At 42.4% G+C, this 72,089-nt stretch overlaps 2 protein-coding genes across 5 annotated transcripts; one reads left to right on the top strand and one right to left on the bottom strand.

The window, feature by feature from the left end:
- Positions 1-12,499: 12,499 nt before the first annotated feature.
- LOC145350954 (uncharacterized) lies at positions 12,500-51,873 on the bottom strand. Of its 4 annotated transcripts, none has more exons than XM_080200479.1 (7): positions 51,774-51,873; positions 35,352-35,439; positions 24,398-24,523; positions 22,485-22,540; positions 22,237-22,311; positions 15,221-15,313; positions 12,500-13,169 (listed from the first exon to the last, which is right to left on the bottom strand). In XM_080200479.1, exons 1-7 carry the CDS (start codon positions 51,834-51,836, stop codon positions 13,119-13,121), a joined length of 552 nt encoding a protein of 183 aa, XP_080056605.1. In that variant the 5' UTR covers positions 51,837-51,873; the 3' UTR covers positions 12,500-13,118. The 4 variants fall into 4 exon arrangements, with proteins under 4 accessions (XP_080056605.1, XP_080056607.1, XP_080056606.1 ...); XM_080200481.1 differs by lacking the exon at positions 51,774-51,873 and adding an exon at positions 36,196-36,506; XM_080200480.1 differs by lacking the exon at positions 51,774-51,873 and adding an exon at positions 36,072-36,505.
- Positions 50,997-62,802, top strand: LOC145350953 (uncharacterized). The gene is made up of 2 exons (XM_080200478.1): positions 50,997-51,629; positions 60,941-62,802. The coding sequence occupies exons 1-2, from the start codon at positions 51,084-51,086 to the stop codon at positions 61,058-61,060; spliced, it is 666 nt and encodes a 221-aa protein (XP_080056604.1). The 5' UTR covers positions 50,997-51,083; the 3' UTR covers positions 61,061-62,802.
- The last annotated feature ends 9,287 nt before the right edge of the window (positions 62,803-72,089 follow it).

Below are 72,089 nucleotides of genomic sequence, written 5' to 3'. Positions count from 1 at the left end.
CTTGCCTTCCAACAGCCTATCCCAGTCTGTATCCCTAAGCTCCTGCCTAATCCGGCTGTATCTAGCTGGTTTAAGTGATGGACTGGGCTTCATTCATCACCATTTGTAGTTTCTTGTGGTCTTGGATAGTGCAGGAGCCATACTAAGCTGTGATACAATCAGAAAGAATGCTTTCTGTGGTGCATCTGTAAAAGTTAGTGTAAGGCGTAGTGGACATGTCAAATTTCCTTAGCCTTCTGAGAAAGTAGAGGCAGTGTATTGACAGTGTGGGTAGTGATTGAGATACAAGGATAGAGCCTGGAATGGTTTAGACTGTTGTCACGGACAAGAAATGATAGAAAAAGTATATATTTTTTCATCAACCGGAATATTTTATAAAGTCAGTTTTTCTTCTGTGCTGTTAAAAATGGAGAACTGCTGAAGCGTGGTTCATTCAGCCAGTCATCTGATGCCTTGCAGCAATTTTAATGTAACAATGGCCATGGATATGAGGAGTCTGAATTAGCTACCTCCTCACAAAGGAAAAGCTTTGCAAGATGTAATCTCCCATAATGCTGCTAATGGCTCAAGTGTTATCAGACCCAATACCATGAGTTCAACAAAGTTTTAAAATGTAAAGTTTATTTATTAGTGTCACAGGTAGGCTTACATTAACATTGCAATAAAGTTACTGTGAAAATCCACCAGTCGCCACACTCCAGGAGCTGTTTGGGTACACTGAGGGAGAATTTAGAAAGGCTGATGCACCTAACCAGCACATCTTTCAGACTGTGGGAGGAAACCCGAGCACCCAGAGGAAACCCACACAGACACAAGGAGAACATGCAAACTCCGCACAGACAGGGACCCAAGCCGGGAATCAAACCCAGGTCCCTTGCGTTGTGAGGCAGCAGTGCTAACCACTGTACCACCATGCCATCCCATGAAGTATTAGCTAGTTGAGCTGACACCAGTGTCTCCATAAAGACAATAGAAATCCCTACTCCAATTAAACACCTAGATTCCATTCTGGGTGCAATATTGAAGAAGTATCACATAACCTCCCTCCACCACCTAGCTGCACTGTTACAGTGTCTATTAGAACTTAACTCTGGCACTTCCTGTTTGACCACAGCAAAGTGAATGGGATTCCAGGCAGGAACCTGCACTGTTGACTATCCAGAACTCGAACACTCATCAAACCTTCCAACTGCTGCAACTTTGGAACTTGTGCCTCCAAACTAACTCATTCTACGTGTTTTCTCCTGTTGCACCAGTCTCACTTGGAAAGACTTATGATTAAAACTGAAACTTGTATTATTATTGTGGTCATGCCCTGAACCTTCTTCCTTATTCCCCACTGTGCGAGTGTAGAAGGGGGTAGGCATTGTGAACCCCTCTCGTGTGTACATGTGTGTGTGTAAAAATAAGCCAACCCTTGTATTTTAATCTTATCTCAAGCTTGCTGTGCAACTTATTAACAGAGGATTGGGATGTTTCCAAATTTAAGGGTTGGGTGAATATGCCACCATTTATAAAGAGGGAAGTCAGAATAAAACAACACCTTTCAATTTACAGACAGTTGAAAGCTGTTTATCTGAGCTGCTTAAATTGACCTTCCTCCTGTCTGTGACACTGTCATTGTGAACTAGGGTGATTGTGTTGAACGTGTAAAGTGTGCCATAAATAAAATTTATTTAGTGTTATCGTACCACTATTTAATTATATTATGTTTTCCCCTCTTAACTTAAAGCACACAGAAGATCTTATATTTGTACACCATAGCAACGCTGTTCTGTTTCAGTATCTTTTGCACAAGAACACAATAGGAGCAGGAGTAGATCCTATGGCCAGCCTTGCAAACTCCACCATTCAGAACAATCACGACTGATCTTGGGCTTCAACTCAATTTCCCCATTGGCTTCCAGGTTGCTTAATTCCCTAAGCAACCAAAATTCTATCCCAGCCTTAAATGTATTTAATGATGTAGCTTTCACAACCCTCTGGGGTACAGAATTCCAAAGATTCACACACTTTAAGTGAAGTAACTTCTCAGCTCAGTCCTAAAAATTTGGCCCCTTATCTTGAGAGTGCACACAATTTTTTGCCTTTCCAACTAGCAGAAACAATGCCAGAATTTACTCGATCGAGCTGTCTCAGCTGGTTAAAATAAGCTGTTTTCGATTTGATTTATTATTGTCACATGTATTAACCTACAGTGAAAAGTATTGCTTCTTGCGCACTATACAGACAAAACATACCGTTCATAGAGAAGGAAATGACAGAGTGCAGAATGTAGTGTTACAGTCACAGCTAGGGTGTAGAGAAAAATCAATTTAATCAAGGTAAGTCCATTCAAAAGTCTGACAGCAGCAGGGAAGAAACTATTCCTGAGTCAGTTGGTATGTGACCTCAGACTTTTGTATCTTTTTCCCAAAGAAGGTGGAAGATTCAAATATTGCCTCTTTCATAATTTTTTGGAAAATTTAAATAAAGCCACATAATTAATATACATTAAGTTTGCTAGGCATGTCACACAGTCATTATTTGGATATCCACACTATGACGTAGTCATTCACACAACTGCACACTTCTACCACTAGATAGGGCTCCAGGAGCATAGATCCCATACTTAAAACGTCACGATTGAGGATGACTTGCTTGAACTCTGGTTCGCTGTGTTGAGCTGGCAGGCTGCCACACAAAGGACAGGTAGCATTCAGAGGTTTGGATAGATGAGTTGTTTGAAGGTTTTCATTCTCTCCAATGCCTCAAATTCACCTGTATGTGTTCCTGACAACGTCTCTTGATGTGTTATGTGCCTTCTTGAAGGAACCTTCTCCATTTTGATTTGTCACATTCTCGGGATTCCCATGCATCAGAGGCAATCTTTGAGCTCTTAGGGATTCTTTGATGACACCCCTAAAGAGCTTGCACTGTTCTCCTAAGAGTGTCATGCCACAATCAAGTTCCACAGAGTAGTTGCTTTGGAAATTTGGTATCAAACGTACGAATGGCATGATCTGCCTAGTGTTAATGAGTGATTACTGGGCATAATGGCTGGGGAGGACATTGCTACTGGACCACCTTCCTTGCCACTGGATTTGGAAAACCTTGCAAAGGCACTGCTGATGGTCCATCTCCATTATTTTTGTGTTATCTACCATTATTCGACCCTTCCCCATCCATTGGGAACATTCTTTCTGAATCTATCCTGTCTAATCCTGCTAGAATTTTACAAGTTTCTATGAGATCCCCTATCACTCTTCTAAACTCTACTGAATATAATCCTAACCAATTTAGTCTCTCCTCATATGATAGACCTGCCATCCCAGAAATCAGTCTGATAAACCTTGGCTGCACTCCCTGTATAGCAAGGACATCCTTCCTCAGATAAGGACACCAAAACTGCACACAATACTCCAGATGTAGCCTCACCAATGCCCTATGCAATTGCAGCCAAACACCCCTATCTCTATACTCAAATCCTCTTGCTATGAAGGCCAACATACCATTTGCCTGCTTTACTGCCTGCTGTCCTTTGTGTGCTTACTTTCAGCGACTGATGCAGGAGGACTCCAAGATCTCGTTGAGTATCCGTCTCTCTCAAATTACACCCATTCATGTAATAATCTGTCTTCCTATTATTGCTACCAAAGTGGATAACCTTACATTTATCCACATTATACTGCATCTGCCATGCAGATGCCCACACACACGGCCTGTCCAAATCATGCTGAAGCATTTTTTGATCCTCCTCACAGTTCACCTTCCCATCCAACTTTGTATCACCTGCAAATTTGGTAATAATATTCAGTTCCCTCTTCCAAATCATTAATATGTAATGTGAACAGTTATGGTTGTAGCGCAGATCCCTGCAAAACCCTATTACAGTCACTAGAGTATGATAGACTTGCAGCAGATCTATTGAGGATAAGGTAGCTTCATATAGTAGAACTCCTACAGTACAGAACAAAGCCATTTGGCCCATCAAGGCTGCACCAACAGCAATTCCACCCAGGCCCTATCCCCTTAACTCCATAATATTTGCCCCGCTAGTCCTTCTGGCCTATGCATCTCAGGATACTAAGGGGCATCTTAGCATGGCCAATCAACCAAACCCTCACATCTTTGAAGTATGGGAGGAAACCAGAGCAAATCCACACTGACACAGGGAGAATGCGCAAGCTTCACACAGTGAGCCAACCCAGGAATTGAACCTGGGCCCCGGTGCTGTGATATATTTCATGTCAGATTACGAATTTAATTTATTTAAACACCATGAAGCATGAGCCCTTGGCCATAGGCTTTTTTTTCTGGATTCATTTTCAGTTGCGCGGTTGAATTCTTAGCTTTTTTGGAAGTTTGCTTTGTTACCAAGTTTTGTAGGATGAGTATGGGGTTGTGACACTCAAGATGTCCTTTCATCACCCTTTCAGAACATAAAACACGCAAAGTGAAATAACCAAGCTTGATTCCTTTAATGGACGAAGAAAGTAAATACAGATTCAAAGTATAAATCAAGCACAATTCTGATGAGCATGTACATAAAAACACAGGGCATGACAGCTGCACATGCCTAAAAGGATGAATTAATTGCATTGCTCACAGTGGTTTGTAGATGTTATTTTCAAATACGTGATCTGCCACATTGGTTAGTACATACAATTTGCCTCATTCCATTCTTCCTTCAGCACACAGTATTCAAATTATCAAGAAACAAATGCATCAATTTAAGTCAGGCTCCAGCTCCATCTTTTTCCAAAAGATTTTAATATAGGTTGAATAGGTTTATGTACTGTTGGAAAGTAGTTTTGTTTGCGAACAGGAAGAGGTTAATGCATTTACCATCATAATCTTTACAACTTTTGTGCTGGCAATTCTTAAATCATGGAGGAATTCTCAGGGACATTTCTACGTAGCAGTTTGTACATAACTGCCATGTAGCATATTTGCAAAAGAAGCAATATCCTGTGCCTCTGTTACAGTGAAATCTCGAAGAGTCAAACTCAAATGAAAATAAATTCTGCTTGTGTTCAACCTGCTGTGGAGACGCCGGCGTTGGACTGGGGTAAACACAGTAAGAACAAAGAACAAAGAACAACCCAGCACGGGAAACAGGCCCTTCGACCCAACAAGCCCGCGCCGCCGCATCACCCTACACCTATTCTACCCTGCGTATCTACAAATAGAACCCCTGACTTAGCCAGATTCAGGGGAGAATAGTGTCAATTTGGTAAAACCAATCAGCCTAAGAGCACATCTTTGGGGTGTGGGAGGAAACCGGAGCGCCCGGAGGAAACCCACGCAACCACAGGGAGAATGCACAAACTCCCACAGACACAGGCCCAAATCCATGTATCTGCACAGCTAGCAGTGCTAGTCACCGAGCTGTTGCGGCGCCCGTCTACCGGTCCAGGATCAAGCACACACACCAACACGAAGTACTAGGCCACTCCCAGAACCTCCAGGAGCAGCCCACGCACGACCCACCGTGTGCATGCCCCTCGTTTGACAACGAGGTGGACCTCCACCTGCGGAGTGAAAAGACAAAAACGTTAATCACAAGCCTGCCTTTCCGGTGTCTCCCGAGGTGCTAACCCTTATTCAATAACCCCTACCATAACCCTCCATCCTCGTTTCACTCATGTGCCTATCTAACTGAACCTTAAACGAGTCCAACGTTCCCGCCTCCACCACCCCACTCAGTAGCGCGTTCCATACCCCCACTACTCTCTGCGTAAAGAACCTTCCTCTCATATCCAAATTATACCTCTCCCCCCTCACCCTTAAATCATGTCCTCTTGTATTCATAACCAATCTAGGGAGCAGTCTCTCACTATTGACCCTGTCTATTCCCTTCAGTATCTTATATACCTCTATCATGTCACCCCTCAATCTCCGTCTTTCCAAAGAGAACAGTCCCAGTTTCTCCAACCTTTCCTCGTAACCCAACCCCTCCATGCCAGGCAACATCCTGGTAAACCTCTTCTGCACCCTTTCCAGAGCCTCCACGTCCTTCCGGTAGTAAGGTGACCAGAACTGGACGCAGTACTCCAAATGCGGTCTAACCAACGTTCTATACAACTGAAGCATTAGACGGCAGCTTTTAAACTCTATACCTCTTCCTATAAAGGCTAGCATTCCATAAGCCTTCCTGACAACATTCTCCACTTGTGTCGCAACCTTCATGGATTTGTGAACCTGCACTCCCAGGTCCCTCTGTGTTTCTATACTCCTAATTTGTCTACCTTTAATCACATAGCTCCTCTCTACATTATTCCTTCCAAAATGCATCACCTCGCATTTGTCAGGATTAAATTCCATCTGCCACCTATCTGCCCAATGCACCAACCTATCTATATCCTGTTGTATCACCTGACAATCCACTTCAGTACCCGCCAACCCTGCCATCTTGGTGTCATCAGCAAACTTGCTGATCACACCACCTACGCTCTCTTCCAAGTCATTTATGTAGACTACAAAGAGAAGAGGTCCCAGTACCGAGCCCTGCAGCACACCACTGGTCACTGGCCTCCAGCTGGACAAAGTCCCCTCCACAACTACCCTCTGTCTCCTATTGCCCAGCCAGTTCTCAATCCACCTAGCTACCTGACCCCATATCCCATGCGCCTTAACCTTTTCTACCAGCCTACCATGAGGGACTTTGTCAAACGCCTTACTGAAATCCATATAGATGACATCAACGGCTTGCCCATCGTCAACCGTTTTTGTCACCTCCTCAAAGAATTCCACCAGGTTCGTAAGGCAAGACCTCCCACTAACAAAGCCATGTTGCGTATCCCCAATCAGACCGCAACGCTCCAAATGCTCATACATCCTACCCCTAAGTACTTTTTCCATTAATTTCCCTACCACCGATGTCAAACTCACCGGCCTATAATTCCCAGGGTTATCCCTACTACCTTTTTTGAACAGCGGTACCACATTTGCCACCCTCCAGTCTTCTGGGACCTCACCTGTGTCCAAAGAAGAGACAAAGATTTGCGCCAGAGGCCCAGCAATTTCATCTTTCACCTCCCTAAGCAGCATGGGATAAATACCATCAGGCCCCGGAGCTTTATCCGTCCTTACGCTACCTAAAAGCCCTAGCACTTCCTCCCTCGTAATAGATATTTCCTGCAGCTGATCCTCAGCTCCCTCTAACAGACCGCACGATTCCGAACCCCTCTCCTTCGTGAATACCGACGCAAAGTATTCATTGAGGAGCTCCCCCATTCCCTCCGACTTAATACATAACTCCCCGCTTTTGTCCCTAAGAGGACCAATTTTCCCTCTAACTACTCTCTTGCTCCTAATATAGGAATAAAATGCCTTTGGATTCTCCTTAATCCTTCCAGCCAAAGCCATTTCATGCCCTCTCTTCTCCCTTCTAATTCCCCTTTTTAGCTCCCTCCTACTCTCTCTATATTCCTCCAGCGCACTCTCCGTACCCAGTCGTTTCGACCTAACATACGCCTCCCTCTTCTTCCTGACCAAGTCTTCGATACCCCCTGTAATCCACGGCTCTCTAATCCTACCTTTCCCATCCTTCCTCTTAACCGGAACATACCTCCCCTGCAACCATTTCATTTTGCCTTTAAAAGCCTCCCACTTGCCAACCGTGGACTTGCCAGCTAACAGTCCTTCCCAATCAGTGTCCTGCAGCTCTCTCCTAATCCTGCTATAGCTCGCCTTTCCCCAGTTCAGCACACTCCCGTTCGGCCGGCACTCGTCCCTTTCCATTTTTATCCTAAAGTAGACGGACTTGTGGTCACTATTAGCCACATGTTCGCCTACCTCTACCTCTCCCACCTGCCCCGGCTCATTACCCAACACTAAATCCAATATAGCCTCTCCCCTAGTCGGACTAGTGACATACTGCTCTAGAGACCCTTCCAAAACACATTTCACAAACTCCTCTCCCTCCGTACCCCCAGCTCTAGGCCCCCTCCAATTCACTCCAGGAAGATTAAAGTCACCCACTACAACCACCCTATTCTTCCTGCACCTATCCAAAATGCCCCTGCAAATACCTTCCTCCACTGACCTCGGGCTGTTGGGTGGCCTATAGTACACCCCTAGCAATGTAATCTCTCCCTTTTTATTCCTCAACTCCACCCACAGCGACTCAATCCCTATCTCTTCCATATTGTCCTCCCTCTGCACTACTGTGATGTTTTCCTTTACCAACTGTGCCACCCCTCCACCTCTCTTCAACCCTCTTCTGTCACACCTAAAACACTTGTACCCAGGAACATTCAGCTGCCCGTCCTGCCCTTCCCTTAACCACGTCTCTGTTACAGCCACCACATCTAACTGCCTCACACACATCAAGGCCCTAAGCTCATCCGTTTTCCCTGTCACACTCCTAGCATTGAAACAGACACAGTTCAACCCACAAGTGTCCCTCGGAACCTCCTTCTCCCTGATACTTTTCCTTTCACCCGACTCTCTCCCAGCCACCTCCCCACCCCTCCTCCATATTAGTTTAAACCCTTCGTAAACACCCTAGCTAACCTCCCCGCTAAGACATTAGTTCCCCTCCCGTTCAAATTCTCCCCACCCTTCCTGTACAATTGCCCTTCTCCCCTAAACACCTCCCAGTGATCCACAAAAGTAAAGCCCTCTACCCTACACCAATCCCTCAACCATGCATTCAGCTGCATGATCTCTTCATTCTTTGCCCTGCTTGTACCGGGCAGCAACCCAGAGAGTGCCACCCTGGAGGTCCTACTCTTTAGTTTGGCCCCCAGCTCCCTAAATTGCCTACGGACCTCTGCCCTACTCCTCCTTCCTATGTCCCCCTCCCCTACATGTACTATGACCTCAGCCTGTGCCCCCTCCCCTTTCAAAATTCCCTCTACCCTGTCCGTTACGTCCTTTACCCCTGCTCCAGGGAGGCAGACCACCATCCTGGAGTCATGCCTCTGTCCACAGAACCTCCTATCGATACCTCTGACCCTCCCGTCCCCTACCACTATCACCTTACCGGCCCCCTTCTGTCCCTCTAAGTTAGTCTCCCCCTCCTGCCTATCTTTCTGTGCCCCTGTCGACGAACCTTGGGGGGTCTCTGGGGAGGCTGGGGGACCCTGACTGCTCTTCTTCTTCCTCTTTCCCTCCTCACAGTCGTCCATCCTCCCTTCTCTTCAGCCCTTGAGACCTCCTCCTTCTCATGGTTCCCAGCCATTATCTCCTCGTTCTCCCTGACTAGAAACGCATCTTCCAGCCGCCCCTTGAGTTGCCTGACCTGGGCCCTCAAGCGCTGCAGTTCCAAACATTTACTGCAGATGTGGACCTTGGGGACACGTGACACCACCATGAACTCCCACATGTGGCACCTGACACAACTTACATTCCTCCCTATATTCCCTGCCATGTCCCAACCTCCTGTAAGCTCCCAAAGGTAGAAATCTGTCACTCACCTTCTCTAAGCCTGCACTCGCCTAAGCCCAGCAAGCCAAAGCCCTTCTCACTCTGTTCCCACTCACTCCGCTGCCCGCTCCCGACGCTGCCCGCTCTATGCTGCTACCCCTTTTTTTATACCCCCCGCTCCCCCTTAACGACAATCCCCTGGCCTAACTTCCGGTACGGAAGTAAACTACACTCTAACAAGCCCCGAGAACCGGAAGTACAGGAGAAAAGCGGTTTTTACTTTAAATCAGTCACTCACCACAGCCACAGCCACCAGGTTCAATGCTCCGGAGAACAATGAGGTGGGTCCCCGGGTGAGTATCCGATTTATACCCCCCGCTCCCCCTTAACGACTATCCCCTGGCCTAACTTCCGGTACGGAAGTAAACTACACTCTAACAAGCCCCGAGAACCGGAAGTACAGGAAAAAAGCGGTTTTTACTTTAAATCAGTCACTCACCACAGCCACAGCCACCAGGTTCAATGCTCCGGAGATCAAGAAGTCTCACAACACCAGGTTAAAGTCCAACAGATTTATTTGGTAGCAAAAGCCATTAGCTTTCGGGCCTCTGGCCCTTCGTCAGATGCGTGGAGAATTCTGATCACAAACAAGGGAATGTAAAGACAAACACTCAGTTTACAGAATACTGATTAAAATGCGAGCTTTTACAGCTGATCAAGTCTTAAAGGTGCAGAACAATGTGAGTGGAGTTGGAATTAAGCATAGGTTAGAGAGATGTGTATTGTCTTCTGACAGGACAGTAAGTGAGATTTTGCAAGCCCAGGCAAGTTAGGGGGGTTACAAATAGTGTGACATGAACCCAAGATCCCGGTTGAGTCCGTCCTCATGTGTGTAGAACTTGGCTATCAGTTTCTGCTCAGCGACTCTGCGCTGTCGTGTCATGAAAACCACCTTGGAGAACGCTCACTTGAAGTTCAGAGGCCAAATGCCTATGACCTCTGAAGTGTTCGCCAACAGTAAAAGAACAGTCTTACCTGGTGATTGTTGTAGCGTCTGCATGGTCTCCCCAATGTACCATGCCTCGGGACATCCTTTCCTGCAGCGTATCAGGTAGTCAACATTGGCCAAGTTGCAAGAGTACGTATCGTGTACATGGTGGATGGTGTTCTCATGTGAGACGAGAACACATTAGCTGTAAAAACTCGCATTCTAATCAATATTCTGCATACTGAGTGTGTTCCTTATTTCCCGTATTTGTGATCAGAACTCTCCATTCACCTGACGAAGGATCAGAGACCCGAAAGCTAGTGGCTTTTGCTACCAAATAAACCTGTTGGACTTTAACCTGGTGTTGTAAGACTTTTCACTGTGTTGAACCTGCCAGCAATTCCTCTGGCAGAATAGCAAAAGCAACAAAACAGCAACTGTGATTACCCTAAATTCCATAGCTGTTGATCCGGGTTAGTCGAACTTTGGCAAGAGGGATAATGCTGAAATTAGGGCTCATGTGACCGTGCCAACCAGAGCGGTTAGACCAAAGTGCACTCAAATTTCTCCATGAAGTAACATGCAAAGAATGCGAGTATGGCAAAACCTATGAGAAAGTTAAGGCCTGTCAACTGGAGAGAAGGTGAAGCTGATGGAGCAAGTGCAAAATTGTGATTGGAAGCGGAAAGCAGGCATTGTGAAAGAATTTTGGATTTGACCATCAAGTTTGTCCACCATTCTGAAAACCAAGAGGAACATCTTGGAACAGTACAACAAACAAGTCATCTCTCCAGCATGGAAAAGCATGCTACCTATCCCTATTTCAGAGAAGCTCTGCTAACATGTTTCAAGAAAGCCCAAGAACATGCCTGTTTGAGGCCCAATCCTGCAGGAAAGGGAAGTCGTCATGTTGAAGAAGCTGGAATATATGGAGGTCACCTACCGTGATGGATAGCTGGGCTGATTCAAGACAAGGCATTACATTATCTTCCACTCAGTAATTGGTGAGAATGCAGCAGTGATAGCAGCAATGACAGCTGATTAGCTCCAAAACAATCTCGTCCAAATCTCGAACAAGTATGCACAAATTAAACGTAGATGCAACTGGTCTGTTTTATCATCTTTTGCCAGATGCTCTTTGTTGTTTAAAGGGGGATGTGTAATTGTAGAAAGCAGAGCACCAAGGGTGTCACTGTTTTGGTCTTTTCCAACACGGACGGCCATGAAAAATCTGTTGCTTTCCATGCTATAGTCCAAGAAACCACAGTGCTTTTCCAAAGTTAAGATATTACCTGCATAGTACAAGACAAATAAAACTGCCTGGATGACCATCAGCAACTCTGTGACATTGGTCAGGAAAGCGCACAAAATACATCAATGAAAGAAAAGGAAGATCACCGTCATCATGGACAACTTCCCTACACACTCCAACATTGCTGGTTTGAAGAGTGTCAAACTGATGTTCTTGCCTCCCAACACCATGGCCAAGCTCCAGCTAATGGAACAGGGTGTTTAGAAACTTGAAAACCCACTACTGATCTCTTGGCTTATCAAGTACATTGATAAGCAGAACTACAAACCCACTATAATAAAAGCCACGTTGATTCTGAAAAATGGTGTGGAAAGTGATGAAGGAAGCCACAATTGCAAACTACTTCAACCTTGCTAAGATCAAATAGATTACAGTTGTACAAGACGATGAGAATGAGGAGGAACAGTGTGATGACAGCCAACCCAACGACAACATACTTTTTGCTCACCTGCAGAGACCGATACGGAAATTCTAGCCAAGGTAACAATGGAAATTTATGTGGAGATAGATGGTGCCATTCTATACATGAAAGAACTAAAAGATGATGCCATCATAGATGTAGTACCTTCTTCAGCTGAGAAGGCCGAGGAGGCTGACGATCCTGAAGATTCCAATGAATGTGACCCACTGGTTTCCCTGGCCAATGGCACAGAGGCCTTAGAGATGTTCTGGGATCTTGCAGCACAAAAACATGTTTTGACTGCACTGATGACATGGTGGATTGTATCACGCACATCTGAAAATAGCACACTAAGTAGAGAAAGAGTATGGAGTGTTTCCTGGTGCCAATTCCTGGCCTTTCTCAAGGTCAAGACAACATAAACTATGAACAAATTGAATAAAGATTTAATTCATTTTACCATGTTTTTTATTTGGCATTTGAACCTGAAAAACAAAATAATAAGTGTTAGATGCATTTGTAAGCATATTGGGTTAGACAAGGGATGTATTTATGTGACAAATTGGGCCTCCTCAACCGTCACAAAATTCTGCTTTAACCGAAGTTGAAGGTGGCTCTGCTGGGATTTGACTCATCGAGAGTTAACTGTATCACCATTGTAATTAAAAGTAATGTGCCTTGCATTTTCTTAGCATCTTGTAAAGTATAAATCTTTGTAAATATTGCCTGAACAAAATATTTGTCCAATATGACGGTTTTTGGGTGTGATGAAACAATCTGAGCTATTATGAACACATTTTCCAAAGGTTGCTTTGGTAAAACATTGAGAAATATCCTGGAGGATGCCTGTCTTGTTTCTGTTATTTAATGCAAATTTCTCAAAATCATAGTATCGTATTGCAACACAACCCTTACACTGGCAACAGAAAAGTCTCCAGCATCCACTTCTGAAGGGGTGTTCCCTGAGCTATAAACCAAACACATTGGTCTTCAATGACAAAGTTCATGCTGTTAATAGACTCCTGTATTTCATGGTTTAGAAATCCCATTGACATGCCTCTTCCCTACATTGCGGAGTTGAGGAACTGAAGGAGCTCAGCTCGATTTCGGTCTCTCTGTGGGATTGAAAGAGAGGTAATGGGTTCAACAGAATGAATGCATATCATAACAAAAAAAGATACAGTCTTCATTGTTAATTTAACTGATTGGAGAACCTTGTGCATCGAGTGTCTGATGCACTTTCCTCGTGCATAGGTTCCCAATCTTGGGTAGCACAGTGGTTAGCACTGCTGCCTCACAGCTCCATGGACCTAGGTTCGATTCCTGACTCAGGTCACTGTCTGTGTGGAATCTGCCTGTTCCCCTTGTATCTGCGTGGGTTTCCCCCAGATGCTTCGGTTTCCTCCCACAGTCTGAAAGACATGCTGGTTAGGTGCACTGGCCATGCTAAATTCTCCCTCAGTGTATCCACACAGGTGCCGAAGTGTGGTGACATGGGGATTTTCACAGCAACTTCATGGCGGTGTTAATGTAAGCCTACTTGTGACACTACTAAATAAACTAAATGATTAAAAGGTGAAGTTTCATTCTTACACTATATCTACACCAATTAAAAAAAAAACTCAACATTAGAAATCCACAAAGAAATGACTAAAGGATGTTAGAAATGAACAGTTGATCAGTATCGAGAAGGATTATTGAACCAGGCATTTAAAATGTTAACCTTTCTCTTCCAAATGCAGACCACCCTGCTGTGTATGTCCTATTTTTACTTGACCTTTTCTCAGAAAATGCAATGTGCTCATGGTACATTTTTTTCCCGATTCAAAAAAGAATTGTCTTCCTTCAGTCTATTCCCAACTTTTAAAAAAAGCGATCAGAGATTGAACAGTCTCAAACATAACATACAGGTAAAAAAAAATTACACAAAACTTCAGTGAGTAAAACTGAATGCTTAACAAACCAATTTTTTTCCGGCAATACAAGAAAGTACTGGTAGAACCAACTATTACATTATTGGACTGTAGACCAGTAACTTAAAGGAAATGTTTTCCATTATTTTCAATCATACACCATCATTCCTCATTACATCTTGGGTGGCAGAGAATGAAAAAAAAAGCAGTGAAATTTATTCGGCATTCTGGGGTAGATGGCAATGTAGTGGTAATTTCACTAGGCTAGGCTAATGTTCTGGGGATATGGGTTCAAATCCTACCATGACAGCTGGTGAAATTAAACTTCAATTAATAATTCTGGAATTGAAAGCTAGTCGCAGTAATGGTGACCATGAAACTACCATTAATTGTCAAATAAACCAATCTGATTCATTAACGCCATTTAGGCAAGGAAATCAGTCATCCTTGCTTGGTCTGGCTGACATGTAACTCCAGACTCTCAGAAATGTGGTTGATTCTTAACTGCCCTTTACAATGGCTTTGTAAGCTACTCAATTCAAGGGCAATTAAGGATGGGCAACAAATGCTAGCCTTGCCAGCAACACTCACATCCCATGGAAGAATCTTAAAAAATCCAAGTTGTCCAGTTTAACTGCAACATGGTTAAGGATGGGCGGGGGCATAAAAGGCAGTCAGTGCTCCCTCTTTTTATCATGCTGGGAAATCATGCTGTAGAATAGAGGGTATCAGATCAGAACAATGTTGAACTCAGCTATGATGACCTTTATGATAGATCAGTCTTCAGTTACAATATAAGTTTACACAAAGGATGTTATTATTGTGGTATAAGAGGGCTATAGGCACTTTTGAACCTAACTCCAGCTAAAACCTCACCAGATGATATGCTGAAAAACTGTACATTAAAAAAAGTGAAAAAGGGACAGCAGTCTGTTAGAAAGCTGACAGTTCAAAACCTCCCATTAACCATTAAGGGGAAGAGAAACTACTTCAAGATAGGGCATAGTAAAATTTTCAAAAATGGGTCCAACTGTGCAATTTTTAAAGCTATGCTAGATGGTTGTAGAGTATGATTTGGCATCTAACATGTGAGTTCTCCTCAGGGTTGAAGTGTAAATCATGATTTCTCAGATGGTCAGTGCTTCTTATTTTTCTTTTGTTTTAGATGTTATACATATCAGGAAACATAACAGTACACTTACATGCAGTTCTTCAAGTTAATTTGCTCTCAAGAGTAGAACAATTTTACATACCTCTTTATCATCTTTGGTCTTTTTAACTTTCATTCTTATTTTCTTTCCTGTAATCATGCTGTATTTATCACTTTTGTCCCTGTCTTTCAGAAACTGCAATGAAAATCACTATTTTGTAAACACAAATCCATTGACATTAAAAACCAATGCACTGATCACAGCCTTGTGCTTGAAGGTGGAACTGCTACATGCTGGAATTCTTTCTTTTGAATGAGATGCTGAATAACTTTTGGACAGAGATTTAAACATCTAATTTTACTGGCTGGAAAGAAAAAGATTTCCTCAACTTTGGAAACACCTAAAGGACACACAGAGGTGAGAAAAATCTCCATTTTTGTAACAACAGTGAAACATTTGTACCAGCCCACAATGTCACACGAATTTATTACGAAGTTGTGGACGAACAAAACCTATTTAGCATTCTAGCCACTGAACTTCTGTTGGAACATCTGCTTCATTGTGTGTAGGTGCTGCTGGACTTTCATGGTATCACCCAAAATCTTCTGAAAAGATTTAAATTTGTCAGAACATGCATTTTGAGAGAAAAGCACAAAATGGAGAGTCATAACAGGAATGTGTATTTTGTTTTAAATACTACACTAAATCTTGTAAGTTTTGAACAGGAAGCATCAATTAGTTAAACCACACACAAATTGCATTAACTGTTACTGTGCAACTTTAATTGGATTAATGTAATGAAAGAATTACCTACTAACAAGTCCAAATTAACTGACAGTCGAGTGCTTCTTGCTTCTCACCAATTTCAATTTGAGCTACTAACCTCAATATTTTAGATATTGCAAGAATAATACTTTGCCTCCTGCTAATTTATCCTTCTAGAGAACAAAGTATCTGATCAAATGACTTGCCTGTAAAAAGGACGGTTCCCTGATAGCTCTGCTTCCTTTGCTCTTTTAGATCAAGAAAACCCCATGAAGCCAATCCTTGAGGCACCATCCTCTTTCTGTTACAATAAAGGTACTTCCTGACATACTCTCAGCAGATCAGGAACACTTCTACAAAAGACAAGAGCAAAGTGGCCTCACCTCTGATGTATCAAATATTGACACTCAACATGCCTATTAGACTTAGACAAGAATATAATTGCCTGCTATATGTGGCTTATGTTGATCGTAAGAATGTAAGAAATAAGAGAAGTAGGCTACATAGCCTCTCCAGCCTGCACGTCATTCAATAAGCTCATGTTTTATTTCCTATATTAACTTCTACATGCCCCCACCCATGCATCCCTCAATTTTCTTTGCATCCAAAGAAATCTCACAAACTCGGTTTTGAATATCTTCAACAGCTGAGAATTCATAGGCCTCTGGAATATAGAAATCCAAAGATTCATAACACTTTGACTGAAGAAAGTTACCTTTATCTTAGTAATACGTATCTAACTCCTTGTCATGAGATCTCAGGAGTCTTTGTACAGGGATGGGGGAGCTTGGGGTGCTGAGGGGAAGGACTTCAGTTTCTCCTAGTCACAAGCAGTGCTACGACTATTCTTCACAAAGCTGTTCTCACCTTCCTTCAGCTATTGGGTTTCCCACGTCCGGGGAAACACTTTAAAACTATAAAGCTGGTTAGTTAAGAGACTATTTGCCTCATGGAGATACTTAATTTGTCAACTCCCTCTTGGAAGTGGGTCAGTTGCCCACCCCAGGTTTCTCTTGATTAAACTTGGAGGTAAGTGGACTGGCATTGGGATTTGGATTTTTTATGTTTTAATATCTAACCTGGTCCTAACCCACCTGTTCGTGGGTGTTAATGTTTATCATAAAGTTATTTTTTTCTACCATTAGATATGAGAGCCTGAGTGTTACCACTATAAGTTACTGCTAAAATTTGAGTGATTTACTATTAGTTACTATCAAATGTTCTACACCTCTACTGTTCCCACCTTAAATCCTCCTGCTCTTCCTGGTTATTCCCACCCCAATACAGAGCTCCTTACCATCTGTTTTATTTGGCCTCATGGTTCTCTTAATTTCTAGTACAACAATTTCTAAGTGAAATCATGAGCAAAGATACTCAACTAATGAGGAACCAACATTTATTAAGTAAATATACTGATGTTTGTATATGTTAGATGATCAAACCTCAAGGTATGTAAAGCATGAAGAATGCCTACATTTTTGCTGTGTTGTGTGACAGGCAGGTTAGAGGAGCATGGTTATTAATGCAGCAGCAGTGTATCCCAGCAATTAGGCTGCAAGGTTAAGGATACTACCTGATCTGCATAAGAAATATAGGGTGGAATTTCCCCCCTCAAAATTCTAAGTGTTGAACAGGTAAGAAAACAGTAGGTTCTTTTCAACCAGGTAAATAATAGTTTGCCGGGTGTTAACGATGGAAAGATGGTAAGAGTGGAGGGCCTGAATGAGATCATTGTTACTAGAGAGGCAGTGCTCGACAGACTAGAGGGACTGATCGTGGACAAGTCCCCAGGACCGGATGGAATGCATCCAAGGGTTCTGAAGGAAATGGCGGAGGTGATAGTGGATGCCTTGGTGATTATTTTCCAAATCTCGCTGGATTCCGGGGAAGTGCTGGAAGATTGGAAAATGGCTAATGTTACGCTGCTGTTTAAAAAGGGTAGCAGGCAAAAGGCAGGGAATTATAGGCCGGTTAGTTTAACGTCTGTTGTAGGAAAAATGCTTGAATCCGTAATCAAGGAGAAAATAGCGAGGCATCTTGAAAAGAATTGTTTGATAGAGCAGATGCAGCACGGTTTTGTTAAGGGGACGTCGTGTCTTACGGATTTATTGGAATTCTATGAGGATGTGTCTAGTGCGGTGGATAGAGGGGAACCGGTGGATGTGGTGTTTCTCAATTTTCAGAAGGTGTTTGATAAGGTGCCGCACAAAAGGTCGTTACAGAAGGTTAGGGGGCATGGAGTTGGGGGTAGGGTGTTAGCATGGATAGGGGATTGGCTGTCAAATAGGAGGCAGAGAGTGGGTGTCAATGGGTGCTATTCGGATTGGCGGTTGGTGACTAGTGGAGTGCCCCAGGGATCGGTGCTGGGGCCTCAGCTATTTACCATTTATATAGATGATCTGGAGGACGGAACCGAGTGTAAGGTGTCGAAATTTGCTGATGACACAAAGATAAGTGGAAGGGCAAATTGTGTGGAGGGTGTGGAAAGTCTGCAGAGGGATCTAGATAGGCTGAGCGAGTGGGCAAGGACCTGGCAGATGGAATACAATGTTGGCAAGTGTGACGTTATCCACTTTGGTAGGGATAATGGTAGGAAGGACTACTACTTACAGGGCAAAAAGCTGCTGCATGCAATGGTGTAGAGGGACCTGGGGGTCCTCGTGCATGAGTTGCAAAAACCCAGCCTGCAGGTGCAGCAGGTGGTCAGGAAGGCGAATGGGATGCTGGCCTTCATAGCGAGGGGGATTGAATGTAAAAGTAGGGAGGTCTTGCTGCAACTGGTGAGGCCGCAGCTGGAGTACTGTGTGCAGTTTTGGTCGCCGCACCTGCGCAAGGATATTTTGGCCTTGGAGGGAGTGCAGAGGAGGTTCACTAGGCTGATACCGGAGTTGAGGGGGTTGAGCTATGAGGAGAGGCTGAATAGACTGGGCTTGTACTCATTAGAGTTTAGAAGGATGAGGGGAGATCTCATTGAGACGTATAAGATGATGAAAGGAATGGATAGGGTAGAGGTGGAGAGGTTCTTCCTGCTCAGAAAGAACAGCAGGACTAGAGGGCACAGCCTCAAGATAAGGGGGGCGCAGTTTAGAACGGAGTTGAAGAGGAACTTCTTCACTCAAAGGGTGGTGAATCTCTGGAATTCTCTGCCCGTTGAAGTGGTTGAGGCTACCTCGCTAAATATATTTAAGACGTGGGTAGATAGGTTTTTGGTAGGCAAGGGGATTAAGGGTTATGGGGAGAAAGTGGGAAAGTGGAACTGAGCCACTTCAGATCAGCCATGATCTTGTTGAATGGCGGGGCAGGCTCGAAGGCCTACTCCTGCTTCTATTTCTTATGTTCTTAAATAACATGAATTTACAGCACTGTGCACAACAGGAGCCAGCACATGAATCTCGCCAATGGGGAGCGGGGAAGAGGTAGGGTGTGGAGTCGCAGCTCACCTGTGAAGCCAGCTGCTGAGGTCTAGACTGCAGATGTCCCAACCTTTCAGTGTACTGTGTACACAGTATACAGAGAGATCTTCCCATTTCCCCCAACACCATCCTGGCCGTTCAACACCCCAAACAGGCAAGCCTCCCCAGTGCAGAATCCACAGCCCCCGTTTCACACCCCCCCTACAGAGCTCACCCCCTTCCTACTGTTAGACACCATCCTGTCAGGCCCCCCTCAGGCTCTGCCCCCTTGACACTGCCAGGGTGGCACTGTGCATTGCGTCAAAAGTAGAGGAAAAGGATATTTTGGATTGTAAGAGAATGCAAACTAGGAAAGGGAGATCGGTGCGAAAACCAGAATAAAGTCTTGTATTGATGGAAGGAAATAAGATAATCTTATACACAATGGAGGGAGTAACCAAGCACAATTCAGAACAAAAGAAGGGAAAAGATAGTTATCTAATAAGTTCACAAGCTCTAGCCTGGATGAAATGTGAGACATGTTCTGTTATTTGTATTGTTGTGTATGCACCTTAACATCTTAATTTCATTTTAAATTAAAACTTAAATGAGTTCTTGACAACTTAGCCCTGATTTTACCTCCCCCATTTGGTTAAACAAAGTATGAAATCAGACAGAGTGAATGATGGGCGTCAAACCTAAATTTATCTCACTGCCTGTGAATTAATGCGAGGACCTCTGAGTCAAAAAGTATAAAGGATGGTGTGACTTCCTATCTGAAAATGCTCAAAGATGCAGGGTGCTAAAAATGGAAATTGGGCTAGAGGGAGAAACAAATTCCTGTGATTTTTACCCTTACTGGTCCCTCCAGAAATTTATAAATCTGCCCAAGTTCCAAAGCCAAATTTTGTAAAAAATGACAGGGCCATTTGCCTCCGCACTTTGGATATTACTACTTGCTTGGACACATTGTAAACTGATATTTAGGGTTGTTTTTGAGGTGTCATTTTTTTTGAGGCTGTGCCAGTTTGACGCTGTTCATCAGCTTTTGAGTTGACATAACTGCACTGACTTGTACCTACCTCTCTGGAAATATTACCAAAGACCATTAAAGTAACTTATCAGTTCTTAAGTTGCTTAAAATACACGTAATGGCTCGAATTGAGACTTTTGACCAAAGTCATATTAAAATTATATTTAAAGAGTTTGAAATTTTAAACATATAGGGTGGAATGGCAAAGTGTCAGGGTCTGACTGAAAACTGTGTTTCCCTCCAGAGCAACCGGCAGATTCTCCTTTGACAAATAAATTGGGGGGTGGGAGGGGTGTTTCACACTGTCATTTTGAGGGGATGGGACCTAATCACACTAGTAAAGCTGGCTCCACTGACATCAGGATGACATGTTTAAAGGGCACCCTGATTAGACTGAAAAATAACCTCATCTCCCCACCTCCTCCCCCTACCCCCATTCCACCATGGAGGTCTCAGGGACTCCCTCTCCAATTAATCCAGGCATTACCCCCACCCATTCCTAATCTTTGCTGGCATCTCTGCCCCTCAATCAACACCAGTATCTCTTCCTTCCCCCATGATCAATGGCAGCATATATTCCCCTTCCCCCATGAACACCGGCATCTACTTCCCCCCACTCCATGATCAATGCTGGCACCCACTCCCCATCAACGCCGGCATCTCACTCCACGATCACCAGCACGAGCATCTCTCTTCCCCACCCCCCGCAATCAATGCTGGAATCACTCCTCCCCTCTACAAACCAACACGGAAATCCCCCTCTCCCACCCCACATCCACCAAACAGCAATTGCTGGCATTCTCCCTCTCTGTGTAAATTCTGAGTCTTCAATCACCTTCCATATCCTTGAGTGAACTTCTATCTCACTGTTGTGATGAAAGATTGGGGATATTAGAATACAATCTGCTGCAAGATAATAGAAAGAAGGTTTAATGGCAGGTTCTAAAAATTCTGAAAGATCTTGAAAGGGTGAATTGGGGCAAAAAAATCATTAGTGAGGGCTTCTGCCTCTTCACTCATTCCTGGAACATTCCACACACTGTCTGTAAATTTATTTTGAATTCATATTTGTTTTTTCAAATTTTCATTAATGAATAAAGGAGCATCTGCTGTCTATCAAATTTAGTGCAACATTATAACTCCCATCTCTCACTGATTCCTCATGCATCCAGTAGCCATCAAGTCGAGCCATCTCCTCACTGGGTGATGTGCACCAACATCAATTCTGCTAATTACAATGATAGGAATATGAACAAATTTACTTATAAACACAGAATGTGACAAGTTTATTACAGGGACAGCTTCCAATAGCAATTTACACTTCAGAATTTAAAGTTTATTTATTAGTGTCATGAGTAGGTTTACTTCACTAACACTGCAATGAAGTTACTGCGAAAATTCCCTAATTTGCAATAGTATAAAAATAAGTACAGAATGCATGGTTTTAAAACGAGGACTGTACTTTCCGGCCCAATGAACTCCTTGCTTCTTAAGATTAAACTTACTTTTGACTGTGCAATTTCTCAGGAGACAAGATTATTACATCATTAAAAATGAAGTCCATTTGTTTACAGTTTGTATAGAATAGGAGTCAGGGTATGAAATTTGATCCCCAAGACATCAGCAAACAGCTCAGTATAGCAGTTAATGCAAACTGAAATTAATTTATGCAGTCACTGTGAATCAGTAGCACAGGTGTTATGCCCCGCATAGCACTGTGGCTGCCAAGCAATGTATCTTCTGACACACTAGTAACATCACAGGAGAAATGGTAGAATGTTTTGGTTTATAGCCATTTTAATGATAGATGCAATGTGATTAGTTAGTGGAGGTTAATTAACATCACCAGTATCCCCCTTTTAAAAAAAAGTGAACTGGTTGTCGGTTTTGGTTTCAACATTTTTAAATGCAACTGAATGTTATATTACCTTAGAAATTCGGACAGGCTCAGAACACGCAGACTTTTTCTTCTTTTGCTTTCTCTTTTTCTCCTTTTTCTCTCGCTAAGAGATGGCAAATTGTATAAAGATGTTCAGTCACACTAGAAGAAATGTTTTCACTGGACTAAATCACAAACTGTCAGCAGTTATGCTTCAAAATAATTGTATTGCATTTACAACATATTAAAAATGAGAAGAAATTTCAAATATCTCAAGAACACAAGATAAATCCTCACCTTTTTGTGTTGTTTGTCTTTCTTCCTTTTCTTTATTTTTGAACGTTTCTGCGAATCTGTCAAAACAACTATAGGATCAACTTTGCACATTTGATTGGGATTCCCTTCACTTTTTATGTATCATACTCAGGGAAAATTAAACCAAATAACATCAACTTTCTATGTACTGCTAAAGAATAGTCAACTTTTAAAACTGTTTTCCCAAATTTCTTCACTTTATCTCCCAATATAAAAGCTACAAGAAAAACTAACCCATACAAAACTGAACCAAGTTTGCAATGATACAAAGGTATGTAGAGGGACAGGTAATACTGAGGAAGTGGGGGGTGCTGCAGAAGGACTTGGACAGGTTAGGAGAGTGGGCAAAGAAGTGGTAGACGGAATATAATGTGGAAAAGTATGAGGTTATGCACTTAGGAAGGAAGAATGGGGGCACAGACTATTTTTTTAAATGGGGAAATGCTTAGGAAATCAGAAACACAAAGAGACTTGTGAGTCCTTGTTCAAGATTCTCTTAAGGTTAATGTGCAGGTTCAGTCAGCAGTTAGGAAGGCAAATGTGATATTAGCGTTCATGTCGAAGGGTGAGAATACAAGAGCAGGGATGTACTTCTGAGGCTGTGTAACGCTCTGGTTATTTGCAGTATTAAAAGCAGTTTTGGGCGCCATATCTAAGAAGGATGTACTGGCCTGGGAAAGGATTCAGATGAGGTTCACAAGAATGATCCCTAGAATGAAGAGCTTGTCATATGAGGAATGGTTGAGGACTCTGTGTCTATACTCATGGATGAGAGGGGATGTTATTGAAACTTACAGGAACTGCAAGGCCTGGATAGAGTGGACATAGAGAGGATGTTTCCACTAGAAGGAAAAACTAGAACCAGAGGGAACAACCTCAGACTAAAAAGACAATCCTTTAAAACAGAGATGAGGGGTAATTTCTTCAGCCAGAGAGTGGTAAATCTGTGGAACTCTGCTGGAGAAGGCTGTGGAGGCCAGGTCATTGAGTATCTTTAAGACAGAGATGGAGAGGTTCTTGATTAATAAGGGGATCAGGGCTTATAGGGATGAGAAAAGTATCAGCCATGATTGAATGGTGGAGCAGACTCAACAGACCAAGTGGCCTAAATGGGCCACTTAGCCCATTCAATGGGCTGAATGGCTTACTTCTGCACTGTAGGAATTTTATGATAAAATATCTTCAATGAAACATTATTGATACAAAAATTGACCGAGGTAACAATATTCTGCATGAACCTCTCTCTCTTGCAGTAATGAAGCGAAGTAAGCCATTCAGCCCATAGAGTATAAGACCATAAGACATAGGAGTAGAATTAGGCCACTTGGCCTGTTGAGTCTGCTCCACCATTCAATCATGGCTGATATTTTTCTCATCCACATAAGCCCTGATCCCCTTATTAATCAATGCAGTAATGAAGCACTTCCAACAGGTTCTGGATATACTATATCATGTAAGAAACTGATTCCTTCAATGTTCTGGAAAAAGGAGCACACATCTAACACCATATCAGAATCATTGTGATTCAATTCTAATCAGGTCTCTGCATTTAACATTAGTGTGGGGAGCCCATCTAATTGAACAAACCAAAAAACATTAAATGCAAGAGAAACATCATGGAAGTGTAACAAAGATTGAAAATTATATCTTAAAATCTGGGTGTAAATATAGTTTAACATTTTTCTTTCCATAAAATATACAGAATACTTATGTTCAGTAAAATGAAGGACTTTAACTCCATTGAGTGTTAAGTGGTACTATATCTCCCCCACTTTAAGAGTAAAATTTTTGTAAATCAATAAACAAGCAACTTACAGTTAACATGATACATTTAGGAAGTTCACACTCCTAATTCAGAGCAAATTTCAGCTACTCCCAGTGCTTTACGCTCTTACCTCGACTACTTGATCTGCTTCTACTTCTTGAGGATGATGACAAACTTGAAGACAATGAACTTGACGATGATGATGTTCTGGAGGAGGACCTACTTCTGCTTCGCTTCCTTTCTCTTTTTGTTTTTCCTTCAGAAAAGAATATTTGTTGATTTGTAACAGTGGGTAATAGTTTGTCGACAAGATAACCAATCTTCTGCTCCAAATAATCATGCTGCTGAAAGGTAGAAACTGAACCACTGAAATTCTTGAAGTGATTATGTGCGGCATGGTGGCACAGTGCCTAGCATTGCTGCCTCACAGTGCCAGGCACCTGGGTTTGATTCCTGGCTTGGGTCACTGTGTATGCGCACTCTGCATGTTCTCCCTGTGTCTACGTGGGTTTCCTCTGGGTGCTCCGGTTTCTTCCCACAGTCAAAAAGACATGCTAGTTAGGTCATGCTAAATTTTCCCTCAGAGTACCTGAACAGGGGCTGGAATGTGGCGACTAGGGGACTTTCATAGTAGCTTCATTGAAGTGTTAATGTAAGTCTACTTATGACACTAATAAATAAACTTTCAATAAAAACTTTAAATCTTTTTAGTACTGATGTGGAGATGTCAGTGTTGGACTGGGGTGGGCACAGTAAGAAGTCTCACAACACTAGGTTAAAGTCCAACAGGTTAATTTGGAATTATGAGCTCCTTCATCAGGTGAGTCTCATGAGCCATCTCAAGAGGTATTTTGGCCAGTGTTCAAAAGCTTAGTCAGAAATCTCCTGAGCTTTAGGACAGAGATAAAGTGGAGCATTAAAAATCAGTGATGTACAAGAGGCCAGAATTGGTTGAGTGCAGAGATCTTTGAGGGCTGGAGAAGGACATAGATTTTCAGTGGGGAGAGGCCATGGAGGGATTGTAAGTAAGGCTATGAATTTTAAAATAACATTGTTGATTGATCAGAGGCTAATCTAGGTCAACAACAGGGGTGATGGATGAATAGGAATTGGTGTGAGTTAAGATACAGGTAACTGAGTCTTGGATAAGCTCAAGTTTACAAAAGGTGCAAGGTAAGACTGGTCAAGAGAGCATTGGAATAGCCAAGACTATCCTTGCAGAGTGGAACTTTTAAAGTTTATACAATGCTTTGTGCCAAGAATTGCAGAACTATATGCAGTTCTCTTCTAAAAAAATGGTTTAAGTAATTTTAATTATTTTTCTTACAATTTCAGACTTTGGTATTCTATTCTGACATACATTGCCAGCTAGGTGTTGGCCTACAGTAATGAAGAAAGAGTAATTCTATTTTGGTCTTTTTTTTAAAGAAGAGTGTTGAAATGAAAATGAAATCCTACAACTGCAGAGTTCTGGTCTTATCTGGCCTCCTGTATTCAGTCATGGGCAGTATGCTACAACGAGGCATAAACTTATTTTGGAGGAGGTACAGCATAGATTACCAGACAGGTGGCACGGTTGCACAGTAGTTAGCACTGCTGCCTCACAGTGCCATATCTTAAACCCGGGTGCAATTCCCAACTTTGGACTGTCTATGTGAGTTTGCACATTCTCCCTGTGTCTGCATGGGTCTCCTCCAAGTGCTCTCGTTTCCTCCCAAACTCTAAAGATAGGAGGGACTAGCAAGGTGTAGTTACAGGGATAGGGCCTGGGTGGGATTGTTGGTGGTGCAGGCTCGATGGGCTGAATGGCCTCCTTCTGCACTGTAGGGATTCTATGAATAATAGGAGGACAGGTTGCATAAGCTAGACTTCAATTTCCTTGAATACAGAGGTTAACGGGTGTCCTAATCTCCTTTGATGACAGAGTCCAAAACAGGGAGATGGGGGGTGCGGTGGAATAACTTTGACTACTGTGGGCTGATATTGAAAACATTCTTTCACTCAAAATCTATACATCCTACTCCAAAAGACTAGGTCACTACAAAGTTCAAAGCTGAAATTGACAGAAGCTTGTTAGTCAGGGTATTAAGGGTTACAGAACAATTAATGACACAAATCAGCCATTACTTTAATCTTGTCTGCTGCATGTGTGTGCAATTCCTGCTATTGGGTCCTTTCTCAATGATTCCTTCACTGCACTATTTGTTCATTCTATTCCCCCTTCATCATGATGTGACCTGGTCCCAAATAGACCTACACCCTACTATAATCAACTTTCCACCTACCCTTGAATCCACTGCTGTGTTGACATGCTTGGGGATGAAGTTACTCCCACTCCAGTTTAAAATGGGAATGTCTAAACATGCCCTATTTTGTAACACACTATATGCCCTTTTTGGAAGTCCAGAGGATGCCCCTTCATCATCACTGTCATTTCTCAGCCTTTGTTCAATTACTACTCATCTGATCATGATACTTCCCTTAAACATTCTGCTTGATCTTGACTCCTGTCCTCCACAAGAGGCTGACTAATCTAACTTTATATTTTCCAAACATTTCCCAATTATTGCACTCCATTTCTAAGATTTTTTTAAAAAAATCACATTGGACAGCCACATTATAAAGTAATGCCTAAAGTTGATTTTAAACTAAGAATCGGCTTAAAATTGGTAGGCATATATATGCTTCCATACTTGCCTTTACTACACCTAATAATATTTGGTGGTATTAATGCTATTCCAAGTTTCACCTCCCAACTATATTTCTCCAGTTTGTGCCACAAATGGCTTTTTCAGCAGGTAAAGAACTTTATTTACACTTACAATTTTGGCCCACATTTTGCAACTAGTGATGAAGCTGCCTTAAAGATTTAACAATTTCTGTAGCACAGGTTTCCCCTTTTGCAATATTCATTTGAACCTGGTCCCAAGTCATGGGAGTCTCCCGCTGTCAAGCAACATCACATTGGGTAAGCAGTTAATCACATTTAATTAAATTTTACAAGAAAGTGAATGAGTGATTGCGACATACACAGGGATTAAAGTAGAAAATTAAACATTAATTGGGATAGCCATCATGTTAAAGGCTTAGATGGAGTAAAGTTCTTAAAATGTATACAGGAAAACTTCTGTCAATATATACACGATCTAACAAAGGAAGGAGCCGTGCTGGGCCTAATTCCAGAATTCTGGAGAATAAAGCCAGACAGGCAGTTGGGGTGTTCAAATTTGTTATGGACAAAGAAATTGACAAGTTGCAGAAAAAGGTTTTGGATTGGGGGAAGAGTAGATTTTAACAAAATTAGTCAGGATCTTAACAAGGTAGACTGGAACTAGTTACTTGTAGGAAATCTACAGGAGAGTGGGGGCAGGGGGTGTTCAGAGATGAAATGGGGAGGATACAGGCCCAACATGTTCCTTCTAGGGCAGTAGGAAGGTGTAATAAACCCAAAGAACCATGGATGACCAGAGACATTCAGGATACAACGAAAAGGAAAAGAGCAGCTTTTAACAAGTGTAAAGGGAGTAAATCTGCGGACTCATTAGTGGAGTACAGAAAGTGCAGGATGGAGCTTAAGAAATCAATTAGGAAAGCAAAGACGGGATATAAGAGAACTCTGGCTGGTAAAAGTAAGGAAAATCTTAAGATATTCTATAAATACATCAATGGGAAGAGGATAACCAGGGAAAGATTAGGACCCATTAGCGATCAAGGGGGAAATCTGTGGGTAGAAGCAGAGGACATTGGTAGGGTGTTTAACAAATATTTCACATCTGCCTTCACCCATGAGAATGAAGAGGTAGTTATGGAATTCGGGGAGAGAGACTGTGAGGATCTAGAGAAAATTATCATAGGAAGTGACAAGGTATTGGAGGTATTGACAAGCTTAAAAGTGGACAAATCTCCACGTCTGAATGAGTTGTGTCCCAGGCTACTGTGGGACGTGACGGAGGAAATTGCAGGGCTGGGACCCAAATTTTTAATTCCTCCCTGGCCACCAGAAAGGTAAAACGACTGACAACACCAGGTTTAAGTCCAACTGATTTATTTGAAAGTAAACTCACTAGCTTTCGGGTTTATCCCTTCATCAGGTGAATGGAGAGTTTTTTTACTGTGTTTACCCTTGTCCAACGCTGGCATAGCCACATCATCACCAGAAAGGTGCCAGAGGACTGGAGAACAGCTAATTTGGTCCCACTATTTAAGAAAGGTTGTCGAGACGAGCCAGGAAACTACAGGCCCATGAGTCTCACATCTGTGGTTGAGAACCTACTGGAGAAGATTCTGAAGGAGAGAATCTATCTCCATTTGGACAGGCAAAGTTTGATCACAGATAGTCAGTAAGGTTTTGTCAATGGGAGGTCATGCCTAACAAATTTAATCAATTTTTTTGAGCATGTAACCAAGTGTGTGGATGAGGGTGATGCCATTGATGTAGTTTACATGGATTTCAACAAAGCCTTTGACAAAATCCCACATGGGCCGAAGGGCCTCTTCTGCACTGTCGTACACTGTGATTCTGTAAATATTAAAAAATCTTTAAAAATTTTAAGAATGTGAAAATTGAATTACAAACAGAGAAAATCTGATTTCCACAAACATAAAGCAATTTTTCAGGGCTAGGGAGGCTTTTCAGCAGCAATTATGATGGTAGTATGCTGATAAAGCCGAGTTAAAGCTTATTTAACAAGATACAGCATTTTCTAGACGTTATAAAGATGAACTTTACATCAAATCTGACTATGCATTTATCGGCTGCAAACCACTAATTTTAAAAAAGACAAACATTTTTTCAACGTCTTGAAACAGCAGCCTCTAAAATAGCTGAACATCTGAATCACTGTACTGTACAAATTCCAAAGTTATTAAAATGGGCGTCAACCTATCTGCAAGAACCCATCAAAGATAATCACCATCAGGGATGTGAATGGACCACCTTTCCTGACCCATTCACATCCAGACAGCACCTGGGTGACTAATTACTTCAGACAATAGAATCTAGCTGAGACAATCCATAACCTAATTAAGTTGACTTCAAAAGTGGACTTGGAGTTCATTAGCCATGATCACATTTGGGTAATAGGGTAGCTGGCAAGAGAAAATATTGGGCAAAATCTTCTGTGGAGTAGTAATCGCTGCCTGATTGCTATCCCACTTTTATTTATTTATCTTGCACTGAGCTCCACATTGCTGGCCCAGACTTCCAAACTGGGCCTCCTTAGAAATGTAGAGCGCTTCTTCATAGTGCAAGAGCATCGGGGAGAGCCAAACAACACTCCCTTTTTACAAAACTAGCTGTTGTATTCTGGCAAGTTTAAATGTCTCAAAGCCACTGTGACAAGCAACAAAGTGTAGGTAATTGTGTAAGATGAGTGGGTGCGGCTTGAAGACACGACTGAAGAATTTGCAACCATCTTTAGCCAGTAAGACTGAGTGGATGACCTATCTTAGCTCCCTCCCTGAGGTTGCCATCAGCACAGCTGCCAGTCTTCAGCCAATTAGATTCACCCGATTTGATACTAAGAAAAGGCTGAAGGCAATGGATACTGCAAAGGCTATGACAATTGTACTGAAGACTTGTGCTCCAGAAATAGCCACATCGCTAGGCAGGCTGTTCTGGTATAGTTATTCAGCAATGTGGAAAATTATCCAGATATGTCCTGTCCACAAAAACCAGAACAAATCCAATTAGGCCAATTACTGCCCCATCAGTCAAATCAATCTATCATCAGTAAAGTAATCGAAGGCGTAGTTGAAAGTGCTATCAAGTGGCATTTATTCAGCAATAACCGGCTTAATGACCCTCAGTTTGGGCTCTTCCAGGGCCACTCAACTCCTGACCTCATTACGGGCGGGGGGTGGGGAAGAAGAAGAAAGTCTCCACTAATTGGAATCTTATCTAGCACAAAGGAAGATAGCTATAGCTGTTGGAGATCAATCATTGCTGCAGGTGCTACTCAGGGCAGTGTCCTAGGCCTGACCATCTTTAGCTGTTGCATCAACGCCATTCCCTCCATCATTACGTCATTATGTGGAATGTCTGCAAATAATTGTATATGTTCAGAACCATTCATGTTTCCTCAGATACTGAAAAAGTCTGTGTTCATATGCAGTAAGACCAGGTCAACATTCAGGCTCTGGCTGATACATAGCAAGAAAATAGGAGGAGTAGGCCATTCAGCCTTATGAGCCTGTTCCAACATTCATTATGATCATGACTGATCATCCAACTCTGTAACTTGTTCTTGTTTTCGCCATATTGTTTGATCCCCATAGTCTCAAGAGCTATACTAACTCCATCTTGAAAAATACAATGTTTTGGCCTCAATTGCTTTCTGTGGTGGAGAATTCCACTGGCTTACAACTCTCTGGGTGAAGAAACATTCCTCATCTCAGGCTAAATGGTTTATCCTGTATCCTTAGACTATGATCCCTAGCTCTGGATTCCCTGCCATTAGGAACTTCCTTCCTGCATCTACTACGTCTAGTTCTTTTCAAATTTTTTAGGTTTTTATGTGATTTCCCCCTTCGTTCTTCTAAACACCAGCAAATACATTCTAAACTGATTCAATCCCACCATCCCAGGAATCAGTCTGGTAAACCTTTGCTGCGTTCCCTCCACAGCAAGAACCTCTAAGGAGACCAAAACTGCACACAATATTCCAGATGTGGTCTCAACAAGGCCGTGTGATTTCGGCAGGAAGTCTCACAACACCAGGGTAAAGTCCAACAGGTTTATTTGGTAGCAAAAGCCACTAGCTTTTGGAGCACTGCTCCTTCATCAGGTAAGTGGGATTTCAGTTCACAAACAGGGCATATAAAGACACAAAAGCTCAATTTACAAAATAATGGTTGGAATACAAGTCTTTACAGGTAATCAAGTCTTAAATGTACAGGCAATGTGAGTGGAGAGAGTGTTAAGCACAGATTAAAGAGATGTATATTGTCTCCAGCCAGGACAGTTAGAGAGATTTTGCAAGCCCAGGCAAGTCATGGGGGTTACAGACAGTGTGATATGAACCCAAGATCCCGGTTGAGGCCGTCCTCACGTGTGCGGAACTTGGCTATCAGTCTCTGCTCAGTGAATCTGCATTGTTGTGTGTCATGAAGGCTGCCTTGGAGAACGCGTACCCAATGATCAGAGGCCAAATGCCCGTGACCGCTGAAGAATACTCTTGCCTGGTGATTGTTGAACAATGTTCATTCATCTGTTGTTGTAGCGTCTGCATGTTCTCCCCAGTGTACCATGCCTCAGGACATCCTTTCCTGCAGCATATCAGGTAGACAAAGTTGGCCAAGTTGCAAGTGTTTGTACCATATGACTGATGGATGGTGTCCTCATGTGAGATGATGGGCATCTGTGTCGATGATCCTGCACGTCTTGCAGAGGTTGCTGTGGCAGGGTCGTGTGGTGTCATGGTGCTGAGATGAGGAGGATCGCAATAGACATCTACAGACGCTGAAAGGTACCCTCATAAGAACAGGATATGGCGCGCGACTCATCGATCGACAGTTCTGATACGTCACAGCGAAAAACTGCACCGACTTCCTCAGAAGATAAACATGGGACATGGCGGACAGACTACCTTTCGTCATCCAGTACTTCCCCGGAGCGGAGAAGCTACAACATCTTCTCCGGAGTCTTCAACATGTCATTGATGAAGACTAACATCTCGCCAAGGCCATCCTCACACCTTGCCTTTAAATAACCGCACAACCTCAAGCAGACCATTTGCAGCAAACTACCCAGCCTTCAGGAGAACAGTGACCATGACACCACACAACCCTGCCACAGCACCCTCTGCAAGACGTACCAGATCATCGACATGGATGCCATCATCTCACGTGAGAACACCATACGCCAGGTGCACAGTACATACACTTGCAACTTGCTCAACATTGTCTACCCGATACGCCGCAGGAAAGGATGTCCCGAGGCATGGTACATTGGGGAGACCATGCAGACACTACAACAACAGATGAATAAACACCACTCGACAATCAACAGGCAACAGCGTTCTCTTCCTGTTGGGGAACATTTCAGCGGTCATGGGCATTCGGCCTCTGACCTTCGGGTAAGCGTTCTCCAAAGTGGCCTTCACGATACATGACAATGCAGAGTTGCTGAGCAGAGACTAATAGCCAAGTTCCGCATATGAGAACGGTCTCAATTGGGATCTTGGGTTAATGTCACACTATCTGTAACCCCCATGACTTGCCTGGGCTTTGCAAAATCTCACTAACTGTTCTGGCTGGAGACAATACGTATCCCTTTAACCTGTGCTTAACTCTCTCTCCACTCACATTGTCTGTACCTTTAAGACTTGATTATCTGTAAAGACTCACATTCCAACCATTATTTTGTAAGTTGACTTTGTGTCTTTACATGCCCCGTTTGTGAACTAAAATCCTACTCACCTGAAGAAGGAGCAGTGCTCCGAAAGCTAGGGGCTTTTGCTACCAAATAAATCTGTTGGACTTTAACCTGGTGTTGTGAGACTTCTTACTGTATTTACCCCAGTCCAATACTGGCATCTCCACATCATAATTTCAGCAAGACATCCTTGCTCCTCTACTCGAATCCTTTCGCACTGAAGGCGAACATACCATTTGCTTTCGTCACCATCTGTTGCACCTGCATGCTTTCTTTCAGTGACTAGTGCACAAGGACACCCAAGCCTCATCGCACATTTCCCTCTCTCAATCTATCACCAGTCACATAATAATTTGCTTTTACTACCAAAACAGATAACCTCACATTTATCCACATTATACTGCATCTGCCATGCATTTGCCTACTAACACAACTTGTCCAAATCATACTGAAGCATCTCTGCATCCTCCTCACAGCTCATCTTCCCACCCAGCTTTGTGTAATCTGCAAATTTGATGATATTATGTTTAGTTCCCTCATCTAAATCATTAATATAAACTGTGAATAGGTGGGAAGCTAGCACTAATCCCTGAGGTATCCCACAAGTCACTGCCTGCCATTCGGAAAAAGACCCTATTCTGTTTCCTGTCTGTTTCTTGCCTGCCAATGAGAATCTTGACTGCCAACCAGTTTTCTATCTATCTAAAAATGCTACCCCAATCGCAGGCACTTTAATTTTACATGCTACTCTCTTATGTGGACCTTGTCAAAAGCCTTCTGAAAGTTCAAATAAACCACGTTTACTGGTTCCCCCTCATCAACTCTACTAGTTACATCCTCAAAGAGTTCCAGTAGATTTGTCAAGTATTATTTCCCTTTTGTAAATCCATGCTAACTCTGCCCGATCCTACCACCGTTTTCCAAGTGTCCTGCTATTAAATCTTATTATAATGGACTCTGTCCCTGCTAGTGACATGAGGCTGAATTTTTGTTCCACCTCCCTTTTTAAATATTGGGGTTATATCCGTAGAAACTGTTCCAGAGTCTATAGAATTTTGGCAGATGACCACCAATGCATCCACTATTTCTAGAGGCCACTTCCTTAAATACTCTGGGATGTAGATCATTTGCCATATTAATACCTTTCTCTCTTGCCTTGTTGCTACTCCTTGATTTACAAAATTTGATCCTACAACCACATTATTTAGTTTGAAACTCTCTCTACTTCCCTAGTTATGCTTGAGCACTGGTGCCAGCACAGTTCAAATGTAGACCATCCAAACGATACAGCCCCACTTCCCCCAAAATTGGTCCCAGTGCCCTATGAACAGGAATCCACTTCTCCGACATTAATCTTTGAGCTTTACATTAATTTCTCTCACATTATTTGTCCTGTGACAATTTGCACGTGGCTCAAGTAGTAATCCAGAAATTATTAGGTTATTGCCTGAGTCAGATGCAAATTGGCACAGGGCAAATGAAATTGGGGAAATTAATGTGCGGCTCAAACAAGATGTTAAGTAAGATGCAAAACTGTAGTGCTACAGCAAAAGTTGAAGGGTGTAATTGATGATGTAACATATTGTATAAAAACTCACAACACACCTGGGTATATTAGTAAAACTTAGTCATGATCAGTCAGGAAAAATACATTTTTGACATTGGTGTGAGTTTTCATTTTTGGATACTGTGGTCTGCAGTGTTTTATCTATGTTGTATGAATTTGATACCTAATGAAGTAATCCAATTTTCTAAAATTCAGATCAGCCATGATCTTATTGAATGACGGGGCAGGCTCGAAGGGCTGGATGGCCTACTCCTGCTCCTATTTCTTATGTTCTTATTATATTGTGTAATATGAGGAGGAAACGTGACACATTGGTGTGGAGATTTGACTGTCAGAGTTTGTTTGTGTTTAGTACATTGTAATGTACAGATTATTAGAACTTAACTTATAGTGTTTTTTAAAAAATAAATCTGATCTATCAATAATTAGCAGAACTCAGCTGCTATTTATATCTGAAAACGGCAATTTAGACAAAAATGACACTCGGCTGCTCCCTTCCCATCGGACATACTTCTCCAACTCATCACATCCTCTACCTCTTCAGATTCCCTCTACCCACTGTCCTCCCTCCCACATACCCACAGCTCCATCATGATCCCTATCTCTTTTCCACTTAACTCTAACCTTTTTTATCCTTGGTCCCCTCTCCCACAATGGTGGCAATAGCTTCAGTTTCCCACCTCACTGCTTACACAGCTTTGCTCTCTAAATTCAAATCATTCTTAATAAAAACTCAAATTAGTAGAAAGCAAGAAACATCTGTCTGTCTTTCATATCAATTGTTTTCCTATCTCTTGCCACTCATCATCCCTGGTTCACAAACAGGGCACCTACAATTAGATGAACTTGCAGAATGATTTAGCAGGAAGGACAACAGGAGAAATAACTACCCAGGAGTAGCAGATTTGCAGGCCACACTTGGAATCAAAACTGAGAAAGGTTGTTCCCACCAAAATGGAGGCAATCCTTCAAAGTGAGGATGGTCAACTTTAGATTGGCAGGGGCGGGGTGAGTGGGGATTGCGGTCGCTGGCTTGTTGGTGGTTGTTCACCAAATGGTTTTTTGAACAGTTTTAGCAATTTCAATGCTCTTTGTGTGATCACTATTTGAGACTAATGGCAAACAAATAAAAACAACCATTACCCCTGTCTTTTCTTTTTTGCTCCTCTGAAGATGTGCTGGGGTTCTTACTTTTCTTTCTCTCGCTGTTCATTGGATTCTCCATGATGGACTGGAGAGAGAAAAAATATCACATTCTTTACTTAAAAAGGAAGTCCTAATTTAGATCAAAATAATTGTAATTCGAGTACAGCATAAATCAATGATATAATTCTTTAAGCAGCCTCCTGAGCTGAATTGAACAAGAGGCTGAATTGATGGACTCTTACAGCGTTAAAAAGGACTTTAAGTTATTGTTTTTGAAAGTATGATTATGATTTTTTTCTTCTGGTTCCAAGACTGTTTTTTACTGTATCGCGGGTTTGAAGGGCAGCTTGTGTCAGGATACCGGCTGAAGGACTGGGACAAACCCGCTGCTCTTTCTAGGAAAGGTGCCTCAGCTTTGCAGCCAAGGGAGGGAATTAGGCCCGGGGTCCAACCGCCGGCCCGGGGGCCCGAGCTCCAACCGCCGGCCCGGGGGCCCGAGCTCCAACCGCCGGCCCGGGGGCCCGAGCTCCAACCGCCGGCCCGGGGGCCCGAGCTCCAACCGCCGGCCCGGGGGCCCGAGCTCCAACCGCCGGCCCGGGGGCCCGAGCTCCAACCGCCGGCCCGGAGGCTCGCGCTCCAACCGCCGGCCCGGAGGCTCGCGCTCCAACTGCCGGCCAAGGGCCGGTGCCCCCCGCCGCACCGCGACCGGATACTCACCGTATGAGGCCCTTTCAGACGGGAGGGTTCGGAGGCCCCGGGCTCGCCGCGGCCGGTTTCCCGACCAGAAGCTGCGACTCCTGCTCCGGGGAGAGGCGGCTGTGCGATGGCGGTCAGACTGTACCTGGAGCGGAGGGAGCTGGGCTCTGAGCTGCTCTTCACCCACACATCCCCGGCTGCATCCCCCAGCCACTGGCAGGATCCTCTTCCTCAGGCCGTTCAAATGAAAAATTATTGCAACACCTCCAGGAAGTTTTTAAATCTAATGTGAGGGGAATTGCTGGGCAAGTTCAATGATGTGTTTATTTTCAGTTAAAATATGGAGAGAAATATTTCCACATTTCATAATCACAGGAGCACACAGCACTTCTCAGCGGATGGAGCGCTTTTCTGATGTAGTCACTAGTTGTGATGCAGAGAACACAACAAGCCCTGACCATCCCATGTTGGGATTTAAATGTACTTGTGGCTTTAGTCCTGCTGAGCTAAAATCAGAACATTCAATGAAAATGGATTGTACAAAGTCTGAACTTGTTTGATACAATTAGGACTAAAGGAACATTGTAGGCTTAGCAAACATTTGTAAACTCTCACAAATTGTAATGGGATATATAAGATTCTCAGTTTATATTATGTTGAGTGAGAGGTCAATATAGCCAGGGATGGCTTTACTCTTCTTCAAAAATGGCATGGGGTCTTTTGCATCCCTCTATTTAATACCTCATTCAAATAAAAAACCATCTCGAATAGTGTAGCACTCCCTCCACCAATCTACGACACTGGATTGGTGCCTTGATTTATGTACTCAATATGCCATTTTTGCTGTAAATGACTTTAAATTCTGAAGTGGACTCACAACTTGGTGCCTCAGACACGAAAGTGCTGCTGTTATATATTTAAGTGGTTGCATGATTGCTTTAAGAGCCAGTCACGTGATTTGTCGGTGATGTCATTAACATGTTCCACAGACTCCTGCTTAGTTTCAATTTCTGTTCTGTACAGGCAACAACTTCTGCAATAAAATTTGTTGTTGTTATTTTGAATCTATGTGTGCAAACCACAACTTTTTCCTTTTGTTTAAAACCCACAATCCCTAACATAGTTAGGATGATACAAAAAGAAAATTGGCGATGAGTTAGAATTTTGTTTTGCAAAAATCAAGAAAGATCCTAAGTAGAAAAAAAATTGTGGATTCTTGCACTTAGAATATTAGAGAGCTGGGGAAAATTAACAACAAGATCAAAGATTGAAATGCCAGTGAAGGAAGACCAAATAAAAAAAGGAAAAAAATGTGTTTTGTGCTGGAAAAAAATTATGTAGGTTCAAAGAACAAAAAAAATTACAGCACAGGAACTGGCTCTTCAGCCCTCCAAGCCATCACTGACCATTCTGCCCAACTTAACTAAAACCCCCACCTTTCTGAGGCCCATATACCTCTATTCCTATCCTATTCATGTATTTATCAAAATGTCCCTTAAAAGCCACTACTGTATCTGCTTCCACTACCTCCCCCCTCAACGAGTTCCAGGCACCTACCACCTTCTGTGTAAATAATCTGCCCTGTGCATCTCGTTTAAACCTTGCCCCTCACACCTTAAACCTGTGCCCCCTAATAATTAACTCTTTCACCCTGGGAAAAAGCTTCTGACTATCCACTCTGTCCATCCCTCTCATAACCTTGTAGACTTCTATCAGGTCACCCCTCAACCTCTGTCATTCCAGTGAGAACAAACCTAATTTCTCCAACCTCCTCATAGCTAATGCCCTCCATGCCAAGCAACATCCTGGTAAATCTTTTCTGTATCCTCTCCAAAGCCTCTGCATTCTTCTGGTAGTGCAGCAATCAGAATTGAACATTATATTCCAAGTGCGGCCTAACTAAAGTTCTATAAAGTTGCAACATGACTTGCCAATTTTTAAACTCAATGCCCTGGCCGATGAAGGCAAGCATACCATATGCCTTCTTGACTATCTTCTCCACCCGCATTGCCACTTTCAGTGACCTGTGTACCTGTACACCCTTGCTTATCAATATTTTTAAAGGTTCTGCCATTTACTGTATATTTCCTATCTGTATTAGACCTTCCAAAATATATTACCTCACTTTTATAGAGTCATAGGGGTTTACAGCATGGAAACAGGCCCTTCGGCCCAACCTGTCCATGCTGCCCTTATTATTTTTAAAAAACCCCTAAGCTAATTCCAATTGCCTACATTTGGCCCATATCCCTCTATACCCATCGTACCTATGTAACTACCTAAATGCTTTTTAAAGGATAAAATTGTACCTTCTCTACTACTACCTCTGGCAGCTTATTCCAGACTCTCACCACCCTCAATGTGAAAAAATTGCCCCTCTGGACACTTTTGTATCTCTCCCCTCTCACCTTAAACCTATGCCCTTTAGTTTTAGAATTCCCTGCCTTTGGGAAAAGATATTGAATATCTACCTTGTCTATGCCCCTCATTATTTCATAGATGTCTATAAGGTCAACCCTCAGCCTCCCAAGCTCCAGAGAAAAAAGTTCCAGTCTATTCAGCCTCTCCTTATAACTCAATTCATCAAGTCCCGGTAGCATTCTAGTAAAAATCCATTTGACTGGATTAAACTCCATCTGCTCAAGTCTCCAACCGATTTATATCCTGCAATATCCTCTGATGCTCCTCGTCGCTATCTGCAAATTCACCAACCTTTGTGTCACCCGCAAACTTACTAATCAAACCAGTTACACTTTCCTCCAAATCATTTGTATATATTATGAACAGCAATGCTCCCAGCAGTGATCCCTGAGGAACACATTGATCACAGCCCTCCATTCAGAAACACACCCTTCCACTGCTACCCTCTGTCTTCTTTGACTCAGCCAGTTCTGTATCCACCTTGCCACATGACATCACCTTCTGCATCAGTCTACCATGAGGGACCTTTTCAAAGGCCTTGCGGAAGTCCATGTAGACAACATCCACTGGCTACCCTCATCAATTATCTTCATCACTCCCTTGAAAAACTTGATCAAGTTAGTGAGACATGACCTCCCCTTCACAAATCATGTTTCCTCTCACTAATGCATCCACTTATTTCCAAGTGAGAATAAATCCTGTCTCGAAGAATCGTCTCTAATAATTTCCCTACTGATGTAAGACTCACTGACCTGTAATTACCTGGATTATTCTTGCTACCCTTAAACAAAGGAACAACATTGACTTTTCTCCAATCCTCTGGGACCTCCCCTGTAGCCAGTGAGGATACAAAGATTTCTCTCAAGGCTCTCTCAGTATTCTGGGGTATATCCCATCAGACTCTGGGAACTTGTCTACCTTAATGTTTCTCAAGAACCTCAATACCTCCTTTTTGATCTCAACATGACTCAAACTATCTACACACCCTTTCCCAGACTCATCATCCACCAAGTCCTTCTCTTTGGTGAATACTGATGCAAATTACTCATTTAATACCTCACCATTTCCTCTGGCTCCACATATAGACTCCCTCTCTTGTCCTTGAGTGGGCCAACCCTCTCCCTGACTACCCTCCTTTTTTTATATGTATAAAAAGCCTTGGAATTTTCTTAATCTTGCTGGCCAATGTTTTTCGTGACCCCTTTTAGCTCTCCTTACTCCTTGCTTAAGTTTCTTTCTACTTTGGTTTTCCACACTTGCTTTGTATGTTCCCAGTCTCTTAGCTTTGACAGATGCTTCCTTTTTCTCTTTGACTAGGCTCACAATATCTCTTGTTATCCAAGGTTCCCAAAACTTGCCATACTTATCTTTCATCATTATAGGAATGTGCCGGTCTTGAATCCCTATCATCCTGAATCCTGAATTCCTCTGAGCTTCAGGGTTCACGCACGTGTTGCAGTATGTAGCAGCAGAGTGTGGGACTTATTATACAATTATAAAATGGTGGAGTTCTCTGGTTTTAAAAGAGGAGGATTTTCTGATCAGAGAAGGGTGGGATTCTAGGCAGTATCTGGCATATTTGAAAATAAGGGACAGTCTGCTGATTGGCTGGGGCCATTTGAAAAAAAATACATGAAGTCAACGATCTCCAGGGTAAAAAAGAGCAACTACTGGGGAAGACAGTAAAATAAATATATTGAGCAGTGTTGAGCCTGCAAGAGAAATGACAGGTCATTTATGTGCCATGGGCCCTTTCAATTAAGAAAATGAATCATGAGCCACCTGTGTAGAACATTTTCAGTATTTGTCCAGGTAAATAAAATTGCAGGTCAATTGCTCATCCCAGCTTTTCTCAGTGCAGTAGAAAGTAAAACCTTCAATTTGCTCCAAAGTTTGGTTTATCCAGCAAAACCAGGAATCAAAACTTAAGACTTGACAAAGACCCCTGAAAAGCATTACTCTCCAATTTAGAATGGTTCAGGTTCCACCAAAGGAATCGAGTGAGAGGCAAAAACATTGCTATCTGTGGCAACCTTAAAAGGCTGGCACAACATTATGAATTTGGTGAATCATTAGAAAAAAATCTTCAAGATCTTATAGTTTGTAAACTTCAAAATGAGGCTATCCAAAGATAATTGCTTATTGAACATAATTTGACTTCAAAGACAGCAGTAGAAATCACAGTGTCAATGGAATTGATTGCTAAGAGGCTTCACAATTTGGTGCAGGTATAAAGATCCACAAGTTGAGAACTGTCCATAAGAAGTCAAAACAGCAACAAACATGTCACAGATGTGCCAAAATGGATCATTCAATGAGTGAATGCTGGAGCAAGAATTGTCAATGCAAGAAATGGCAAAACAGGTCACACTGCAAAAGCTTGTTGGGCTAGACCAGTTTCTCCTGAGAAACATCCCCAGGGCAATTGCCCTGCAGTAGGAACATTCAAAGGTGTGATTTAAATTGCAAACTTTGGACGGTTTCAACTCTGTTACACCAATCATACAGACCCTTACTGTACTCTTTGTTTACCTATGACTGTGTGGCCAAATTCCTCTCCAATTCGATTTTCAAGTTTGCTGATGGATCGGATCTCAAACAATGATGGGACGGAGTACAAGAAAGAGATAGAGAATCTGCTGAACTGGTGCAACGACAATAACCTCTCCCTCAATGTCAACAAAATGAAGGAGATTGCCATTAACTTCAGGAAGCATAATGGAGAACACGCCCCTATCTACATCAATGAAAATGAAGTAGGAATAGTCAAGAGCTTCAGGTTTTTAGGTGCCCAAATCACCAACAACCTGTCCTAGTCCCTCCATGCAGACGCTATAATTAAGAAAGCCCAACAACACCTCTACTTTCTCAGGAGACTAAGAAAATTTGGGATGTCCGCTACGACTTACACCAACATTTACAGATGCACCATAGAAAACATTCTTTCTGGTTGCATCACAGCTTGGTATAGCTCCTGCTCTGTCCAAGACCCATAAGAAACTATAAAGGGTCGTGAACGAAGCCTAGTCCATCACTCAAACCAGCCTCCCACCCATTGACGCTGTCTACACTTCGCACTGTCTTGGAAAAGCAGCCAGTGTAATCAAGGACCCCACACACCCCGGAAATTCTCACTTCCACCTTCTTCCATTGGGAAAAAGATACAAAACTCTGAGGACATGTATCAACCGACTCAAGAGCAGCTTCTTCCCTGATGCCGTCAAACTTTTGAATGGACCTACCTCGCATTAAGTTGATCTTTCTCTACACCCAAGCTATGACTGTAAAATTACGTTCTGCACTCTCTCATTTCCTTTTGTATGAATGGTATGCTTTGTCTTTATAGCCCCAAGAAATAATACTTTTCACCGTATACTAATACATGTATATGGCAGCACGGTGGCACAATGGTTAGCAGCGCCAGGGACTTTGGTTCAATTCCCGGCTTGGGTCACTGTCTGTGTGGAGTTTACATGTTCTCTCCGTGTAAGTGTGGGTTTCTTCCGAATGGTCCTGTTTCCTCCCACAGTCCAAAGATGTGCAGGTTAGGCGGACTGGCTATGCTAAATTGCCCCTTAGTGTCAGGGGGCTAGCTGGAGTAAATGCATGGGGTTATGGGGATAGGGCCTGGGTGGAATCGTGTCAATGTAGACTTGATGGGCCAAATGGCCTTCTTGTGCACTGTAGGATTTTATGATTCTATGTGACAATAATAAATCAAATCAAAGTTAGCCAGTTTAAGGGAAGCAGTGGTGTAGTGGTATTGTTACTGGACTTGTAATCCATACATCCTGGGTAATTCTCTGTGTGGGGGGAGGGGGGACACAGTGGTTTGCACTGCTGCCTCACAGCACCAGGGACCTGGGTTTGATTCCAACCTTGAGTGACCATCTGTGTGGAGTTTGCACGTTCTCCAAGTGTCTGCATGGGTTTCCTCTGGGTGCTCAGATTTCTTCCCATAGTCAAAGATGTGCAGGGTAGATGGATTGGCCATTATAAATTGTCCCTTGGTGTCCAAACATTTATAGATTAGCCATGGGAAATGCGCAGGGTTATGGGGTAGGGTTGGGGGGGGGTTGTCTCTCAGAGAATTGGTATAGATTTGATGGGCTGGAAGACCTTTCTGCACTCTAAGGATTTTTTGTTTCCATGGACTTAGGTAGACAGCGAAATTTGAATTCATTTAAAATCTGGAAGTAAAAGTCTAATGATGAGCATGAACCCACTGTTGATTGTTGCAAAAACCCATTAGGTTCATTAATGCCCTTTAAGAAAGAAATCTGCCAACCTCACTTGGTCTGGTTTCCATGTGACTCCGGACCCACGGCAATGTGATTGACTCTTCAGAGCTCTCTGAAATGGCCTAGCAAGCTACTCAGTTCAATGGTAGTTAGGGATTAGCAATAAATGCTGGCCCAGCCAGTGAGGCCCACATAACTTGAATGAATAAAAAGTTAGAAGGAAATAACTTTTGGGGAACTATTGTACAGACCCACACTGACATTTCATGAGACACCTTCCACAATTCTGAAACTCCAGCATACTTGTCCTAACCCACAACTAAATCTTCCATCCCTACAGATACTCACATCCCCTGATACCCCAGGCATCTCCCCACAACCCCTTCCCCCCAATGAGTTCACCCCATCCTCATGGGGACTCTTTTTCCTACCCCCATCAGAGTCATCTCTCTCCACTTTACCCCAAGTCATGCTCCACTCTCACATCCTTTCCCCCTGCCTGACCCAACTCCAAATACCACCCTACCAACCAGGCCTGACCTAACCTGTCATCCCTTCAAAGTAAAGCTACACCCCCACCCAAGGCCCAATCTAATCTTCCCCAAGATCTGACCAGTCCACCCCTCCCCCGAGTTCTTCTCACTGTTATTTTGCTTATTTAGCTGTTGCAGCTTTGTCACTGCAATAAATTGTTATATATTTTAGGTAGATGTAATTTTGAAACTAATATGAAGGGATGTAAGGGCAGCACTGTAACCGTTGCATGCTGTGCAGATTGTAATCCAGTATTGTTTGTGATCTTTCACCCTTGCGCTAGAATCTACAAAAGATTCAAAAAATTGAGACAGTTTACAATTTAGAAAATGTATTCACAATGCATCTGAAGTTAACTAATCGAGTCTATCACAAAACTGAACAATCTGCTAAGTTCCAACTTTACCCCAGTTAAAACCTTTGTACAAATTGATTTTCAGATTACTTCATTGTTTGTTTGCTTTGCTTGTGTTTATACCATTCTCAGTATACTGAAGTTTCCACTTGTAAGCTTGCAGACTTGTCTGACAGTGATTTTATTTGTTTGGTTAAACTGTAACCTGAAAAATCCCATTTAGTTCTGAAACATATTTGTGTGCTGTCAAGTTACAAAGCAGATAAGAAAGATAAAAGAGCACATTCCACACTGAGTTTAAGACTTGCTGCAGCTTCTAACTTTGAACCACATATTCTCAACTGACTATTCCCAGTCCACAATTAATATAGGGAGAAAGTCATTGATGAAACAGCTGAAGGTGGTTCATCCTTTAACATTTAGGAACATGAAAGGCGCAAACAATTTTGATAAAAAGTCTCATGTATGTCCCAGGGACATCTGTGTCGACACAAGATTCACCGAAGATTCAGGAATCTACATGACCATTGTCCCATTACTAAGACAGTTTGCTGACTCAGGATGTCTACCCTGCCTGCCAGCCTCTCATCACCTTTGAACCTGCATCTTCTACCACTTAGGATACCATGGAGAGTGGACATCTGTCATACTCACTTGATCCTGAAGGCTGTTACCCAGGATAACTGATGTACCAGTGGGCATACATCAAGCAGTATATCATGACCCAGATCTTACAACAATGATAAGCAACTTAGGCTAGTGAGTGGGCCACATGAGTGACCCGCTTTCATCTCAGTGGGCCACAAGATTGAAATTGAAATTAGGCTTGTTCACTAACCATGACACATGAATAAGACTGAATACATTTATTACACACCAAATATTTTATAATCGGTTATAGAATTGCTTAATCATTCACATATTAAGAGAACTACCAATTTCAAATGGTAAACACAAAATAAATATTTATATTTTGGATGCAGAGAGAGCGCATGACTCTCACAGTCAACGTTGTGTCTAATCAGCATGCGCACTTCAGTCATACTGGTAGGAAATCAGCAGAATGTGGTAACTCTGTGCATGGGCAACAATCAATAAAATGTCTCGTGGGTTGCACTAAGAACACAGGTGGGCTGCATGCAGCCTCTCGGGCCACAGGTTGCCCACCACTGTCTCAGAAGCTGCTCCACTTGGAAGAATGGGGAGCTGGAAAGGAGAACAGAATGAAACATATTAAGATTCCAAGAGCACAGCATAAATCCTTGTGTGCAGGGGCGTAGCCAGGTTCTAAAGTTAGGGGGAGCAAGCATATAAAAAAGGTGCCACGACTCATACCAAATCATTTAAAATTCATTATACATTTTTATTTTGTATTTAAAATTAAAACATAATAAAAACATGTGTGTTATTTAATTATTTTACATTTTAAATGTAAAATGAAAACAAAACGAAGCAATATGAAAAAGGTATGAAGCAACTACAACAGCCTCTTTTGAATAGGCTTCATTCTAGCAAAGTTATCTATTACTTTATTATAATCTACCTCAGTAGCCAACTGTCTTTCAATGGAGACCAAAGCTAACCCAGACAATCTATCCTCGCCCATTGTGGAATGAAGGTAGGACTTTGTGTGTTTAAGCCAGCTAAAGGATTGTTCCGCAACTGCACTAGTTATTGGTCAGAAAAATGTGTACAATGTGGACAGGTTAGGATAAATAGAACACATGTCATTAGTGATCATGAACTTTAGCATGTTGTATCCGTATCGTATTCTGTGATTGCAGTATACGGATCGAGGACTTCATATCTCGGGAAGAGATCTGAGGGGCCTGTGAGGAACACCCTGTTGAAAAATGTGCCGCTTTTAAGAACGTGCTCAGTGGGAGCGGTCATTCCCCCTGTTCCCCCTTGAGCTACACCACTGCTTGTGTGGCCATGTATGTCCATATGGTAGCACTTGGTTGGATTCATTCACACTCTAATGCCTTGCCACTCCAGCTGCACCAATAGCCACAGCTCAGCTGTCCTGTTCTCCCCCTACCTGGGGAGCCTCTTCCTCAGCAGGAATGAGGACCCCTCTGCCTGTCCTTGCCCTTTTCTTCAAGTTGTGGATCTGCTTGTCCTGCAAGAGAAAGTGGAGGTTCAGTGAATTGACAAATACCAACTGAACCCCTTACCTGCAAACATCACCATCACATATACTGGCCCGTCATGTGTTAGGTTTTACCTAATCGCTCACAAAGTCACATGCTTTGGGGAGGGAGGGTTGTCAGGTGGGGATATTTCATAAAATTGGGGGGATTGAAGGGGAGCACAGAACAAATGGCTCATTCATCTGACAGAAATAAGGTGAACAAGAAAGTTGAGGCCTTGAGGCCATGATGCAGAACCTCCCTGCTTGTTCAAGCAGCTCATTTATAGTCCACTTAGACCTACTGACCTGCCACTGTCAGCAGGATCTTCTAATGAAAACCCACATACTTGCCTGTTTTTCATGCCTCGGTCAGGACCTACATATGAATCATTGTGGGGATCAGCTCCCAGCAGAAAAATGGAAGTGGCACCAACTTCATGTGATATCAAGAAATAGATAAGTACGTTGGATACAGTCAAGGTCCAAGAAACATTTCAACTGCACTGCTGAGGACTTGTACTCCAGAACTGGCCATGCCCAAGCCAAGGTGTTCCAATAAAGCTACAACACTGGCATGTACTCTGCAAAGAGAAACATTGCCCAGCTACTTCCTACTCACTAAAAGCAAATCTGGCCAATCACTGCCTCACCAGGGTAGTGATGGAAGGGGCCCACAACAGTTGCATAAAAATTACACTTGCTCACCAATAACCAGTTCACACGCGCTTGGTTTGGGTTCCGACATGAACATTAGAATTCAGATCTTATTACATACCTAGTGCAAACATGAACAAAAGATCTGCACTCGGAAGTGATTATTTTTGATATCTGGCAACATTTACCTTAATGTGTTGCCAAGAATACCATGATTCACACTGACCTTCATTTTACTTGGATAAAATGCCCATTGGCTGGAGTTATACCAGCACAAAGGAAAATGTTTGTGGTTGTTGGAGGTGAATCGTCTCAGCCCAAGTCATCAAGGTAGTATCCCAGGATGAACCACCTTCGGCTGTTTCATTAATGACTTTCTCCCCATCATAAAGCTAGAAGTGAGGAGGTTTGCTGATGATTGCCCAATATGCAACACTATTTGTGACTCCTCAGATAACAAAGCAGTCTACGTCTGTATGCGGCAAGACATGGACTCACAAGTGGCAAGTAGCATTTGTGCCACACACACAAGTGATAGCAATGATCATCTCCAACTTAAGAGAGTTCCCCTGATATTCAAGGACATTACCTTTGTCAAGTCCTGCATCAGAAAATTAACTGGGCCTAACCCTATAAATAATGTGACTATAAGAGCTGGTAAATATTCTATGGTGACTGGTTCACTACCTGAATCCTCAAGCCTTTTCACCATCTAAAAGGCACACTCTTCACTTGTCCACTATCCACCATCTTAAACCCTCACTCTCTCCACAACCAGCACACTGTGGCTGCAGTGTGTATCATTGATCAGCCATACTCCAACAACTCACCTCGGATTCTTTGGCAACAGTTCCAAAATCTGCAACCTTCAGCACCTAGAAAGACTAGGGCAACAGGTGCATGGAAATAACACCACGTCCAAGTTTCCCTCCAATCTGCCTTGCAAGCATATTACAGTTCTTTCATTATCACTGGGACTAAATTTTGGAACTCCCTACATAGTGTAATGATATGTGCCTTTAAGAAATGTATTTGGGTCATGTTTTTTGTGCAGGATCTGTTTTAGCAGTTTGTTTTATTAATACTGGTGCTGCTGGGTCTGTAACCAGCAGCTCTGTATTGTTACTGCTGCAACATAATTGCTCCGAATTGCTAGAATGTTGGTTTGAATCTGAAATAACATTGTTCTGTTATTTTAGTGTTTCCCTGGGGTTTTGCAGAGTAAGGCTTGATTAGGTTATTGGACAGAAAATCATGTGACTGGAAGTTTAGATGCTGCTTGGAGTTGTTAGATAGCAGTGCCTTTTGCTCTCTCTCTGGAGTTGGAGACTGAAATCTGCCAGAACATAAGTTTCTTTCTTTGAGATTCTGCTGTTTCGGGGTGGACCTTTCTTTGGAGGTGGTTGCACGAGAGCTAGAAGACAAGTTTCTGTATGAATCCCTGTCCAGAGGTGTTAATAGGCTGTAAATCTAGTATCCATGCGAACATATGTATTTTTGATGCTAACTGGTTCTGAAGAAGGGATTTATGTCTATGGGGTGCTGCTTACATTGGAACTATAGAGATAGCTAGCTGTTATGAATTGTAACTTGTCATGTTTAAGCATTTAAATTGGTAAAAGCTATGCTAATTCTATTTGTTATATTCTAACTATGTTCTTAAATAAAGTTTCTTTTAATAAAAGCTTCTAAGTGTGTCAATTGAAGCAGAATACTTGGAGTGGAATACCTTATGCTCACCCTAATGCCAAAACCATAAGAAGTTAGGGTCCAGGCTAACTTTACAATATATCTTGAGTTTTCTGATCTAGTCCCTAACAATATTAGGGCTATGGGAGTGCCATCACCACATGGACTGCAACAGTATAAGAAGCTCACCACTACTTTCTCAAGGGGGATTAATGTTAATCTTGCCAGTGACATCTGCACCTGAATAAAGAATTTGCAAAAGCCAATTTTGCTTTCTTAACCTAAGGTGTAATGAAGGCAACTGTGGCACATGGTAGCTTCCTTGGTTGAGATCAGCTAACTAAACACAGACTAATTCACATGTTTGATTGATTGATTTGATTTGATTTACTTTTGTCACGTATATTAGCATACAGTGAAAAGTATTATTTCTTGCGCATTACACAGACAGAGCATACCATTCATACAGAAGGAAACGAGAGAGTCTAGAATGTAGTGTTACAGTAATAGCTAATGTGTAGAGGAAGATCAACTTAATGCAAGGTAGGTCCATTCAAAAGTCTGAGGGCAGAGGGAAGAAGCTGTTCTTGAGTCGGTTGGTATGTGATCTTATTTCCGATGGAAGAAGGTGGAAGAGAGAACGTCAGGGGTGTTTGTGGTCCTTAATTTTGCTGGCTACTTTGTTGAGGCAGTGGGAAGAGTAGACAGAGTCAATGGATGGGAGGCTGATTTGTGCTAGCTTTAATTTGACATTTATTTATATAGGGAACGGATTAATCATTTTTGCTATGTGTATTAATACAACATGCAGTTGAGTGGGCAAGTTCTTAGACAGCATGGCCAACAAAGGTTTCTGTTCCCATCCCAGTATTGGCACCCCAAAGTTCTCATCATTCAGATGAGGACTCATCATTCTTCAACCATCTACTATCCTTGAGTGACACCCTTCACAGAAATTTGGAAAACGGCTAATGTTACGCCGTTGTTTAAGAAGGGTGGCAGGCAAAAGGCAGGGAATTATAGGCCGGTTAGTTTAACGTCTGTTGTAGGTAAAATGTTAGAATCCGTCATCAAGGAGGAAATAGCGAGGCATCTTGAGGGGAATTGCTTGATAGAGCAGATGCAGCACAGTTTCGTTAAGGGGAAGTCGTGTCTGACAAATTTATTGGAGTTCTATGAGGATGTGTCTAGGGCGGTGGATAGAGGAGAGCCAGTGGATGTGGTCTTTCTTGATTTTCAGAAGGCGTTTGACAAGGTACCTCACAAGAGGTTTTCGCAGAAGGTAAGGGGGCATGGAGTTGGGGGTAGGGTGTTAGCGTGGATAGAGGATTGGTTGTCAAATAGGAGGCAGAGAGTGGGGGTTAATGGGTACTATTCAGATTGGCGGTTGGTGACTAGTGGAGTGCCCCAGGGGTCGGTGCTGGGGCCTCAGCTATTTACCATTTATATAGATGATCTGGAGGAGGGAACCGAGTGTATGGTGTCGAAATTTGCTGATGACACCAAGATTGGTGGAATGGCAAATTGCGTGGAGGGTGTGGAGAGTCTGCAGAAGGATCTAGATAGGCTGGGCGAATGGGCCAGGAACTGGCAAATGGAGTTTAATGTTGGCAAGTGCGAGGTGGTCCACTTTGGCAGGAATAATGGTAGGAAGGACTATTACTTACGTGGCGAAAAACTGCAGCAGGCGACGGTGCAGAGGGACCGCGGGGTCTTTGTGCATGAGATGCAAAAACCCAGCCTGCAGGTGCAGCAGGTGGTCAGGAAGGCTAATGGGATGTTGGCCTTCATAGCGAGGGGGATTGAATATAAAAGTAGGGAGGTCTTGCTGCAGCTGTATAGGGCATTGGTGAGGCCGCAGCTCGAGTACTGTGTGCAGTTTCGGTCGCCGCACTTATGCAAGGATATTTTGGCCTTGGAGGGAGTGCAGAGGAGGTTTACTAGGCTGATACCGGAGTTGATGGGGTTGAGCTATGAGGAGAGGCTGAATAAACTAGGCTTGTACGCGTTAGAGTTTAGAAGAATGAGGGGAGATCTCATTGAGACGTATAAGATGATGAATGGGATGGATAGGATAGAGGTGGACAGACTCTTCCTGCTCAGAAAGGACAGTAGGACTAGGGGGCACAGCCTCAAGATAAAGGGGGGGCGGTTTAGAACGGAGTTGAGGAGGAACTTCTTCACTCAAAGGGTGGTGAATCTCTGGAATTCTCTGCCCGTTGAAGTGGTGGAGGCTGCCTCGCTAAATATTTTTAAGACGCGGGTTGATGGGTTTTTGATAAGCGAGGGGATTAAGGGTTATGGGGAGAGGGCGGGAATGTGGAACTGAGCCACGACAGATCAGCCATGATCTTATTGAATGGCAGGGCAGGCTCGAAGGGCTAGATGGCCTACTCCTGCTCCTATTTATTATGCTCTTCCACCTATGTGTTAATAACACTCTCCAACAATTAACTCCTTCTATGCCTCTGTGCTGTCACATTGCTTGTCTGATATTCTCGAGCCAAAGATTGGGAAAACTGAAGGGATTGTTTAATGCTCCCACCACAAAACTTCCCAAACTCTCCAATTCTCTGACCCTGGCCTCTCGAGCTCCATCATTTCTTTTGAATATTCTGTGGTTGGAAAACTACTACATATTTTAGGAGCAAGTCTGTCCTACAGTCATTTTCATTTTCGTCTCGTATCAGTTTAAAAATCCTGAATTTTACATTTGATAGTAAACACACAATTGAGGGGAAATCGTCCCTTCAATCGCATATCTTCCACAATCTGAATACTTTCCCCACACTCTCTGCTTTTCCAAATCCTCCTCAAAACCTACCTCCCTGTATCAGCTTTTAGTTTTCTCAACCCTGTTTTGGCTGTGTCTCTTTCGTCCCCTTGCCTCTCGGAAACGCCTTGGGCGTTTCTCCGTTATAAAGGCAAATCGAACTGGCAATTGTTGCATTGTATCATTGTAATATTGTCAAATAACGTGACCAGTGTGCAGAAGTCTGCAGAATATGGAAAGTTTGGATCGATTGGTTCAGCCTGATACGTGTAAATTAGATAACAAACTGGCCAAGGTTGAGATTCCAGCAGCATCAAAGTGCAGGTTACATTGTTTATCTGGAGGCGCGATTGTGCAAAAAAAGTTCTGCTTTTATGGAATTACAATGCCTGCGGAAAACATAAAACCCCGAGTAAAAAGGCTGCCCTTCCCCAACTTTCAGGACAAATGGGAAAAATGTCACGTAACCGGCACTGACCAAGAGAAGCTGCTTCCAATTGACCAACAAATCACTTTGGAGAATATAAAGCATTTCAAAATCAGGTTAAAACAAGTTCTACCGACTGTCAAGGAGATCCAGGAAACAGCAGATGGACAATGTGAAAGCCTCCAACAGCCAGAACAGAGGAAAAATATGTCTAATTCTAAAAAAATCCACTTTGCTGTACTTCCCGACAGATACGAGCCTTTGATCGAATCTTTGGGGGAGAGTGTGAATGAGGAGAGCAAAGCGGACAGAAAGTACAAGAGGAAGCAAAAGCTGAAAAAATGCAGGAAGGTAAGGAAAATATCGGAAGAATCTTCAACACTTTGACAGTTCAAATGGCTGGGCAAACCAATGTATTCGTTGCTTACTAATAGATACTATCTGCTGAAGTGTTCACGAATTGATTTTTTTTTAGAAATAAACTGATACAATTACCTCTCGGCTGAATTTTGTTTTTGGAGGATCCAGTGGCGAAGCCCTGTCAAGTGGACACATCATAAATTAGATATAACATTTTTCGCAATATTTCGCATTCCTCAACAAGGTCAAACTAAAACTTAAAGGATTATGATGTACATGGATGAAGCTTGACCTCAGGATTTTAACCCTTTAGCCCATGGGGAGATGGTGATGTGGTGGGGGGGTGGGGGAGAGGTGCTGTGGGGCTGGGGGCTAATGGTCTGAGGACTTGGGTCCAAATCCTACCAGGGCAGTTGTGGTCATTTAAAGCTGATTAATAAATCTGCAATATAAATTAGTCTCAGTAGAGTGGTGATCATGACGACTATCATTGCTTGTTATAAAGTTAAGTTTATTTTTTAGTCACAAGTAAGGCTTACACTGCAATGGAGTTACAGTGAAATTCCCCTAGTCATCATACTCTGACACCTGTTCTGGTTCACAAATATCCCTTAGGGAAGGAAATCTGCTGTCCATACCTGGTCTGATCTGGCCTACGTATGACTTCCTGACCCACAGCAGTGTGACTGATCCTTAACGCTGCACGGTCATGGGCAATAAATATTGGACTTGACTGTGAAGCCAACATCCAGTGAAAGAATAAGGAAAAGTATCATTTTGGAAAATCTGTATATATTCTGCTCTCCCTCCCCTCAGGCCAGTCGTTTGTGAGGTGTAGTACTCAAAACTCAAATCCAATTTCCCAGATCAATATTGCTATAATTTCTCTGATTTCCCCAGTTACCCTGACTATACTCCCTCACATCCCGTTTCCTGTAAACAGTCTATTCCAACCATGGAAATTCCACACTAGCATTTCCAAATTGTTTTCTCAACTCCCCAGTGGAGGATATCCTCCCCCTCCTCCACCCCTCACTGTTGTTGTTGATAGGGCCCTCTACTATGTCTGTTCTATTCCTTTTCATCTGCTCTTCCCCATTCCTCTCCCTGCCAGAACAATGATGGGGATCGCCTTGTCATTAATTTCACTTCGCCAGCCGCAGTCTTTATATTCAACAGATTATTCTGCATCATTTCTGCCACCTTTGCATAATAGCAACAACAAACACATGTTCCCCCTGCCCCCCACTTCAGAAGAGCATCTCATCTTTCATCTGCTTACTTCACAGTCCCTCTGAATTCAGGATGAAGATCATAATCTTCATCCCCATTTTGTTTCATGTTTCTTTGCTGGTAGGGTTTTTATTTTCTCTTAAATAGAATCATAGAATACCTACAGTACGGAAGAAGGCTATTCAGCCCATCGAGCCTGCTCTGACAACAATCCGACCGTAACCCTGTGACTACCCTGCTAGTTCCTCTAACACTAAGGGGCAACTTAGCATGGCCAATTAACCTAACATGCACATCTTTGGAGAGTGGGAGGAAACCGGAGCACCCGGAGGAAACACATGCAAACTCCACACAGACAGTGACCTGAGACTTGAATTGAATGCTTGTTTTTCTCTTTTTTTCCTTTATTTTTGCATTCAATTTACAGCTATTTACGATGTTAACGTTCATGTTACCTCTAGATACATCTTTTGTTTCTTTACATGTCCCATTTTAACTTCCTTTGGCCTTACATCATCAATCTTTTTATTTTATAATCTCTCCTGTCCTTGCACCCTATCACAGACCTTCTATATTTTTTCTTCCCCTTCACTTGCTCAAAACTTATTAGTTTCTAACTTTTCCCAGTTCTGATGAAAGTCATTGTCCTGAAACTTAAACTCAATTTTGCTCTCCACAGATGCTGCCAGACCTTCTGTGCATTTCCAGCACTTTCAGTTCCAATTTCAGATTTCCAGCATTTGCAGTATTTTGCTTTTGTTTTCAAATACCTCACATTTCTTATATTGAATTCTATCTGCCACAGTTTTGCCTACACACTGAATCTGTTTATGTCCCTCTTTAACTTTTCATTCTCGGTATGGTGTATTCTTCCTCCTGATCAGTGTCATCTGAAAACTGAACATACTGCTCTCAATTCCTTCAACCAAGTCATTGATAAATATTATTAAAAAATGAGGCCTCGATATAGATTCCTGAGGGAAACTACTTAACGCATCCTGCTAATCAGATACATACTTGATGACTCATATCTTTCAACCAATTGTCAACATATGATGAAGTTATCTCTTTAATCAGTTTACTTTTGTACTCTGTGCCCTGATTTATGAAAGCAAAATGGTATTGGCTATCTTTATGACTTTATCAACTTTCATTTGTACTTTAAATAAATTTGAAAACCTGACTCTAACCAACCCCCTTCAGCAAATTCACTGTATGCCCTTATCTTTGCAAAGTGTATTGTGTCACACATGTTGACATTATGCATCTACCACCTGTCAGCCATTTTTTATTAACCTGTTTACACAATTGTTCTCTGGAAACATTTCTTTTTACAGTTATCTCTAACACTTCTTACATCCAAAAATGTTTTGTAAACATATTTAAAGTCTATGTGCCACATGTTCATATTTCTCCAATCAGACATCTTTCTTGAGCAACTGTACACTCTCTCCAACACTGACTTTTTTTATATGGTTAGATGAATGCCAGTGCTACTTTTTTATATTTGGTAACCTTTTCCAATTTTTCCTCTTAATATTCAATTTCACCAGGCACAGCACCTTCCGTATTTCTCATTATTTTTGGCATTGGAGCTCTAATTTTTTTCAAATGTTTTCCTAAAGTTTTAATCTGATCATCTGCAGATCTATGTTCTTGATTCCTCACTGTCTTTCAGCAATAGATTTACTTTCTGCTTTTCTCAGACATTTCATTTCATATTTAAAATATTTCTCCCACACAAATACTAGATCAATTTTCTCATTGTGATATCTGCACAACTTTATCAGCCTTTGCACCAAGTGACTTCTCATTCTTGGTGATTTCAACTTACATCTCAAGTTCTCATGCTCTGTCTCTTTTCAGGTTCCTTCCATTTACATTGTATAAGACCAGAAGACATAGGAGCAGAATTAGGCCACTCGGCCCATTGAGTCTGCTCCACCATTCAATCATGGCTGATATTTTCCTCATCCCCATTCTCCTGCCTTTTCCCCATAACCCCTGATCCCCTTATTAATCAAGAACCTATCTATCTCTATCTTAAAGACACTCAATGACCTGGCCTCCACAACCTTCTGCGACAAAGAGTTCCACAGATTCACCACTCTCTGGCTGAAGAAATTCCTCCTCATCTCTGTTTTAAAGGATCATCCCTTTAGCCTGAGATTGTGCCCTCTGGTTCTAGTTATTTCTACTAGTGGAAACATCCTCTCCACATCCACTCTATCCAGGCTTCGCAGTATCCTGTAAGTTTCAGTAAGATCCCCCCTTATCCTTCTAAGCTCCAATGCATACAGACCCAGAGGCCTCAACCATTCCTCATACGATAAGTTCTTCATTCCACGGATCATTCTTGTGAATCTCCCCTGGACCCTTTCCGAGGCCAGTACATCCTTCCTTAGATATGGGGTCCAAAACTGCTCACAATTGTGATTTCTAGAAGGAATTAGATATAGCTCTTGGGGCTAACAGTATCAAGGGATATGGGGAAAAGGGTGGGGAGGTATCACGATATTGAATTTGATGATCAGCTATGATCATAATGAATTTGATGATCAGCTATGATCATAATGAATGGCGAAGTAGACTCAAAGGGCCAAATGATCTCCTCCTTCTTCTAGTTTCCATGTCATTCCTTCACTATCTCTGGCTCAAAATCCCTGAAAACCCTTCATAACAACGCTGTGGATGTATCTAAACCACAGAGACAGTAGCAGCTTCTCAAGGGCAATCAGGGGTGGAAAACAAATTCTGGCCTTGCCAGCAACACCCACATCCTATGAAAGAATAAATAGGAGAAAGTTAAACTGGGAGCTGGTAGAAATATCTTTGATTATCAGGACCTGATACTAAGAGATGAATTATTTGCATTAAACCAGACATGGGATCAAAGGAGTGTTCGTGATATAAATGTTATAACATATTGGGATAGGGGAGGGAAAAACCATCAAACCTTACTGCTGTTTTTCGCTGGAAAGCCTACAGCAATGTAGAAATGTTAGAATGATGTGTGAGGAGAATATTAGGTAAATAACCAGTGAACACTGACAGTCCTCACTTAAACTTGGAGAATATTCACATATTCAAAGTATTGGTAAGTGCAGTATGGTGGCACAGTGGTTAGCACTGCTGCCTCACAGCATCAGGAACCGGCTTTCAATACTGGCCTTGGATGACTGTCTGTGTGGAGTTTGTACACTCTCTCTGACTCAGTGTGGGTTTCCTCTGGGCTCTCCAATTTTCTCCCACAGTCCAAAGGACTGCAGGTTAAGGTGGATTAGCCATGGGAAGTTATGCTTTTGAGCCCAAAGATGTCTAGATTAGATTGATTAGCCATAGTAAACAGGGTTACAGGGATAGGGTGGGGGAGGCCTGGGTAAGGTAGTGTGTCAGAGAGTTGGTGCAGACTCGATGGGCCAAATGGCCTCCTTCTGCACAGCCGGGATTCTGTGCTTCTATAATTAACATAGCTGGAAGTGTACATTATATTAGAATGTCTCGGAGTGTGGGCAGGAATGGAAAACATCTATGAAAAGCAACCTTGCCCCATTCCTTTTGGTTGTTGAGCTGTGGGTGAACTGATGGAACTGCATTTATTAGCCATCCATAGTTCAGAAGATGGTAGCGGATGTCACTGAACTGCTGCAGATTTAAAAAAAAAATTATTTCATGAGATGCATCACAGGCAAGGTCAGCATTTGTTGGTTATCTCTGACTGACTTTGAGATGATGGTGGGTGTGCAGCTGCTTTGAATCACTATGGTCCATCTGTGTAGGTAAACATGCAGAGCAACAGTGAAGGAATGGACAAGGTGTTTCCAATTCAGGTTGGTGTTTGGCTTGGAGGGGAACTTGAAGGTGCTGGTGTTTCATACACCTGCTGTCCTGGTCTTTTTGGGTGTGGAAGTCGGGTTCGGAGAATGTTTTTAGAGACTCCGAGGCCAGTATTTCTTGTATATTGTACGGATTGCTGCCATTGTGCATCAGTGGTGGAAGGATTGAATGGTTAAGGTGGTGGAAGGGATACCAACAAGTGGAGTGCTTTGTGCTGGATTCTGTCAAGCTTCTTGACTGTTGTCGGAGTTGCACTTATTTAGGCAAGTGGATAGTATTCAGTCATATACTCCTAATGTGTGCCTTGTAGATAGTGGATAGGCTTTGGAGAGTCAGGGCTTGAATTATTCATCATAGAATTCCCAACCTCTGAACTGCTTTTGTAGCCATAATATTTGCATGACTGCTCCAAAGTTAAAGTTTATTTATTAGTCACAAGTTGGCTTGCATTAACACTGCAATGAAGGTACTGTGAAAATCCCCCACTTGCCACACTCCAGTATTGGTATACTGAGGGAGAATTTAACATGGCCCAATGCACCTAATTTGCATGGCTTTCAGAGTGTGGGAGGAAACTGGAGCAGCCTGAGGAAGCACACACAGACACAGGGAGGACATGCAGACTGTGCACAGACAGTGACCCAAGCCGGGAATTGAACCCGGCTCCCTGGCGCTGTGAGGCAGCAGTGCTAACCACCATACCATCCCTCCAGTTAAGTTGCTCTTCAATGGTAACTCCCATTACTGATGGTGAGGACTCACCCATGGCAATACCATTGAATATCATGGGGCGATGGTAGATTGTCTCTTGTTGGAGATGATCATTTCCTGACAGCTACGTAGCATGAATTTTACTTGAATATTGATGTCTGTCTCATGATAGTAAAAAGTCTGACAACACCAGGTTTTAGTCCAACCTATTTATTTGATAATATACTCATTAGCTTTCGGGGTTACCCCCTTCGTCAGGTGAATGGAGAGTTCTGGCCTCAGACAGAGCATATAAAGCACAGACAGTTTAGAGATTACTGATTAAAATGCGAATCCTTACACCTAACCTGCTGTTCAAGACCTGAAGTGGCTGATAATGTGAGTGGAAGGAGCACTGATCACAGTTTAAAGAGATGTGTATTGTCTCCAGACAGTACAGTAAGTGAGGTTTTGCAAACCCAGGCAAGTCATGGGGGTTACAGATAGTGCGACATGAACCCAAGATCCCTGTTGAGACCGTCCTCATGTGTGCGGAACTTGGCTATCAGTCTCTGCTCAGCGACTCTGCGCTGTCGTGTGTCGTGAAGGCCGCCTTGGAGAATGCTTACCCGAAGGTCAGAGGCTGAATGCCCGTGACCACTGAAGTGGCTTACCCGAAGGTCAGAGGCTGAATGCCCGTGACCACTGAAGTGGCGAACACTTCAGTGGTCACGGGCATTCAGCCTCTGACCTTCGGGTAAGCATTCTCCAAGGCGGCCTTCACGACACACGACAGCGCAGAGTCGCTGAGCAGAGACTGATAGCCAAGTTCCGCACACATGAGGACGGTCTCAACAGGGATCTTGGGTTCATGTCGCACTATCTGTAACCCCCATGACTTGCCTGGGTTTGCAAAACCTCACTTACTGTACTGTCTGGAGACAATACACATCTCTTTAAACTGTGATCAGTGCTCCTTCCACTCACATTATCAGCCACTTCAGGTCTTGAACAGCAGGTTAGGTGTAAGGATTCGCATTTTAATCAGTAATCTCTAAACTGTCTGTGCTTTATATGCTCTGTCTGAGGCCAGAACTCTCCATTCACCTGACGAAGGGGGTAACCCCGAAAGCTAGTGAGTATATTATCAAATAAATAGGTTGGACTAAAACCTGGTGTTGTCAGACTTTTTACTGTGTTTACGCCAGTCCAACGCCGGCATACCCACATCATGTCTCATGATAGCCAGGATATTTCAGCATCATGACTCATTGATGATAAAGAAATGGGACTGTTTGTCCAGGTCAGGATGGTGTGTAACGTGAGAGGAATTTGAAGGCAATGATGTTTACATGACTGCTTGGTGGAAGAGATGTCGGGCTGGAGGGTGCTGACAAATTAACTCTGTCTTGAACAGTGTTGAGCTTCTTGATTGTTGCAGTAGCTTTTGTTCAGCTGGGGTAGGTCTTCTGAAAAGGCTTTTGAGGGATCAGCAAGTGAGTCAGAATACTAACCTCTTGCCTCGTTTTGGTGGTCAGAATTAAGGGAGTGCAGATATATTGAAGGATTGTGGAATTGAGGATTAATTTAAGTAGTATATACAAAGAAAATAAAAAAAGATGGAAAATGCATCCAGCCTAGAAAAGATGTGTTTCTAAAATGGCCACTGTATCATGTTGCACAAGAAAAACAGTTTCCTCTTTGGGTTATTTTACAAATAGTCAGGGCCCAATTCCACATGCAGCAGATCTGATTTAATACTGAACTGTTTCCCCCTCCCCAGAAACAGTGGGCTGGATTTAATAAGGTGCACGGTGTCCATCCCCCCACCTCCACAAACTACAAGGTTGTAGGAGAGCCTGCCCACTGTGATGGTTCATTACAGCCAACTACCACTGGGAGCAGTGTTGAGTGGGTGGGCAGGGCATTACTGGATTTTATGTACTTCCCACCTTCAAATCCACTAAGTTGGAATGTATAATTCAGCCTCATGAATTGTCCACTGGACCTGGATTTGGATATAACAATTGCATTGGTAGTAAGGCTCCTCTATAAAATAATTTTGGACAGTCTACCCTGATCCTAGATAAATAGTTCAAAATTATGCGTGATTGGGCATTAAATTATTTGTTAAAACCAAAAGGGCTGCTGATATGTAAAGCCACTAGTACAAGAATGTATACTTGTTTGTAGGTTGTGGTAAAAACATAGTAGCAGGGCAGAATAAGTTGAACTTATAAGTTTTTAAATGTAGCTACAACATTGCCAGCTTGAGGCTGACACTGAGTGAAAAAGGAGAGGCAGTGACATAGTAAAATTGTCACTGGACTAGCAGTGCAGAGACTCAGGGTAACACTCTGCGCACCCGGGTTCGAATTCCACCATGGCAGTCTAATGGTGACCATAAAACCATTGTCGATTGTCGTAAAAACCCATTTAGCTCACTAATATTCTTTAGGAAAGGAAATCTGCTGTCCTTACCTGATCGGGCCTATATGTGATGCCAGACCTACAGCAGTGTGGTTGACTCTTAAATGCCCTCTGAAATGAAGGGCATAGGTATGGGCAGTAAATACTCTAAACTGCAATGCCCACAGGTCCCATAACAATGAATAATTTCCCAAACTTTGACAATCACTACTTTCATGAAAAACCCATGTTAAAATTAATTTATTAGGAGGTAGCCTTTGCTTTAAGTTATGTTGTGGCTTACATTCAGTCAGATTTTTTGACTTTCTGGGGCAAGGAATATACGAAAGAGGAATATTTAACACAGCCACCTCTCCAGCAGGAGAGTCAATTATATACCTGTTTAGACACCTATACATGAAACAGATTCCTTTTGCCTTGAACGTAGTATTATAATCAGTATCATGGCCATCAGATATTTAGCTACTAGCTGGAGTACTTACTTTTACAGACATCCCTTGCACTAATTCAGTCCTGGCCATCACCATTCTGCAAAAACAGTAAAAGATGTATCAGGCAATATCGGGGTTTGTTCCATACATTTTATCATTTATTTTAAGAACAACAGCGAAAATTACTATGAGCTTTGAGATTTATTTGTGGACTGCCTTCTTGTCTCTTGTGGCCTTCAGCAGACTTTGCAACATTTCTTTCACTGATGACCTGATATCGATATTGGTAGCCCAAAGATTTGTGGTGTGTTCCCTCATTTACATGCTCGCCAGTATGGTGAAAGGAAGTGAAAAGACTGCAAAGTAGAACTCTTGGTGTTACGGAGAAGTGCCTAGCCTCCACTTGGCAATGGGCTACTGTGATATAATTGGCATTACAAAATCAGAAATGGAAATCATATCCATCAGCCAGTGGTTCAGTATGCTGGGCACCACTGAAAGCTACCCTCAAGTATGACATTATTTATAGAATCATAGAATCCTACAGTGCAGAAGGAGGCCATTTGGCCCATCAACAATTGAAGATTAGAACACTGGTGACATAATTTGTATTTCAGATGCCTGCTTTAAGTAACTCAAATATTCAAACTATCTAATAATGCTAATTTTACTCCTTTTTAGAACATTTTAAAAGTCCTTCGTACTGGTTGGAAGTACTTTGTACTTGGCGTTCAAGAATTTGCAAACAATTATACAATGCCGTACGCAACTTCTTTTGCTGTGGTCACTGAGATGCGCTGAAGGAATGACTGAACATTGTGGGATTCCACACGTTGGATTGTGTCTCTATTTTAATACGTCAAATATTGAATGTTTGTAACTTCAAATCTGCAGCAGTATTAAAATCTGAATTTATTTTCAATATGAAACTACTGTTTTATTCGTATTAAATGATAGGTCTGGCATTTTTAATCTCTAAAACATACATTACCTTTTTAATAAGGATTATTGATAAACCTAAAGCAAATGTATAGATTTTGTTCATGATTGCCATTGCCATATATTGTCATGAACTGTTTTCACAAGTATATATTCAAATAGAACCGTGTTCTTATTCTGATTGCTACTAAATTATAGACATTACACATTATTAGTTTCTTTGAATGTTGTAATTTATTTAGAATCATTATTTTCTTCCCATTGTAGTCTGAATCAAGTGACCATTTACAAACTTAGACCTGTACCTTTATTGTGCTTTTGTTGTAAAGACCGGCCAATCTATATCTTCAAAAGACTTTCCAGCTCTGAACTATCATTCAGCCGTATAAATCAGTTTGTTAGGAATTACAGAAAATTGAGTATATGCAGTGACCGTTCATTCTACTGGCATTAATCCTGTTTTGAGTTTTCCACTACAAATTTAATGCAAATGCTAATTAAAGTGCCAAAGAATGCAAAGGAAACATTTGTTTGTAAAGGCTGGTTAACAGTGTGTTAGTGATATCATCAGAACTTGCTGTTTTTTGCTCTTTGCTGAGTGTATTAGCCAGATAGTATCCCTACAGTGTGCAAGGAGGCCATTTGGCCCATCAAGTCTGCACTGATCACAATCCCACCCAGGCCCTATTCCCATGACCCGTCATATTTACCCTGCTAATCCCTCTGACACTAGCCAATCAACCTAACTCACACATTTTTGGATTGTGGGAGGAAACCGGAACGCCCGCAGGAAACCCAGGCAGACATGGGGAGAATGTGCAAACTGCACACAGACAGTGACCTGAGGCTGAAATTGAACCCGGGACCCTGGCGCTGTGAAACAGCAGTGCTAACCACAGAGCCACTGTGCACCCTATCTCATTTGAAGGCAACTGAACAACCTAGGAATAAACATTAAGTCAATCAGAGACTGGAGAGGACTGTTGATAATTTTATTATGTTCCCTTGAGATACCAAAATGATCAAAAATACATATTCCAAAAAAATCAGCAAATGGGAACATCAATGGAGTAAGAATAGACCATCTCAGTCAAATAATAGAAGTATTACGACTCTGAAGGGACCCTTTGTGAGAGTAAGAGTTCACACTACCTTTTGATGTTTTGGGCTCCATTGGGATTAGCGCATAATGAGTTAAAGCAACTTTCTGGTGTGCATTGGATATTTTGTGTAAGTGGGTCTCAGGGTTTCTTCCTAAAACTAAAGACCTGAAGATATGTGTGAATGTCACTCCCTTATGTCTTTAACGGTTTTGGAGATATTGGATTGGTCACTGATTTTCTCAGAAACAAAATAAATTGTCATTTCGTCGTGGTAACAGAATGATTAGAAGAGACTGAGACAAGCTAAGTGCATCATGGTGTCTCCACTTTGTTATTCTGATATCACTTTTCTGTACTTTTGTATTTTGATTTAGTGTTTGCATGCATGGAATGTAGAAAACATGGGCAGAATTAGTATAAGAGTTGTGCCTGCTGTATATTGTACTCATGCTGGATTGTCTGTACAGGATCATGTAATATGAGTTTATTAAAGACCATATAATTCACACCGCAATTGTGAAGTGTAATAGTTATATTGTGTACTTTCTACAGAATGCACTGCAGAAATTTCAAATTCCTCTCCAAGTTGTACACTATCCTGATTTGAGAGTTTATCCCCTACTCATTCATAACAATCGGGTTATTAGATTCTAGAACCTCTTAATCAGCCACAGGTACCTTCATTAAATAGATTGCAGTTATTGATGAGGGTGCTTGACCCACTGGTGCCATCTCAAGGCAACTCAGGAAAAATAATGAATAAAGCCTTTGCTTCCCCATATCGCAAAAACAAATTTAAAAAGTAGCAAGGAAGTTATCCTGAGCTTTTCTAAACCACTGGCAAGTACTCAATTAAGAATACTATGTCCATTTCTGGGCAAAATAATGAGGGGCATCAAGGCCTTGAACAAGGCACAAAGAGGATTTCCCTGAATCATACTAGCCCCAAGCAGCTTAATTAATGAAGAGACTAGAGAAACGGGGATTGTTCTCTTTAGAGCAGAGGAAGTTAAGTGGAGCTTTAATGGAGGCACTCAGAATTAAGAAGGGTTTTGATAATGCAAATAAAGAGAAATTGTTTTCACTAGTGGATGAATCACCAACTTGTGGGCACAGATTTATGATGATTAGCATAACAACCAGAAGGGAGAGGAGCAGAATTATTTTTACACGTGTTCTTATACTCCGAAATGCTTTACTAAAATCAGATTCAATAGTAGAGGCAGCATGGGCTCGTTGGGCCGAAGGGCCTGTTTCCCAGGCTGATTTTGTTCTTTGTTCTTTGTAAGTTTTTTAAAAAGGAATTGACTGGAAAAATTTCGGGCCTTTGAGGGTAGGCTCAGAGGTGGGAGGAATAGCAAAATGATTTGAAAAGATGGGCCAGTCACCTTTGAAGCACTAAAATGTTTTGGACCTTTTCCTCCACCTTCCTCCACTAGCATTTTACAAGCAGCAGGAAGCCTGATGCCACTTGAGGAGAACCCTGGCAACCTCCCAGCAGGCTCCAGGTGGAGGGGTGGGGGACCTCATACTGGACCCTTTGGCATAAAAAGATTCATGCCCTCAGTGAATGTACCCCATGCATCACTGGAGTCTGTCTGACTGGCCCTGGCATCCGTAGACCCCACTTAACATTAACATGATGATTACTGCATCTTCCCCCAGGTACAGCAGCAGCAGTGGTCACTGCTGGCTGTGATGCAGCTAAGGTCACTGAGCTGCCAGCTTTCTGATTGGGTGGACCACTATCCTTCATGGGCTTGCTCCACTTAATTGGCTGCTGCCGGTAAAATGCAGCCCTGAGTCTCGCTGACCGCTGAAGTGGTGTCACTTTCTCACTTTGGACCCCAGTGGCAGGGCTCCTGCTGCTTCCGTAAATTTCAGGTCATTGGATAGATCTTTCAAAGAGCCAGCATGTACATGACTGGCCAAAGGACCACCCCCCTGTGCTGCCTGAATCTGGGGTTTGAGCTGTTTTAAGGGTACAGCAAAGTGCATCACTGCTATCAGATGATGGTGGCTACACAGTGCAGAATTTAATGAAGAATGATTGTACAGAACATAAGATATTTCCAGAGGATGGGCTGAGGATGGGAAAAATGCACTGACAACTATACTTCCTTTGGTTGTGAAGACCAGCAGTGTCTTCAACGTCTAAAGATTAAGAAATTTGCAGCACTCAGAAAACAACACTTGAATCAGACATGTCATCACATCCACTCACTGATATATATTAACATTAATACAGAGAAATTGAACTGCAATTATTAGCAATCTGAATGTAATTGCTTAAAGTCAAGTTTGGCCACCTGTCAGGTCACTTTTCCATCTCTATTGCTGCTAAATATTGCACCATAACACCCAAATTGCAATATTACAGATAGTATGAGTTTAAAAAAGCACGTGATGCATATATACTTCAATACTGAAGGCTCGTTGTGAAGTATATGCACTGATATTGTAATAGTTAACAACATGACCGATCACTGAACCTTGTAATTACCTAATATTGATTGACTCCAATTGAAAATTAACTGACTAGATGGAACTTTGAGTCTTCACACATCAGCAAAACATTATTAACATCAGGCAGGGATCACAAGCTATAATACTAATTGATTTTAAAATGTTCCTAGCATTTTTTTATTATGGTCAAATGGAAATTTGCCAGCTCCCTGAATCAAATGCATTAATGATACTAGTGTTTCCTTCACTATTGGTTTCTTTTGCTTATATCTGTTTGTTATCTGAAGTTATTGGTAATATAATCCAGTGACCTTTGTACATAATGATTCTATCTAATAGGTGTACAATGAGGTTGCCATGCTAGCAGCAGAATAGGGCCATAATTCAAAACTTTCAGATGCTGAAGCACTTGTCTAATTCTAATTAGGCTGAGCTCCTGGCTTTCTCCTATGCTACATTATCCTTTAGTGTCAGGGGGATGAGCAGGGTAAATATGGGGGGGTGGGGGGGGAGGTTACAGCACTCAATGGAAATTCACGCAGACACTGGGAGAACATGCAGACTCCACACAGACAGTGCCCCAAGCTGGGAATCAAACGCGCGTGCTTGGTGCTGTAAGGCAGCAGTGCTAACCACTGTACCATCATGCCGCCAATGTTTGATGAACCTATTGGACCTTTTTGAGGATGCCTCTAACAGAATTGATAAAGGAGAGTTGATGGATATAGTATACTTGGATTTTCAGAAGATTTTTGCTAAAGCCCCCAACGGGAGGGTGGTCAGCAAAATTAAGGCACATGGGATAGGAGGCATATACTGGCATGGATTAAAGATTGGTAACAGTCAGAAAACAGTGTAAGAATAAACGTGTCATTCTCTCATTGGTGGAATGTGACTAGTGTAGTGTCACAAGAATCAGAACTTGGGGCCCAGCTATTTAGCATATATCTCAATGATCTGGATGTGGGGACAAAATGTAATATTTCCAAGTTCATGGATGACACAAAGCTGGTTGGGAATGTGTTATGAGGGATAGGCCCTGGGTGGGATTGTTGTTGGTGCAGGCTCGATGGGCCAAATGGCCTACTTCTGCACTGCAGTGAATCTATAACATTATTCTATATAACATGATTTCCCATTCATAAATCCATGCTGACTATGCCAAATCGGATCATGATTATCCAAGTGTCCATTTATCACATTCTTTATAATAGATTCTAGCATTTTCCCTATCACGGGTGTAAGGCTAACAGGTGTGTCGTTTTTCTTTTTCTCTCTCCCTCAGGTCCTTGGGATTTGTCAACCTTCAGTCCCATTAATTTCTCTAACACAACTCAACTTTTATTCTTAATAATAATAATTTCCTTCAGTTCCTCATTTTCACTCATCTCTTGGATCTCTAATTCTGGGAGGTTTCTTGGATCTTCCTGAGTGAAGACAGACATCAATAACCATTTAGCTTCTCTGCCATGTCTGTATTCCCATTTTAACTTCTCCTGACTCTGTAATGGACCCACATTTGTCTTTGCCAGTCTTTTCCTTTTATGTACCTATAGAGACTTTTATCAGGGGGACTAACCAGGGTAAATAAATGCATGGGGTTATGGAGCTAGAGCCTGGGTGGGATTGTGGTCGGTGCAGACTTGATGGGCCGAATGACCTCCTTCTGCGCTGTAGGATTCTATTATACTATGACTTGTGCCCTGTATATAATGGACAGACTTGGGGAGCCGGGAGGTGAATTATGTTCCACCAAGCTTCTGACTTGTTCTTGTAGCCACAGTATTTTTATTTATAGTAAGTGAAAACATGTGATAGGCAAGCAGAGTAACTTGAACTGATTTGAGGCACTACTACCCTCGCAACTGTCTGAAGCAGAGCCTGACTATTCTCAGTATTGTCTTTACAATTATTCCCAAGATGAATTTTCAAGTATTACTCTGCGCCTTCATCAGGACCAGCTATTTCCAGTTCTGTTAACATTGTTTACATCTATCAATTCATCTGCCACAAAAACATTTGTTTATTTACCTTTATTCATTGTTGCCTCATGACTTGATTATTTTAATACACTCCTGACCGGTCTCCCATGTTCTACCCTCTATAACCAAGTCCTGCTCACCCATCACCACTGTACTCAATGAACAACATTGGCTCTGGTTAAATTCTCAACCTAGTCCCCAATCCTTCTGTGCCCATTACCCTCCCTACATATGTAATTTTTTTCCAATCCTACGTCTACATGATTACCTATGCAGGATAAACTGTGTTAAATGCGGGCTGAGTTTCTCCATGAATGATGTCGGGAACCCCATTTGAATCATTAGCATCTCATTTATGTTAATTAAAAGGCTACCTTGTCAGAATTAAGCTCCTCCTCTAAATTAAGTTTCCTGCCAGTGAGAATTTAATACATTCAGTTTTATGATCATATGTATGTGGTGTGCACCTGGTGAGCTTCACCCCTTCCACAATGTTGAGGTCAGTAAATGTTGCTTTCTCCTTCCTGGGGACCTTGCATCACTTCACCCATATTGAATGGCGGTAGCAAAAGATGCACCAAAACTGGACAAGGAAGGCAGGCAAAGGCTAAAGGGGGAACAGGGTGGAAGGGCAGAGCAATAGCTGAACAGGGAAAGGAGGCTTACTGGTGAATGCATAAGAAGATCGTGTGGCAAAGGGGAATATCTTCGAGGGCATTGATAGTGTGGTCCTCGGAGGGTGAATCCAGCATACTGGTGATAGGAGGAAATAATCACAGTTGAGGAGGTGAGGGGCGGGGTAGTAGGGTAGGTCCAGTGTGAGAGTTTGCAGGGGAAGGTCTCATGGCTGGAGGTTCAATGAGGGGGATTATTCAGGTGGCTCAGATAACAAAAGGGGGGAGGGTTAGGTTGGGAATGGGGATGGTAATGGATTTGGCTCTGATGGGAGCAAAGGCATGTGGAGGTGGATTGTGATAGGGTCCTGGGTAGTGGGGGGAATGTTCAACGTTCACAGTGGAGAGAGGAATGATGATATGGGTGGATCAAGAGTGATGGGGAAAGTTGCAGGGTGACGGGGGAAAGTGAAGGAACAAGTTTGAAAGGTGATACACATCATTTTTTAAATGTTGAACACTCAGTCAATTAGTGAGATCCCTTGAAGTGGGAGGAGGATTTTTTTTCACGAGGATACAGTTCTAGGTCAGCAGAATTGCAGACTAAAGGGACATCTTTATGTACGGTAGCACAGTGGTTAGCACTGCTGCTTCACAGCTCCAGGTACCTGGGTTCGATTCCTGGCTTGGGTCACTGTGTGGAGTTTGCACATTCTCCACATGTCTGCATGGGTTTCCTCTGGGTGCTCTGGTTTCCTCCCACAGACCAAAGATGTGCAGGTTAGGTTGATTGGCCATGCTAAAATTGTCCGTTAGTGTCCTGAGATGCATAGGTTAGAGGGATGAGTGGGTAAGTATGTAGGGATATGGGGGTAGGGCTTGGGTGGGATTGTGGTGGGTGCAGACTTGATGGGCCAGATGGCCTCTTTCTGTACTGTAAGGTTTCTATGATTCTACAATTTTGAGGCAATTGGACGAGAGCCATGCTCAGTTGGGTTCTCTTCTCTGTGGTGATGCCCACACAGTAGCAGGTTTGTTCTGGACGCACTGATCTCAACTGAGATCCCAGCAAGGTTTAGAACTGCTGTTCATTATGCACCATTTGTCACTGACTGCAATAGAAGCAGGGATGAAGGGTAGAGAGGGAGGTGAATGCCTCCAAAGGGCATGGCTGGTGGAAGTCAGCCAACTCATGACTCCAAATCTCCATCTCCCGGGTGAATGGTCATGGCTGATCATGTGGTTAATCTGATTAACAGGATATTCTGATTGGACCACAGTATCCCAGCTGTCTCATATACTCCTGCCATTGATAACGTTGAGTTGTCTGAAGGAACCATAAAGTATCCAGCCACTTCATAGATGTTCCCTCTGTCTTCAAAGAACAGGGCCCTGTGTACTAATATATGTAGCTTTAAGTACACTGTGAGTCTGACTGACAACCTTAAATCAGCTGTCATCATAATCCAGAGCACACTGATGATTATTTAGCAAATGTTGTCCAATTGTAAAATTACATCTAATGTTGGACATTGTGTTTTGAGTTTTGCACACACAAGCTAGTTGGATGTGGTCTGCACCGTGCCCTTTGCAAATGCAGCTGGGACATGATATTTGATCCAATCTGACAGTCTAAGGGACAGCCTTCATACCCAGCATCATACTGGCACTGAAATTCATTTGCCACATTGTTCATTTGTGTTATTTTTTTTGGCTTGACGGCCACATATATTAGTGGTGAATACCACTTGTGTTGACGCTGCATAGTAGCAGTGTGAAACAGCTAGCTTCACCTGTTGCTCAAGTGTATCATCCACATATCAGAAATATGCATGGGGTCGGAGGTTGGGTATCATTCCATCAAAGATACATTTCTCACGGACCCAAATAAAGATGTTTGTGACAGCTGGACCTAGAAGTGTTCCAAATGCAAAACTATCTTTTTGAGCGTATGCTGTGTCATGAGAACAGAACTCAACTGCATGAGTTGCTGAGTTCAAAAGTTCAACGAATACTGATTCACACAATGGTCTTTTGATATTGATTGAAAGATAAATTTTGACCAGGTCACCAAGGATAATTCCCAGCTCTTCCTCAAAATAGTGATTTTGAATCTTTTACATATATCTTATAGACTGGATGGGCCCTTAGTTTAATGTCTCATCTGAAAGGTGGCACCTTCAACAATGCAGCTCTGGTGTGTCAGAACGGATTTTTTTGCTTAAGTTCTGGACTGCAACCTAAGTTCATAAATTTCTGCCTCAGAGGCAAGATTTCTACTGACTGACTATTCTGGACAGTGAAAGAGTGACATTGAGCAAAAGATTGGCCACGTGGATGCAATCTATGATTGTTAAACGTGAGGGTGGCATGGTGGCATAGTGGATAGCACTGGTTCTAGAGTCTACATGTTCTCCTTATGTCTGTGTGGGCTACCTCCGGGATCTCCGGTTTCCTCCCACAGTTTGAAAGACGTGCTAGTTAGGTGCATTGGCCATGCTAAATTCTCCCTCAGTGTACCCAAACAGGTGGCGACTAGGGGATTTTCACAGTAACTTTATTGCAGTATTAATGTAAGCCTACATGTGACACTAATAAATAAACTTAAAAACTTTGGGAACATTGGCACACTATTAAATTGCAGTGCACTGTGATACTGCTTTCTGTTGCCCGTGACTTGCACAAATCATCTGTGCCTAATTGATTATCTAATCTTAACTATGTCCCTGGTGTGGAAGAGCATAGAAGAATGTGTACAACCTTATCAGCTGCTGACAGTGCAGTGCCTGTGGTCTAGGCAGTCATGGGCCACATGTGATACGTAAGCAAATGAGAGATTCTTTGCCACCTTCAACAAATGGGCCAGTTGTTTTGGGTGTGGGCGTACTGCCTTCGGAATGTTGTATGTTTCTGATCAGCCTGCTCAGCCACCATTCCTCACTCTTCTAACCAATAAAAGAATTTTTAATGCATAAGCGATTTTGCCTTCTCTGAAATGCTGAAGGGAAAAATGGCACAAAGTCCTGTGGCACAAAGCCAATTACTGAGACAGTTGGCAACACATGAAATCTCAAAGAATTATTTGGGAATAAACTTTAAAATGATGCTATGAAAATTGATTCCAGGCTATTTAACTTCTCTTCTTTTTTACTTCAGACATTAACACCAGAAAGGAAAAGAAATCCTGCAAATCATGGAAAATTGAGTGCGTGCTACTATGGTGCAATTTTTGCAAGCAACGGTTCAAAAATTGCTGCTTAGTTTAGCCAAAACAAAATGGCTGCTTCCTTTAACACAAAAGTTGTGATGCTGCGTGACCAAATTTTTCTCAAGTTTAGGCTTATATTTCCTGAAATTTCCTGATCAGAAAATCAAAGCTGCAGAGTTTCTAGTTTGGAACAACTTGTCCTATAAAAGAATCTCCTGTCCCCTGTTTTGTTGAGGACTGTGCTTTATATGCTCTGTCTGAGGCCAGAACTCTCCATTCACCTGACGAAGAGGGAAACCTCGAAAGTTTGTGAGTATTATCAAATAAATCGGTTGGACTAAAACCTGGTGTTGTCAGACTTTTTACGTTGTTGAGGACTATCAGTTAGTCTCAATGATAGTCTGCTGGACTGCCAATTATTAAATAACTTTCAACTGTGGAATATTCAACGGGAGGTCTGTGTCAAATAAGGACTACGTTCGACAGTTGGATTAGTGCCCCACATTGCAAAAGTCAAAGCAGACATCTGAACACTCAAAACAATTATATTTTTGAACTACAACACAAATAAACTTCCAAATTTCTACTTTGAAAATATTTTCAACATCCTGTAGAAGATAATGGAAATTCTAAAGACCACAGCATTCAAGTAACTCCCAAAAACTGGCCCCAGTAAAAATGTTCAAACTCTAAATGTGCAGATCAGAAATAACTCATATCCATTTTCAATTTTTTATAAAGTTATCTGCATTAAAGTCATTGAACACAGATCAGTGTTGTTAAAACTACTTAAGCATCAGCTTTTTTTATATCCCAACAATGAGGATAATGATAGATTGTTTAAAATTAACTGGGGAAGAATGTAAACAGATTTTGAACTCATTTGTCATAATTTAATAATCCTTGCCAATGAATGTTGGAAAAGTCATCCCTATTTACAGGGACACATCCTGTCTTTTCAAGTGTATGGAATTTTATGCCACACCATTGGTGGTGAGTTCAGTTAACTATTTTACCAAGTTGAATGAAGCTACTAGAGAAACCGGTACTCCTGGGAACAGAACAAGTTGACAGGGATGTGATAGAGATATTCAAAATCATAGAGTAAATAAGGGGCAGCAGTTTCCAGAGGGGTTGGTAACCTGAGTACACATTGTCACCATACTTTGCAAAAGAATTGGAAGCAGTACGAGGATTTTAATACAATATATGATCTGGAAGAAAAACTGCGGCAGGCGACGGTGCAGAGGGACCTCGGGGTCCTTGTGCATGAGTCGCAAAAACCCAGCTTGCAGGTGCAGCAGGTGGTCAGGAAGGCAAATGGGATGCTGGCCTTCATAGCAAGGGGGATTGAATATAAAAGTAGGGAGGTCTTGCTGCGGCTGTATAGGGCATTGGTGAGGCCGCAGCTGGAGTACTGTGTGCAGTTTTGGGCGCCGTACTTACGCAAGGATATTTTGGCCTTGGAGGGAGTGCAGAGGAGGTTTACTAGGCTGATACCGGAGTTGAGGGGGTTGA

This window comes from Carcharhinus amblyrhynchos, chromosome 12, assembly GCF_965287045.1.
Source record: "Carcharhinus amblyrhynchos chromosome 12, sCarAmb.v2.hapA, whole genome shotgun sequence".
In the NCBI taxonomy this organism is placed as follows: Eukaryota; Metazoa; Chordata; class Chondrichthyes; order Carcharhiniformes; family Carcharhinidae; genus Carcharhinus; species Carcharhinus amblyrhynchos.
The sequence above is the reverse complement of the archived record's forward strand: the minus strand, read 5'-3'. Positions and strand labels throughout refer to the sequence as shown.

What these genes read in the sequence shown, in the direction of transcription:
- LOC145350953 (XM_080200478.1), top strand. Translation starts at nt 51,084, where the DNA reads ATGGAAAGTTTGGATCGATTGGTTCAGCCTGATACGTGTAAATTAGAT. An exon ending in AGCTGAAAAAATGCAGGAAG is followed by an intron (nt 51,630 to 60,940) that starts GTAAGGAAAATA and finishes ACTCCTTTTTAG; the next exon opens with AACATTTTAAAAGTCCTTCG.
- LOC145350954 (XM_080200479.1), bottom strand. Translation starts at nt 51,836, where the DNA reads ATGATGTGTCCACTTGACAGGGCTTCGCCACTGGATCCTCCAAAAACA. An exon ending in AGCCTGTCCGAATTTCTAAG is followed by an intron (nt 15,314 to 22,236) that starts GTAATATAACAT and finishes TTTTCATTGCAG; the next exon opens with TTTCTGAAAGACAGGGACAA. An exon ending in AGACCAAAGATGATAAAGAG is followed by an intron (nt 13,170 to 15,220) that starts GTATGTAAAATT and finishes TCAATCCCACAG; the next exon opens with AGAGACCGAAATCGAGCTGA.